The 72,089-nt window shown below is 36.6% G+C and overlaps 3 protein-coding genes across 4 annotated transcripts; 1 reads left to right on the top strand and 2 right to left on the bottom strand.

Annotated features, from left to right (window-relative positions):
* The first annotated feature begins 16,450 nt into the window (after window positions 1-16,450).
* LOC127098020 (glutamate--tRNA ligase, cytoplasmic) lies at window positions 16,451-21,896 on the top strand. Its single transcript, XM_051036521.1, has 6 exons — window positions 16,451-16,710; window positions 16,901-16,997; window positions 17,419-17,572; window positions 17,987-19,110; window positions 19,284-19,751; window positions 21,523-21,896. Exons 1-6 carry the CDS (start codon window positions 16,571-16,573, stop codon window positions 21,739-21,741), a joined length of 2,202 nt encoding a protein of 733 aa, XP_050892478.1. The 5' UTR covers window positions 16,451-16,570; the 3' UTR covers window positions 21,742-21,896.
* A 295-nt stretch (window positions 21,897-22,191) lies between these two features.
* LOC127098021 (rhicadhesin receptor-like) lies at window positions 22,192-23,750 on the bottom strand. The gene is made up of 2 exons (XM_051036522.1): window positions 23,356-23,750; window positions 22,192-22,973 (listed from the first exon to the last, which is right to left on the bottom strand). Exons 1-2 carry the CDS (start codon window positions 23,465-23,467, stop codon window positions 22,429-22,431), a joined length of 657 nt encoding a protein of 218 aa, XP_050892479.1. The 5' UTR covers window positions 23,468-23,750; the 3' UTR covers window positions 22,192-22,428.
* A 22,158-nt stretch (window positions 23,751-45,908) lies between these two features.
* On the bottom strand, window positions 45,909-53,659 carry LOC127092060 (flap endonuclease 1). Of its 2 annotated transcripts, XR_007792069.1 has the most exons (19): window positions 53,491-53,659; window positions 53,267-53,383; window positions 53,090-53,148; window positions 52,889-52,948; window positions 52,724-52,777; window positions 52,575-52,623; window positions 52,425-52,472; window positions 52,217-52,282; window positions 52,085-52,135; window positions 51,675-51,794; window positions 51,509-51,593; window positions 51,303-51,384; window positions 50,687-50,801; window positions 50,495-50,551; window positions 50,353-50,399; window positions 50,206-50,260; window positions 49,382-49,570; window positions 46,242-46,359; window positions 45,909-46,136 (listed from the first exon to the last, which is right to left on the bottom strand). XR_007792069.1 is itself a non-coding variant. In XM_051030843.1 (18 exons), exons 1-17 carry the CDS (start codon window positions 53,500-53,502, stop codon window positions 46,288-46,290), a joined length of 1,149 nt encoding a protein of 382 aa, XP_050886800.1. In that variant the 5' UTR covers window positions 53,503-53,658; the 3' UTR covers window positions 45,909-46,136; window positions 46,242-46,287. The 2 variants fall into 2 exon arrangements, 1 of the variants encoding a protein (XP_050886800.1); XM_051030843.1 differs by lacking the exon at window positions 49,382-49,570 and having other exon boundaries at window positions 53,491-53,658.
* Between the last annotated feature and the right edge of the window lie 18,430 nt (window positions 53,660-72,089).

Genomic DNA, 72,089 nt, shown 5'->3' with positions numbered 1-72,089 from the left:
GTTGCCTGTAGTCCACACACAACCTCATAGTACCTTCTTTCTTCTTAACCAACAACACTGGTGCACCCCACGGCGACACACTCGGACGAATAAATTTCTTATCCAACAAATCTTCCAACTGACTCTTCAATTCAGTTAGCTCAACAGCAGACATACGCTACGGAGCCATCGATATTGGCCTAGTACCAGGTACCAAATCAATCGAGAACTCAACTTCACGCTCTGGCGGCAATTCATTCACCTCTTCCGGAAACACATCAGGAAAATCACACACCACAGCCAGATCACAAATCACCAGTTTATCTTTAGCTTCCAAAGTCGCTAACAGCATAAACAACTCTGCCCCATCAGCTACTTCCTCATTCACTTGCCTTGCTGATAGAAACAAACTCTTTTCTTCCTCAACCTCAGGAAAGATCACAGTCTTATCAAAACAGTTGATATAGACTCGGTTAAACACTAACCAGTTCATACCCAGAATAACATCAATCTGCACTAGTGGAAGACACACAAGGTCTATCCTAAAATCCCTACCAAAAATACTCAAAGGGCAACTTAAACAAACTGAAGTAGTAGTCACTGAACCCTTCGCAGGAGTATCAATCACCATACTACCTAACATCTCAGATATCTCTAACTTAAGTTTCACAGCACAATCCAAAGATATAAAAGAATGAGTCGCACCTGTGTCAATAATAGCTACAAGAGGAAAGCCATTAATATCACACGTACCTCGGATCAACCGATCATCTGCAGAAGTCTCAGAACCCGATAAAGCAAAAACCTTGCCTCCTGACTGATTCTCTTTCTTCGGCTTAGGACACTGTGGGCTGATATGGCCCAACTCTCCACAGTTGAAACAAGTTACAGTCTTCAACCGGCACTCTGCAGCCAAATGACCACCTTTACCACACTTGAAACACTTCATCTCAGCACTGGTACACTCATGAACACGATGTCCAGCCCGACCACATCTGTAACACTTAACAGGAGCACTAGAGTCTCCCCCACTAGGCCTCTTCATCCCACTCTGCCTCTGGAAACCTTTGCCAGCTGCATACGGTTTCCCACGATCAATCTGATTCTTACCTTTCCTATCAACCCTTTGCTGATAGCTCTCTGCTCTAGCCTTGGAATCCTGTTCGAAAATCCTGCAACAGTCAACCAGATGAGAAAACACCCTGATCCGCTGATATCCAATCGCCTGCTTGATCTCGGGACGCAACCCGTTCTCAAACTTCACACATTTGGAAAATTCTCCAGTAGCCTCACTATAGGGAGTATAATACTTTGACAGTTCTGTGAACTTAGCAGCATACTCAGTAACAGACCTGTTACCCTGCTTCAATTCCAAGAATTCTATTTCTTTCTTCCCTCTGACATCCTCTGGAAAGTACTTCCTCAGAAATCTCTCTCTGAACACTGCCCAAGTAATCTCAGCATTCCCAGCAGTTTCCAACTCAGTGCGGGTAGCAACCCACCAATCATCAGCTTCCTCTGACAGCATATGCGTACCGAACCTGACCTTCTGGTTATCGGCACACTCAGTTACTCGGAAGATTCTCTCGATCTCCTTCAACCACTTCTGAGCGCCATCTGGATCGTATGCTCCCTTAAACATTGGAGGATTGTTCTTCTGGAACTCACTCAGTTGACGAGCAGCTCCCATTCCCACAACATTCGGATTTCCTCCAAGTACTCCAGCTAGCATACCCAGAGCCTCGGCAATTGCAGCATCATCTCTACCTCTTCCAGCCATCTCTATTCTGAAACCCAAACAACTAAAACAATGAGTACTGATAGGGTTACACAACACCTATACCGTACAGGGGAAACAGAATAACTACGACTCGACTCGACCGACTATGCTCTGATACCACTAATGTAACACCCTTCTAAATACCCCAAAATATTTAATTAAAATAATAACATATCAATCAGAGTAATTATGCCCCGAAGGGTGTCACACAATCATTTCACAACAATTATCAAAATATCCTGTCATGCTCATTTATTAAATCAAGATAAGACTCTTTTGCATAATTCGCAGCGGGTACAAAACATCGACATTCAAATCATGTACTACATTACATGTAAAGTTGAATCAACAACTAAATGAAAACATAGTCAAACATTCCCTCCCGATGTTACATCTACCAGAGCATGACCCACTAAGGACGACACTAGACTCCATAGCACTAGCTTCTACTCAACTCACTGCTCGTTACCTGAAAATTAGATGTAAGGGTGAGTTCCTCAATCAATATAATAAGCATTATAGAACAACATGTAATGCTAAGTAAATAGCACATCAATTCACCCTAATCAGACTACGCACTCAGCAACGGCAATATCTGTTCAAACATCATATTCAACAGTAACATATAGCATATGTATAATCTCAACCATACTCAACATCAACAACACAACACATAACACACATATAATACTGGAATACATCCATTCATATTATATGCCATACATTCATTATGAAATGAGACTCCACACATGCGGTACCGACTATTCTTGAACATACAGTTCAAGCTCACCGATCAAATCCAGATACGGCTACTAAGCTCACTAGTCCCACTCATTTGAGATCTAATGACTCACTCACCAATTCCTCACCATGGGAATTAGCTACAGCCCCGAAGGCTAGACTATGCACACTAATCATCTAGCATGCAAACATCAACAACAAATCTACAATGATTCACTCACTAATTCCTCACCATGGGAATTAGCTACAGCCCCAAAGGCTAGAATATGCATGCTAATCACCTAGCAATGCAACAACAACAGCAACAATTCAAGAATAGACATAAGCCCACACTCTAAGCCATAAAACAGTCTATTCACAAATGCATACATAACTGATACATTCACGGCATCATGCATATCATCACACATCATTAATACATTTTATCACGAAAGCATATCACATAATCAAATACAGTATTAGCACACTCTACTAATACCTATACCACTCAAAACAACGGGAAATGATCCCTGCTACATCATACATCAGCTAAGTACATCACTCAGCCTAAACAACCAAAAAACTGCATAACCACGGCACAGAAAAATCACAATTCTGTCCATACGCGTATTGCCTATGCCCATACGCGTATTGCCCACGCCTGACCAAATCCATACGCGTAATGCCCACTCTCATACGCGTATTGCGCATTTCCTCGCCCAACCCATACGCGTATCACCTGTCTCATACGCGTATGCTACGCGTAACAATCCCCCATTACGCGTACCAACAGAGACCAATTTACGTTCAAAATATCCTCTTCTTCACCCATACGCGTATTGCCTAGTGCCATACGCGTACCAGCCATCTCATACGCGTATTGCCTAGTGCCATACGCGTATGACCAGAGACCAGAACTCTCAGATCTGCAATGGCTTTCTCTGCTACGAGATCTACCCAATCCAACCTTCCACAGTCCAATTTCTACACAGAAATCGTTCATATTTTCAACACAATTCATATCTTATTCGATTGCACAAAATCTGACACTTTTACATCTAATTCCTACGGATTCTTTCTCAATTATACCCCAATTTCGTTTATCCAAAAAGTTCACAAATTCATCATGCATCAATCTAATCAGAGGTAAAACAATAGTTTATTACTACCCAGTACATATCATCCCATAATACCCGTTAATCGACGATAAACCCCCCTTACCTGAGTTAATCCGGCAATCTCTGATCTCCAAGCTTTTCCTCTTCTCTTGCTCTGCCTTTTTGCCCTTTTTCCACTTTCAACCGCTTCTCTGTGTTCTCCTTTTCACGTGCAACCCTTTTTACCAAAAATGGGACTTTTTATTATTCCAACTTATTTTATTCCAAATAAATAATTATCCCAATAATTATTATTCCAAAATAATAATAATAATAATTCAATTATCTAATTAAATTAATAAACATATTATTAACTTAATTTAAATAATTATTATATTATTATCGGGGTGTTACACAATGCACGAGATTAAAACATTTTAAATTGATCATGTGGCTCAAAACCTGTCCAACACATCACCGGCGCTAAATCTCCGGTCACTTTCTCGGGTGAACCTCGCCGAACTGGTTCAGTCATCACCATCACATAAATGAAAAAGGAGGACATGATCTAAAAGAAAAAATGGCGTAGAGCACGAATCTGACCTCAATTTTAACTAACTCCAAATATATAGAAAGATATGAGGAGTTGAATTTTGAGGTGTGTCAACTGAGTTGCTTCAATTTGACCTCAAAGCAACTCAATCTTCTTGCCTACATTGGTAGGACTTCAGACAACCAAAGATCCAAAAGAATTAATGAGAATTGAGTGAGAATCGAATAGAAGAAAATTTCTGGAAAATACCTTCAATGATGTGCAGAACTTGCTCTTCCTTGCTTCAATTCTTGTTTGATCTTGCTCCAATGACTTGCAAAAGTGGATTAGGAATTGAAAGAAGCTTTGGATCCTGGAGTTTTTTAATCTCCAAACAGTGAGATTCAAACTCAATTTTCAAGTGAAAATTATCAGGTTTTCCTTTGAATTGTAAGGGTTTAAAGATAGGGGGCAAAGCTGGCGCGCAAGGATCCTTTCAAATGAGCTCAGAGGGTCCATATTTATAGCAATTAAGCGTGTTATTTGCACACTTGAATTTTCTTTCAAATTTGGCAATGTCATGCACAAGCTTGCATGGGCGTGTACAGGCTCATTAAGCAATCCAATTAGGTCCAAATGCATCTGAAATGAGGTTGGAATGAAGCTTGAATGGCAAGGCAATGTTATGTGATCAATTGAACTTTGATTTCCACCAATGATGCAAGCCTGTTAAAACCATGTGCAACCCTAGTAAACTTGGTCCAAAAATAATAAATTAGGACTCTTTGGAAAGCTTAAATCAAGAGGAACAACTCTTATTTTGAGCACTTTTCCATTTGGAACTTGGATCAAGGTGAATTTTGAGGTGGAAGTTTGGAAATTTCAACATGTTGAAACATTTTCTAAGTGTCAAGTCATATACCTCAATGTTCCACCTTACTAAACTTTTTATGTGAGCTCCAAATGAGAAAAGTGTCTTTATCAAAGTTGTAGATATTTCAAATACCTTTAAAATGTTAACCCATTTTACATCATTTGGATTTAGAATGAGATATTTATGCATTTTTGAAGTTGAGGAAAATCACTTGTTCAATGGTATTGGTCCAAAATGACCTATAATGTATCCTCATATCACATGCTCATAAAAGTTGATTTAGCTTTCACTCCAAACATAAAAGTTGAAGTATGTATCTTTTAATTTGATTGTTAAACTTAGAAATCTTTCATCTCATAAAAAATGAGCAAGTTATGGTCTTGGTAAGTTGACTTCTAAATTAGGGTTTAGACAAAATGACCTATAATGTTTCAACATAGAAAATGACTTTCCAAGAAAAATTAGCTCTATACCTCAACATGAAAGTTGTTTATAATGTAATTCAAATTAACTTTTCTCTTAGAATCATTTTCATATGGTGAAAATTGTAGGAGATAGGGTCGAGGGAGACCCAGTTTTGATAAGATGAATTCATCTGGCCAACCACCATCAACTAACTTGCTAACTTGCAATTCTCTTGACTTTTTAGGCTCATGGTAGATCATATATGCATAAGATGATGAATTTTGAAGTGTCCCTTGATAAATTTGATCAATTGGTGAAGAATCTTGTTGAAGAAGTTACTTAAGATACCCAAATGAACTAGGGTTTCCAAGGCAAACCAACTCCAAACTCTTGAAGAATGCTTGATCAATATAACATGTAGAGATCATTGAGACTTATACATGATGCTTAGAGACATTGTTGATCATTCCTTGGTTGTTCCCTTAGCCATGAGGGTCTCAAGCTCTAGATGTGAACTTGATAGATCAATGGTGATCATGTCCTACCTACAAAAGAGTTAGGCAAATGCAAAGACATATTTTTGGTATGTTGGTTAGTAAAAGGATAATATACAAGTATGATACAATCACATAGTGCTTGGTGATCTCTCCCAAAACAAACCCAACGAAAGAGGGGTAAGGAGGATGTCAAGGTATGATCCCAATGTTAATGCATATGATGAGATTGCATGAGGGATATTAGGGTCAAAATTTGGGGTCTTACAATATAATGCACAAAGAGATTGAGGTTTATATCTATGACATGATCGTTAAATCTCAAAGTGAAGAGGACCATATGAACCACTTGCAAAACTTGTTTGAACGCCTTAGAAAGTTTTGACTATGTTTAAACCCTGCTAAATGCATATTTGGTGTTCGATCCAAAAAATTACTTGGATTCATCATTAGTCAACGAGGAATTGAGGTAGATCTAGACAAAGTTAGAGCAATATAAGAAATGCCTAATCCACGTACCAAAAAAGAAGTCAGGGGTTTCCTTGGATGTTTGAATTACATCTCTAGGTTTATATCCCATATGACTATTATGTGTGAGCCCATCTTCAAGTTGCTTCGCAAATATCAAGTAGTTGAATGGAATCCTAACTATCAAGGAGATTTTGAGAAAATCAAAAATTTCTTGCAAGAGCTTTTTATCTTGATTCCACCTATTCAAGGGAAGCCACTCTTTATTTATTTGACTGTGCTTGAAGAGTATATGGGATGTGTGCTAGGACAACACGACAAAACCGGCCGAAAGGAGCATGATATCTATTACTTGAGCAAAAAGTTTACCAATTATGAAACCATATATTCACTCTTGGAGAAGACTTGTTGAGCTCTAGCGTGGGCCGCCAAACGTCTCGGGCAATATATGATTTGTCATACCACTTTGTTGATTTCCAAGATGGATCCAATAAGTTACATTTTTTAAAAGCCTGCTTTAACCAAAAGACTTGCTCGTTGGTAGATGTTGTTGTCTGAGTATGACATCCAATATGTAACCCAAAAGGTCATTAAAGGAAGTGTGTTGTCTGACTACCTTGCACACAAACCTGTTGAAGACTATGAGTCATTGAAGTTTGACTTCCCTAATAAAGATATTATAGCTATAAAAGATTATGAGATCACGGGCCCTAACGAAGGACCTGAACCAGGATCTCAATGGAAGCTAATGTTTGATGGTTCCTCCAATTATATAGGGCATGGTGTGGGAGCTACTTTGATGAATCCAAATGGTGGCTATACTCCTTTCACATCAAGGTTGTATTTTGAATGGACAAACAATAAAGCGGAATACGAGGCGTGCATCCTGGGTATTGAAGCTACAATTGACATCCGAGTCAAGATCCTTGAGGTGTATGGAGACTCAACCCTGGTAATATACCAAGTCAAAGGTGAGTAGGAAACCCGTGATATCAAGTTGATCCCATATCGTGTATACATTGTGGAATTGATAAAATACTTTGATGAAGTCACTTTCTGTCATATCCCAAGGACAGAAAATCAAGTAGCTAACGTGTTGGCTATGTTAGCCTCAATGTACCAAGTCAGATTTCGTAATGAAGCACCGCTCATCCAAATAGAGCGTAAAATTGAGCCAACCTACTGTCAATTGGTTGAAGAGGAAGCCGATGGAAAACCTTAGTTTCATGACATCAGACACTACCTGCAAAATCAAGAATATCCAGCAAATGCTACAACCCTGGATAAAAAGACTCTAAGGAAGATAACATTCAAATTCTTCCTATGTAATGTTGTGTTATACAAGAGAAACCACAACATGGTTTTGCTCAGATGCGTGGATAGACACGAAGCAGACCTGTTAATCAAAGAGATTTATGAAGGATCTTTTGGAACTCATGCTAATGTGCATACCATGGCTAAAAAGATTTTGAGAGTTAGTTATTACCGGTTGACCATGGAGTCTGATTGTTTTAAATATGCCAGAAAATGTCACAAGTGTCAAATTTATGCTGACGAAGTGCATGTGCCGTCAATGCTACTGAATGACTTGACATCACCCTGGCCTTTCTCATTGCGGGGCATTGACATGTTTGGCGCCATAGAGCCTAAAGCCTCAAACGATCACTACTTCACTATAGTAGCAATTGATTATTTTACCAAATGGGTAGAAGTCGTTTCTTACGCTAACATGACAAAACAGGTGGTTGCCAGTTTCCTAAAAAAAGATCATTTGTCGCTATGGAATTCCAAGTCGGATCATCACAGATAATGTGACAAATTTGAACAACAAAACAATGAAAGAGATGTGCAAGAACTTCAAGATTAAGCATCATAACTCTTCCCCATATCGTCCAAAGATGAATGGCGTTGTTGAAGTCGCTAATAAAAACATCAAGAAGATCTTGCAGAAGATGGTGAAAACTTATAGGTATTGGCACGAAATGCTACCTTTTGCACTACATGGATATCAGACCTCAATCTGCACTTCAACAAGGGAAACTCCTTTCTCTTTAGTATATGGGATGGAAGCATTTCTCCCAATCTAAGTAGAGATACCATCTATGAGAATCTTGATGGAAATAAAGCTGGAAGAAGCTGAATGGGTTCAGAACAGATATGACCAGTTGGACCTCGTCGATGAGAAGTGTATGATCGTTATGTGTCATGGACAGTTGTACCAGAAACAACTTAAAAGGGCGTTTGATAAGAAAGCCCGTCTTTGGGAATTCAAAGAAGGAAATCTAGTGCTCAAGAGGATTTTGACCATGCACAAAGATTTACGTGGGAAGTGGACTCCTAACTATGAAGGCCCATATGTTGTAAGAAAGCCTTCTCAGGAGGTGCCCTGATTCCTATAATTATGGATGAGGAAAAGCTCTCACACCCCGTGAACTTTGATGTAGTAAAAAAATACTATGCCTAATAAAAGCCCACTAAGTCGAAAAGCTGAAAAGGCGACTTAGGCAAAAATGGATATCCCGGTGGATTCAAAACCCGAAAGGGCGATCCGAGAAAAAATTAGGGATAAAATAGAAAAGTGATAGCTCGCTAAGTTGAAAATCCGAAAGGGCGACTTAGGCAAAAAAGAGCGTCCAAGTGGACTGAAAACCTGAAAGGGCGACTTAGGCAAAAAAAAGAGCGTCCCGGTAGACTGAAAACCCGAAAGGGCGGTCCAGGAAAAAATTAGGGACTAAAGGCAAAGACTGTATCAGATAGTGCTAATCAACACAAGAAGAGCCAAAGACGGAAGATCAATCCAACTGCTCTTTTCATAAGCAAGGTTTTGTGGAGTCATGGTTATTAGGGCTAGTAGTGGTTGTTGGATTCAATATAAACCCTTTCCCCATTTCCATTTTCAAAATTGTAATATTCCACGGAGTTCCGCCATTTGCGCGTTACCATTCTTGAATAAATACAAAATTTGCTTATCAATATTGTCACTCGTGTTCTTTCTCTGTTTTTCATTGTTATCCAAAATGCCATTTATTTGTTAATAATGTGATTTTGAACTTAAAAAGATTTATTAACACATATTGAAAAAATACAAATTTTCTTTGGCATATGAGAAGATTAAAAGGAAATAATTTGTTATCTCGAAAGTCTCAAGGTTGTAGAAGCACCCCTAGATCACCGTAACATATATCTCAATGGGGCATAACTTGTCAACCTTATAGAATGATCTATTGGATAAAAATAACCATCGAGCTTGATGAATTTTCCCTTAGCAGCATCCATCACAGGGCATTTGGTTGGGTTATTGGGGTTGAGAAATCAAAATCTCCATTAAGAGTCTCCATAAACTCCCAGTCTATGTAGAGTCAGCATTTGCATATCGTGATCATTCACATATCATGCATAAAAGAAAAATCCAATCATGCATGGCTCGAAGTGTACTCAGTGCTCATTTCACATTGACCCATGTCTTGTTGTTGATTGTTGTCCTTTGACCCAAAAGACCAGTTGTCACTGGCACTCTGTCCTCAAAGTCCAATTGTTATTGGTATCCTCCAAAAGTCCAGTAATAACTGGAATTCCATTTGCAAATCCAATCATAATTGGTACCTAGAGTTTGGTTGTCGCCAACATCATTTAAAAGTTCAGTTGTAACTGATACGAATCTGTTAGAAGCTGGTCGTAACCAATACTTACGGTCAAATTCCAACTTTTGTTGGCACATACAAAGAGTTTGATTACCCCGTTTTTTTGATGGTTCCTAGAAAGTCATGTCTGACTATTCATTTTAGGGAATTCCCAGAAGCCTTGATGTTATTCTAGTTAGAAAAAACTCCAATGATGTTTGTCTTGATTTATTTATTCATAAAAGATCTTCTTAGCCTTTTACATGGATGACCTTCTCGTAAGAAGACTCATAATCTTGTTTTGTGTGGATGATTTTATGATAAGAAAATTCCAACATTTTGTGCGGATGATTTTCTAGTTAGAAAATTCCAATGTCTTGTTGTTTGGGTGATCTTCTAATGAGAAGACTCCAGTTTATTCTTGTCTTAGATAAATTCCCCGTTAGGAATCTCCAAAATCTATGATTAAATGAATTTCTTATGAGAAATATCCAGAACTGTCAGATATATTCTAAAGTGTCAGGTCATGTCTGAACCTATTGATAAAACATACTTTAAATATTCCCCAATATCCTTTCCCCAACAATTTGTCATCCCCAGTGAGTCTTCACTCATTGTCTTTGACATTTCCTGTGAAACACCACTATTGTATCTCCATCATTCCCCACAGGTATGTCCATCATCCATCATAAAAAAATAAAAATAATGTTAGGGTTCATCTCACATCATAACCCCAGCAAACCAAAAAAATTAAAATAATCATTCATGCATGCATAACATAACATAACATATCTTATCATTGGCATTTTGGGACAAAATTTGACTCTTTTGTATTTAAATATCTTTCAGCAGGATACTATGAGGATTTCCATTGTTCATACCATTTTGGTAAAACTATTTAAATAGGCCAACTATCATACCCCAATTTTGACCCTGAATCACCGAATCATTAACATCATATGCATATCGTAAAATGCATTTTGTCTCGCATAATGTCCAAATTGTCAGTCCAAATATTTTTTTGGACTTACAGACAGACCGGTCAATCTGAATCTCAATTGTGCGTAAAATCAATGACAAAAATTTTCAAAATCGAGCTTGCAGACGTCAATTATATTAATCTACATTTCGCGTGGTTTAATCCGGCGTGCTCGTTTTATTTTTGAGTACTGTTTCAGTCGCATTTTGATCAGTCTGAGCCTTTTAACCGATCAAAATTTATTTCAAAATTAAATCAAACATTGTATATTTCCGAGAAGTTTATTTCATGTTGATCACTTTGGTGCAGTTAATTTAGTTTTTGGGGCATTTTTACGCCCGACTTTTATTTATTTTGAGTCTTTTTATTGTTGCATTTTTGTCAAATTGTCTAGAAAAATTAAATAGAATTATTGTGTTTTTATTATATTTTTATTTTTATTATTTTTTAGTATTTAATTTTATTTAGTTGTAGTTAATACTATTTAATTTTGTCTCTAAAATAAGCACTAAGGACATTTATGGATTTCAAAAATTATTAAAAACCCTAAAGTGACATGTATATCAGTAGTGATACTGAGAGGAAAAGGGATCAAGAAAAAATACCTTGCAGCGACCACACACTAGTTCCTTCTGAATTCGTCGGTTCAGTGTGTAAGATTTGTATTAGCTTTTCATTATTTTTCTTATCGTTATTATTTACACATGGTATGTATATACTAGTGGTATATATTTGATTATGAGTTTGTGAATGTTGTCATTATTTTCTGTACTTATTTTGAATTTAATTTTTATTTACCAGTGGTTTATATATATATATATATATATATATATATATATATATATATATATATATATATATATATATATATATATATATATATATATATATATATATATATATATATATATATATGTGTGTGTGTGTGTGTGTGTGTTAATATTTTTTTTCTTCTGATATTGTTCAGATCGAATCATGTCGATATGTTGTTTACATATAGTTGTGTATGATGCGTGACATTTGCGTTAGTTTGATCCGGTTGCGATGATTGCATTCTTGCGTTAGCAACATTATTGTATTTTTTTTGTTTTAACACATTTTATTTCATTTTCACTTCGCATTTCATTTTGATAAATTTAGATCCAAACGATTTTGATCCATATTACAATGATCACGTTAAATGTAGCAAGTCGTTGGTTGATTTTATCGGTTTATATGTGGTATTTTTAATTGGTTATCATTGTGTTTCGATTTTGTACACACATCCAATGGTTTAGCATAGCGGCAATCCGCCTTTTTTGTGTACTTACCAATTTGCGTTTCAATTTGCAAACTTTTATTATATTATAGTTCTCTATGTGATTTGCGATGATCACTTTCTTGCATTAGCAACACTCTTGTTTTTTTTAGCATGTTAAATTTACTTTTGCTTTGCATTTCTTTTTGATATATTTAGATCCACACGATTTTGACCCATATTGCAATGGTCGTGTTAAGTGTAGCAAGCTATTGATTGTTTTTGTCGGTTTATGTGCGATATTTTAAATTTATTATCATTGCATTTCGATTTTTTTTACACGCGTCTGATGGTTTAACATAGTGGCAATCCGTTTTTTGTGCGCTTACCAATTCACGTTTCGATTTGCAACTTTGTGTTTTAATTTGATTTTATTATATTGCTGCTTTTGATTCGACTTGCAATGACCTCTTAATGCGTTAGCAATTTGTGATATTTCATTTGTGTTAAGAACAACGATCCAACATCGTTATTTTTATATCAAATTAAATTTCTCTTGGTAGCCTTGCACGTCTTCGCATGCATGAGTTTGACTCGCATCTTTGCGTCATGATTTTAATCCGTGCACTTTTCTTTTCATCTTACTTTTTTCTATTCATTTGTTGTGAATGTGTGATGTAAATATTGTGTGTGCTCTTGTATTTTTGTACTTTTATCATTTTTGTGCTTGAGTTCATGTCACTACAGTTGAATTCACATCCCTTTGCGATCTAATTCGCACCCTTCGTTTTACCATTTGTATCCATCATATTTAACCATCGAATTTAATTAATTTCTAATCATCTACCCAAAATCATTTTCAAAATTATTTTGCAAGGCAAGTCAAAAGTTTGATCCAACGTCAAGCTATTTTCAAAATCATCTAAAAACCAACTCATTTGAAACTCTTCTTTTCAAATCATTCCCACTATCTCAATTTATCAACCATCCACATTCAAATCATTTTCAAACCATAAAACCACTTCAACTTTTTTTCATAACCATAAACAAACCTCGATCAAAAACGAATGCATTTTCCCAATCAAACTTCAAAATACATAAAAATATTCAAAAACACTTTTTTAATAAAGATGGAAACGGAATGAGGTGAATACCACGAGCTCCTGAGACTATGATTCGAGATGGATATCTCGCTAATCTAAGCTCTCGCCATCACCAAAAATACATCAAACTCATTCAAACTTTTTTTTTGCGTTTTGGCACAACCTATAAAACCTTTTAAAAAACAAAAGATATTTTGTCTTAAGATGATGCAAAACAATATTTCATCCACAACTGTTGAGTTGAGATAAGTGGCGTGAATGTGTTTTGTAAATCCATTCAATGTTGTGCAAACGCCCGCTCCTCATTTATTTTGGGTCAAACAATGTTTTCCGTTGATTAATACAAGATAGCTTTCGCTAAAATTGACCAACAAACAAACCTTTTTTTTCCCAGAATTACGTATGCCTTGACTTCTCTTTTGAGATACGTAGGAGCAGGATTGTGAAATCTTGTTAGGCCCACTAATAAAAAATAAACCTTTTGTCCTATTATTTCCCCTATTCATAACTCGAGAAGCCTAAATTTTAAATAAACACTAACACTCACAACTAACCAAACGGTTCCTGTTACGTACAACAGACGTGAGGGGTGCTAATACCTTCCCCTTGCGTAATCGACTCCCGAACCCTGATATTGGTTGTGATGATCATACCCTTGTCCTTCTTTTAAGGGTTTTATTCGACATTTTTCCTTTCCCTTTATGGAAATAAATAAAGATCGATGGCGACCATGTTAAGTCGATCTCACGAGCGTGTGATTACGCTTCACGAGGTCGTCTCATTTTTCGAGGTACGACATAAACTCTTACATCTTCAATTTCAGTTTGATTCCAGATCTTGATAACAAGAGATTTTTAATTGATTGAAGGAGACGCGGTCTTGAAACTAATATTTCTTGAATAATTGGTTGAGATTTTCAATTAGCTTGGAAGATTGAGGTTGTTGTCATTGGTGCTGACAAATTCCAATGAAAAGAGTGAGATTCTTATCTTTAGATTGTCTTGGTAGTGATTGTGTGGAAGACTACCAATAAGACGAAGTTCCTATCAAATATTTGGACAATTTATCGCTCAAGGAATCAGTATGATCAAAGGTTTGATTGCTACACACAAAGGCTTAAAGCGGATTGATGATATTGGGAGATTCAAGAAACATTAATCGAGTAAAGTTTATGCATAAGAGTTTGACATTACGTTGTATACAAGTCAAGATCCTGATAGGAGATTTTATATTTCTCAGCATTATTGTGGATTGATGATTGTATGAACTCTTGCAAATATTTATCAAATAAAAAGGAACAATGCATGTTCGTTGAAGAGTGCACGTAAGAAAAGCAAGGACGAACGTCGGAACACTATAAATCCTGATTTCATATAAATCCTAATTTTTGTAGGACTTGCATGCTTAGGTGTTTCAATTCTAGCATAGTTTATCATTTATTCAATTAATAGCGATTTATTGCGTAAGATTATGTTTTATTAGAATTGGTACCTAATTGAGCTGAATTGATGATTAAATTCTGAGAAATAATTGAGGTTAAAATTCATTGATATTGAATCGTTATATAAACACACATTGTGGAATAAACAGATATTGTGGAATATAGTGTTAACGTGATCAAGTTTCGAATAATATAATTTTCATATTTTTGCTTCAAACCTTCCGCGCACACTTTTGAAAAATCTTTGATATTCAATTTTTTGAAAAAAACATTGAAAATTTTAATAAGGGTCTATTCACACCCTTCTAAACCGTTTTTCTACTTCCGCATTCTCACCCAACAAAAGCCACCATGAATGTAGGAGACGGTCACCTTCAAACCCTAAAGATTTTTTGGGAAGATTTTTTAGAGAAAAGAGAAAGCATCCCTCTCTAATGCATGAAAACTAATTTTAATAGAGTCTTCAACATCATTCATACTTTGGCAGAAGTTCAACTAAAATTAAGGAATCACGAGGGATTAAATTATCCAAGAACCAAGATAATCATATCTTCTATAAGACGATAATTTAAAGGTCTATTTCGATAGATTGTAGAAAATTGGGATCAATTTTGCAAGATTTAACATAAAACATTAAAGACTAGATTTGTGTCTTAAATTCATAAGCGGAAAGAACCGTTGTAATATTGTAAGCATTAAAACAAACAATTGGTGTGCAAATTATAGAAAGAAAAAAAAATCATTTAACTTATAATGTTGAGACTAGATTAAGTCACTAACAATGACAACATAATCGAACTAGTATAAAAAGAGAAATGTTATTCATCTCACTATTTTCATTAAATTTCAGTCATTATAGACTTTTTTTTAATACATGCAATCATAAACTCTTAATGTGCTAATACAAAGAAAATTTGATCTTTTGAATTAAGTTTTCTACACCTATTTTTTACTCTAAGAATCTTGTATCAAAGTTCTCAATTTTTAAAAGATGTAGAAACTAAGGGTGACAAGTGGATATATTCGTCTCATTTAGTCATGCTTCATAAAAGCCTGCAAAATAAAAATGGGATAGGGCGCGTCCGACATCCCTAAAATCTTAAATTGACAAAAATACATCTATGTTCTGTATATGTCCATCAAAGTCCATCAAAAAATAAGATCCAACAAACATAATAGAGAATGCATGTCTAAAATATGCACGGTCATATGTGTATGAAACCAATTCCATTAACCAAAAAGCATTGAAGAAAAATGTTATAAATATCTATACAATTTAAAAGAGGTTTCATAAATTATTTAATAAAATTGTGAATATTCGATAAATATGGTGTTCTTAGTAATTTTTGTAATTATAAATTATAAATTAATTTTTTATTCGTATAAAGTGAATGCATAATAAATTTAAGGATAAAAATCAATTCCAAATCTTAAATTAAAAAATATAATTTTTATATAAATAAAATTAATTTTAAAAACAAAAACAATTATACTTGAAAATCTAAGATCAATGATGTCTCACTTAAATAATTATTTTGGTTCTACTTTGGTTCTAGTTCTAAGAAAGAAAAATAATTATTTAAGAGATACATTATTGATCTTAAAATATTTAGATTTTTAGGTATAATTGTTTTTGTTTTTAAAATTAATTTTATTACATATCTAAACTATATGTTTTTTTTGTGACTTTTTTTTCAGGGAGAAAGATAAAAAGCAAAAATTTTAACCTGATTTTATTAATTCCAATCCGGCGGGTGTAATAACAAGCTAATACCGGAAACTAAAGTCTTGACCTAGCGACGCAGCCATCACTCACTCTCTGCCTTCTGAATCGCACCAACATGGACATCAAAACCCTTTCCTTCGCCGCATCCACGCCACCGTTAGCTCTCATCGCCGCCGCCAAGCTTGCCGGAATTTCTCCATCCATCAATTCCTCCCTCCCTCCCGACTCCGCCCCCACACTTCACTTCTCCAACGGGTATGTTTCTACTCTCATTTCTCCATTTTCTTCACCATTTTTATTCATTTCCCATAGCTTCGACTAGCAACGCATGGTCAATGGGACTAATTTATTGAATTTTGTATACATGCATTTTCAATTCAGTTCCTGTGTGTATTGCAGTGTCATATATACGATCTAATAGTTTGCAATTACATCATTGTTACAGGTCAAAATTGCGTGGAGCATTTGTTCTTCTCCGTTATATTGGAAGAACTTCCACACTTCCGAATTTCTATGGCCAAAATGCATTTGAAACTAGCCAGGTGATTTTTCTGATTTATAATAGCATGATATAAGATGGTTTAGTGAAGAGATTGCAGTTTTTGTTGACAATTGAATTAGTGATGTTGTCTAAAACATGGTGTTTTTAATTATCTCTTAAATGTTTCTTGAGTAAACCTTCAATTTGAGTCCTTAAACTATAACTCTCTCTGGAATTTGGTACAGTTACTTTCAAAATAGCGGAGTGATAGGTTAAGGACCTAAATGGATTGATTGAGGTTAGTTTAGGGGTTTAATTATTTCATTTCTGTAGTTTAGGACAAATTGGAGAGGGAGTGATTGTTTAGGACCAAATTGATGGTTTACTCATATTTGTTTTGTTAGTTATCGTTTGCTTCTGGTTGTTAGCTCAGTCATTCTATAGTTGTTTTTCCCTTATTTCCCGTTTCTTTGGCTTTTCAGATTGATGAATTGTTAGAGTATGCACCTGTACTATCATCTGGCCCTGCTTTTGAGAATGGATGCAAATATATTGACGAGTACTTGGAGAAGCGTACATTTTTAGTTGGTTACTCATTATCAATTGCAGATATAGCTATCTGGGCAGGTCTTGCAGGTAAAAATATTTTATGAGGCCTATTTAATTTCACATGCAATACTACTGTACTGAGTCTCTCTTAAACAACATTCCTATTGGAAAGGAAACCCTGGTATTAGTTTAGTGTTTACAATTTGTGGTTATTTCCTAGTCGCGTCCATGCTGACCAAACAGGGTTTTTTGTATGCTGTGTCATATCTAGAGTATAGCTAGTAACCTATGCTGGATCCATTTTGCTCTATTATTTCGACTGAAAAACTCTATTGTTTTGGCTTATCATTTTATATATTTCTGTGGCAGTCTGTGCAGCAAAATTACTCTGTCTTCCATTGTTTTTGGTCTTTAGTAATTTTACAGCCATTAACTTTATCATCCTTTGATCTATGTAACTTGGTAGTTCATTTTCATATTCATCTTCATTATTCTTTTCAGGGGCTGGAAAAAGATGGGAAAGTTTGAGGAAGTCAAAGAAATACCAAAATCTTGCGCGATGGTACAATTCAATAGTGACAGAACACGGTACTTCCTTAAACGAAGTCACGACAACATATGTTGGTAAAAAAGGATTGGGAGAGCCATCTGCAACCAAGACAAAGGACCAGGCAGTCATCACAGATAAAGTAAGGAATGTGAATGGGGATGCATCTGATAACATTAAGGGAGGAGGCAAACCTTTAGCTGAGATAGATCTTCCAGATGCTGAGGTTGGAAAAGTCCGCTTGCGATTTGCACCTGAACCCAGTGGCTATCTTCACATTGGACACTCAAAAGCAGCTCTGTTGAACAAGTATTTTGCTGAGCGATACCAGGGTCAGGTTATTATTCGTTTTGATGATACCAATCCTGCTAAAGAAAGTAATGAATTTGTAGACAACTTGGTGAAAGATATTGATACATTGGGTATCAAATATGAAACAATTACATATACGTCAGATTACTTCCCTGAGTTAATGGAATTGGCTGAAAAATTAATTAGCCAGGGTAAAGCATATGTTGATGATACTCCGCGTGAACAAATGCAAAAGGAGAGAATGGATGGCATAGAATCTAAATGCAGAAACCATAGTGTAGAGGAGAATTTGAAATTATGGAAGGAAATGATTGCAGGATCAGAGAGGGGCTTGCAGTGTTGTGTCCGTGGGAAGTTGGATATGCAAGACCCAAACAAATCACTTCGTGATCCTGTTTATTATCGTTGCAATCCAATGCCTCATCATAGAATTGGATCTAAGTATAAAGTGTATCCAACTTATGATTTTGCTTGTCCATTTGTTGATTCTAAGGAAGGTATCACGCATGCCCTTCGGTCAAGTGAGTATCATGATCGCAATGCTCAATATTACCGGATTCAAGAGGATATGGGAGTTAAGAAAGTTCTCATCTACGAATTTAGCCGGTTGAATATGGTCTACACTCTTCTCAGCAAACGAAAGCTTCTATGGTTTGTCCAAAATGGAAGAGTTGATTCATGGGATGATCCACGGTTTCCTACAGTGCAAGGAATTGTGCGCAGAGGTTTGAAAATTGAAGCACTAATCCAATTTATTGTTGAACAAGTACGTAGAAGGTTTTGCTTTCATTTATATATGTAAAGAAAATATGCACTCACTAACAATTAAGAAATACAGTAGAATATGTCATTCGGTTCTCATACTTTTTTCTTCTTTGTACTTTCTTGTTCTATAACAGGTGCTTAAAATGTTGATGACTGTTCTCTGTTTTTATACAGGGTGCGTCAAAAAATCTCAATCTCATGGAGTGGGACAAGCTCTGGACCATCAATAAGAAGATTATTGACCCTGTATGTCCCAGACACACTGCCGTCATTGCGGATAGACGTGTATTGTTGACCCTAACTGATGGTCCTGAAGAATCATTTGTTCGCATCATACCTAGGCACAAGAAATACGAAGCTGCTGGAAGTAAAGCTACCACATATACTAAAAGGATATGGCTTGACTATGCTGATGCAGAGTCCATATCAGCTGGTGAGGAAGTAACCTTGATGGATTGGGGAAATGCCATAGTAAAGGAAGTAGAGAAGGACCAAGATGGAAATGTCACCGGGCTGAGTGGTGTTTTGCATCTTGAAGGATCTGTGAAGACCACAAAATTGAAGCTCACTTGGCTACCTGAGTTAGATGAACTAGTTAGCCTGACATTGATGGAGTTTGATTATCTAATTACGAAGAAAAAGGTATGTCTCTGTCCTCTGTGGGTCTCTGTCATTAAAAAACTTTAAGGAAAATATATGATATGTGAATATTTTCATGAGCAGTTCATGTGTGTGTCCATACAGTTTCTATTGACACAACCAATAAAAAGTTAAAAATAATAAAATAACTTTTGCACAGCTTTGATGTCGTTCTTTTGATTGGTTGTATCCATGGACATTGTGATCATGTAAGAATTGCTCATTATTAATATTGAGCTGAAGCCTGAAATAATAGTTCTTTTAAAAAGTTTCGAATGAAAGACACTTCTTTGTTGATTTTACTTTCTGCCTATCTGTTACGAGTCTGGTGCCTAACACTGTCATAGACTGCAAGTCAAAGGATAAGCTATCCCATTTGGCTTCTATAATTGTTGGTGTATACACAGACTAATGTTTAGCTGATTCTTTATTTTACCTTGCCCATGGGAGGGTTGAAGCTAAAGATAGGATAAGAAACTAGACACCATCCCCTCCAACCACCAGACACTTACCTATACATTACCATCAGCCAGCCACCCCACCATGGCATTTACCACTGCCATTACTTACTACTTGAACCACTGTTAGAACCTCCACTCGCACTCCCTTGGCCGCCACCTCTCTAACAATCATATCATCACCCACCAATGAGCCTTGGCTTTAATTTGAGAGAGAAAAATTACACTTTTGTCTATATGGATATTTGTTTTTATAATAAGGAGTTCATACGCATTTGTGCATCGTACCTGCCATGACACAAGTTTTATAGCACCGATTACACTGTATTTAAGGGGTATGCATTTAAACTGGTTCACAAGAACCATAACTTATAATTCAGTGAACCAATTTAAAAAGTCCAAGTCATTATATATAAACTTGACCCAGTCCATTTTATAAATTTAGAAATAAATTGGATGACTGTTTCTTAAAACTGGTGTGATATCGGGTACCCACTATTACTTCTCCCTAAAAGCAAACACCCTAGATCTGTTTACAAAGAACAAAGCCTCAACCGAACAAAACCAACCCTAACAGCATAAGGGTTGCTTCTCAAAGAATCATAAATTCCCTTCACAGAGAACAAAACTGTCATCCCTTTGAGTCTCTCTTTTGAATCTGTCATTAATCCCTGATGAAGATGAATTGAAGCTTATGATGTTGCACTAACGGAACTCTTTCAATGCTTTGTTCATTCTACATTAATTGCGGGGAAGTTCAATATGAGGATTGACAATTGGATGAAAAAATTTAAGCTTTTGTTGGTTAGAAAGCCTAGAATTAGATATGCACTTTTTTGATTGTCAAAAAAAGTTTCAGTGCATAACTTTGAGGTGAAACACAAGATGAGTTTGATTATTTTGACTTTTGCAGATTGATGATTATAATTGAATAGTTTTTGTTGCTGATTGAATCATTTTAGTACTGGAATCACATTTGTGAACTTGGATGGTTCTAATTCCCATGTGAAACAGTTTTCAATTGAAGCTGATTTTGAACCAGGTCCAAACCGGTTTTGAACCATTTAACAGTTCCAAACCGGTTTTGGTGAAAACTGGTCTGGTTTTTCAAGCTGAACCTATAAAGTAGATTAGTTCATGTCATTCGGTTACCCATGCACACCCCTAGTGTATTTTGATCCCATTCTCTTAAAGCATCCAATAGTACATACCCTTGGTTCAGTGTTCATTTCATCTGTTACTCATACTTTGAATAGATCAGAGTCAAACCTGCCTTCCTGCTTCCCTGTTAAAGTTTATGTTCACTTTGTTTGCAGCTTGAGGAAGGAGAGGATTTCGTTGATGTGCTTAACCCCTGTACAAAAAAAGAGACTCTAGCGTATGGAGACGCCAATATGCGAAATCTTCAGCGTGGAGAGGTATTGCAGCTGGAGAGGAAGGGGTATTTCAGGTGTGATGTACCCTTCATCCGGCCTTCAAAACCAATCGTGTTATTTGCAATCCCAGATGGCAGGCAGCAGGCATCTTTGAAGTAAATGTTTTTTTGAATAACAAGTCGGTAATTTGGATACCTTTGTGAAACTATTTTAATGTTTACCATCACTAAGACTACAGTGTTATGTTTATAAGCAACTTATTTTAATTGTGTTCTTGACTGAATTTTGAATATCTTCTGTTTTTTGGGAACCAATCCTGTGTCTACTAGAAAAGTTATTTTAGTTTATGAGCTTGATGACTTTCTATATATAATTATAGATGATTCAAGTCAAAGCCATATGTCTCTTCACTTTCTTTGCTGCCATGCCATCCCATAAAAATATTGTACTATCGACCAAGATTTATTCATTGCAAGGAAGTTATTACATAATAATAATAAAATAATTATATTTAATTAAAGGGTGGGGAATAATTATATCAGGAGAAGTATTTACAAATTTAGTTGATGAATAATTGTTTTATCAATGTGAGAGTTTGATTGGCAAGTGTTTACAAAAAAAATTTGATTTATTATTACTCCCATAATAGCTGAAACAAGAGAATAGTCATGATGGTCGATTTGATTATACAACAACCTTTCCAATTTCCATTATAAGACAAATGAATACAACCCACTTGTTCTAACTTTTTCCTTTATGAGTTTCAACATGATCTGTAAAGGTACAAAGATTAAAAGTGAATAACAATTGAAAGTGGCCAGACAATCAAACCACCATAAGATAACTTTACTTCTTGGGTGCAAGCCTAGACTTAATTTTCTCAACTTCCTTGGTACCCACTTGAAATGTCTTAGTCAACACATTATCTGGAATAGCAGGTGTAGCTGCGAACAATGTAACAGCAATGGACTGTGTACCAGGAAGTTGGCTGTTGAAGGCAGAAAGAACAGCAGCAGGTACATTGCCATTGTTCTTTTGGAAGTGAACCAAACCTTTTGGGAACACAAATATCTCACCCTTGTTAATGGTTTTTGATATGAGAACATTGGCTGTAGTTATGAACCCAACATCTAGCTCCCCTTCAAGCACAAACACAACCTCGGTGGCGCGTGGATGAGTGTGAGGTGGGTTGAGGCCGCCTGGTGCATAGTCGATCCTTGACAGAGACACGCCGAGAGTGTTGAGTCCCGGGACTTTCTGAACGTTGGCTCCAGTCACGACGGAGCCATATGTGTTGTTGGTGGACCCTGGTTTGGCTAGTATGTTGGATGAGAAATCTGAGACATTTACCTTGGATGCCTCTTTGCAAGTGAATCCGTTCACTGTCACACCTGTTCCAAGTATTAATTTTTCAGCAAAAAAGATAATAATGTAACAGCTTTTAAATCTACGAAGGTGGCTTATGAGTTGAGCATTGTGATATTATACTATAATCATTATTCAGCTGGTGGTGCTAAGTAATGCAGGTAAGAGACAAATGAAAGTTTATGTTAGTGGGAATACTATACTATAATAACCACATGATTAAACAGTGGAGTCAGGAAAAAGCAAAAATAAAGTAGTTTGGTGGAAGTGGTGTGCTTTTAGGACTGAGGTTGAGATGAGTTAATAATTGGAATTTGCATACTTCTCAAGTTCTTTGTTTTGTAGACTATACTATGTATTCTAATATGAATGAAGAAGAGAGTAGAGTAATGTTGAAAGGGTATCTACCTGAGGAGAGGTCTGCTACACAGAGGTCTTGAAGAGAGTCAGGATCTGATGAGAAAGTGGTGGCAATGAGCAGAGCCAAAGTTACAAGAAACAAGGAATGTGTAAGCTTCATGGTTTGGGAGAGAGTGAAAATGGAGTGGAATGAGAGTCAGGATTGAATAAGTATTATTATGAAATGGAAAGAAAGTAGCTAGGGAACCAAGGAAGAGAGAATGGTATGGGAGAGAATGAAATTTGAGTGGAATGAGAAGAAAGAAACGGATGAGTTGGTGGAAAATAGGTGGGGTTTCATCAATGAATTTATAGCAAAGATAGAGAGCTGGATGGGGTTGGGTTGACAACAAGACTAGATACAAACGTGCCGCTTCTTCATTTGATTTTTGTCACACTCATACCAACCATTTCTCCAACTTTAAGTATAGTTTATTTAAAGGTTTTATCTTATCACCCCTTATTATACCTGATACCTCCACATATTTCAATAATATTCATGTAAAAAACTCGGTAGAACAATCTAAAAAATCCGGTACCTAATTTTTTTAAAATATCCAGAATGTTTGTTTAGTACTGGATTTTGGAAAACATCATAAAGTTACCAAATATTCCATCTATGAGTGAAAATTTTGGTTGTTATAAAAGAGTGAAAGTTAAGAGGCTTAGATTTTGCCGACGCTTTTTGTTCAAATGTGATTGCATCGACCGTTTTGTGTGGTCCATAATGAATCCAAAGTTGTATAAATAGGGGTCGTTGTTCAAAATAACATCTTACAATGTCTTTTCCTCAATTTTTGTTTAAGGTAGAAGTGTACTTCAACGGGGTGAAACCTCTCGTAGAGTTTCTGCTTTCGGAGGGCACCGATTGTCTCATTGTCTTGAGATCTAAGTTGAATGATTTGCTGCCCAATACCGAGAACATAAATGTTAGTAAGATCGAGTTTCGTGAAGACTTGATTGATATTGATGGAAGGGTGAAATACAACCTTATTGAGTTGAAGACCGATGAAGATTTGAAAGTTATGTGAAAATTGTATTACTGTAGACAAACTAAGGGACCAATCGAGTTTGATGCGATAATTTTTAGATATGTCGACGATATAATCAAGATGTTGAAATGTCCATAATCATGTGGCAGTGTTTAGGTTTTCGTATTTATTAATGTTTTCTTATGTTATGTAATCGTCTGTCAAAGTTATGTAACCGTTTGTCAAATGTTAAGTTATGTTCATCATGCATCAATGAAAATGGCAAAATGTTATCTAATAAACAATGTTGTGCAAATATTTGAGTAATACTACACATAATAACAAACAATACATAATAATAATAATGTCTAAATAGGTCATCCACGAGCTATGTGTGTTGCCTGCAATGCCAAACTATAAATCCCACAATCTGGGTTCACTAAACCCATAAGTTTATCCATAATCACTGCTATCATCGGCAGGCATTGAGCGTCATTTGCACCATGTGGAGGCGGTGAAGGCGGCATCATGTCATCAAAGGTACCCCAACATCAACATGAGAAGATTCAATATGTGAAGATCTAACATGAGAAGGTCCAACATCATCTTTATGTTGCTTGGATGGGATGATGCAAGGGTGTGATACAGTAAGGTATCACTCCAACTGCTCATCCATACACTCCACAAGGAATCAAACAACCATTGTACGATATTTAATGGCACGTGCAGAACCTATAATGTTGCCACAGAATCAACTATCAATGCCCTCAGATGGAATAGCAGGGACTGGTCGTGGGATGTCCTGGACATACCCAAACTGGCGCAAACACCTATCAGGTAAGTGTTTATCCACTAACGCCTCCCATCGCTTATAACCAGAAAAAGTGTAGTGTCATCGAACTCCTCATCCACACTATGGAATGTGTAGGCTGTCTGGATGACATCGTCTATGCTCAGCATATTAATCATCCCCATGTACTCCACAACACCTCTCATGTGTGCATGTCGGCCCGTCCATCTCTTGGCCCGTACTACTGCACAGAAACAAAGACTCAAATAACCATAAATAATGTCATAAACATAACTAACATAATAATAAATAATAATTTACTTATACCTAAAATAGACTCATATAATCGGCAAGATTCCTGATCTAAAAACAATCGCCTCTCCAAGGGTAGCATATAGAACAATCAATGCATCACACCCTCATGCCCAACTGCAACACTCAAGGTTATTAAACAACCACATATACTTCACATTAATATATACATGAGACTTATCTGCTAAGATAGTACATCCTGCAAGATGTAGCATGTGTACCCTAGCGGATGCCTCATACATACCCCAATGCACTGGATCGCCATACTTATCCCTCAACCAAGATAGGCGAAAGTGAGCATCCCTCATAAACCTAAAATCATTTATGACCTACTGATCAATAACCTACAAGTAATGTACGAATGTCATATGCGCGGTCTCCTGAATAATGATATGAGCGGTGAAGAAACTACATGTTAGCGAAATATGGAAAAGCGATGAGACATCACTCAATATAATTATCAGCTCACCAAATGGAAGATGGGAGGAAGATGTCTCCTTGTGCCATTGCTTAACAAAGTCTGTCAATAGATGATTGTCTAGCATGGTGAGAGAATAATCCACTAGTGGAAGGAGACCGTAATCCTTAACCTTCACCTCTGATGGCATTACGACATCAGAGAACTTCTTCATCTTCAACCCATGAGTGGGCGCCTTAAGCGGAATACGGTCCTATAAAAAACAACGTAAACAATATCAGTTAATTTCAAAGTATCAATAATAAATAAAGTCACATCATCAACATATCATATGCATATATTTCCCTGCCATAATTTGAATGCCACGTGATCTGCATATCATGTGAAAACAGATCAGTTACTAGACCCACCAGGAAACCCTTCATCCGTGTGTATAGACGGGTCTGTCGAAGCAGCAGCAGTGACATTTGTCTCAAGAGGAAGAGTAACCTCTATATCATCATTAGTTGGCACCTCGGTATCTGTATACGGAGTAGGTGCCTCAATAACTGTCTCTAGAGAAACCTCTATAGTAGCTTATGCCTCTGCCTCACGAGAATGAGGAACATATACCATCTCAAAAGTATGAGGCACCTCTGTATCTTCTAGATGAGGCACATCTGTCTCTGCCACCATCTGCATGTCATCTTGAACTGGTGCCTGAACATCAACTGGCTCATCCTCATCATCTTACATCCATCCAGAAGCAGATATAGATCATATACGTCAGATAGTTTAGGGTGCATGAAATTGAGCCTAATCGGCCAGCTGTCTCCTGTGAGATATATTTGGTGCTACTCTTCTCTCTTGGAGATGCGAGTATTCTACATCACCTCCCTTCTCTCGAGCCCTCGCAGCAACAACTCTATCACGATGTCGATCAGCAATCGTACCATTTGTGCCTCTCGTCTTCACTACAAAAATAAAATAAACTTTTTAACCTGCCAGATTTATCAAAAGATTCAAAAATTATGAACTTTCCGCGTGTTTCAAAAAATACGGAAATTATCAACTTTCCGCATGTTTGGAAAAATCCAGTAAAAATGCAAAGTTTTTCCCAGACTTTTTGAAACGTATGGTTGAACATATGCATTTTTCCATATTTTTTGAAAAAACCGAAAACATTTATTGAAATTCTGGTATGCAGATCCTGGATGTCGTACACGATGTCACGACACCAGGGTCAGCATATTATCACACCACAAACAATATCAGGATTTAAATGACAACACGATAGGAAATAACACAATTAGTAGTTAACACACTTCGGTGCAATATCACCTACATCTGGGGGCTACCAAGTCAGGAAGGAAATCCACTATCACAGAATTAGTTTGAAGTCCTGAGCAACCTCAGGGTTTACAGACTTCTCACCTAATCTATATCCGTGAAAGTTTCTATCTAAGACTCTCCTAGATATGAGACCCCTCTCATTTTCCTTCAACCATACAACAACTTATAACAGAAAAACACAATCAACTCTTGCTTAAAAGCTTCTGAGGGATTGTCAGTTACAACTCAATAAACCAAGTCCAATTCAAGTATCGATGAGATACTCGAATGGCTCACATAATACGCAGGCACAAAACCCTAATTTAGACAATATTTTGCACTGCTTTGTTACCTTCTTAGGTTTAGAAACGATCTATAAATAGCAGTGGAAAGACATGAGCTTTAGGCTTGATTTACAGCAGATCTAAGATCTATGCACAATCTTCAGCATATTTGATTTCAATCAGATCAGATATTTCCTAAAATGTTTTGACATTTTTACTTCGTAAACAAGTTAAGGCAAAATAGTCTTTTGCTTTTTAGAAAACGCTCTACATAATTCGTGAACTAAATCTTCAAAGTATCTTTAGATATATCATAAAAGAAAACAAATCTCACAAGTTACTAAAAAAGATCACACTTCAATGTTGAACGAACATGTCAGGACATCTTGTTCAACATCTAACAATAATACTTGTTTTTCCAAAATGCAGTCAATCACTACATATCAGACCTAACATTTATGCTTTTTGACTGCATTTTTCAAAAAATCCGGTGAAATGTATGAATTTTTAATGGACTTTTCAAAAAATGCAGAGAAAACTTTGAATTTTTATTGGATTTTCCAAACATGTGATGTAAAATCATAAAAAAATCCGAAAAAATGTTTTAAATTCGGTAAAAAAATAAACTTACTTGTCATCAATAGTAAATATTCAGTGTTGTCTACTAAATTTCCTAAAAAATATAGAGCTTTTCAAAAAAATTGAATTGCTTCAATACTTTTTGGGGGGTGGCAGGAAAAACCTCTATTTTCCATCAAGAATTCAAACCCAAGCTAAAGAAAACAAATGCCTCATAAAGCTAGGTTCTTGTGCCTGGCTCTTGGTTTGGGGCCTTTTTAGGTTTTGATCTTTGAGAAATTCTTTTTTCCAAAATCTCTGAGAAACTTCTTGAATTGATAAAAATGTATTTCATATTCTAGAATTCAGAGTGTACCTTTTAACTATGAAATCACTTATAACCTGGTTGAGTTTGTATATTTAATCATTCTATGTTGATATATGTATTCTCAGCTTGATTTTTTTTATTGATAGTGTCTTTCTCACAATGGACTTGTAGGAAGTATTGGACGGTCATTTTTCAAATATATTTACACCAAAAGTTATGATTGTTATACTATACCCAAGTAACATGGAATATAAATTAAAAATTAAAACAATTTTACCTACTTGAAATGATGGTTACACACATATACAAGCAAAACAAGTAACTCTTTTTTTTTCGTCTCGTAACAAAAAATATATTTTTGAGAATTCATACATGCTTAGTAGAACCTATTTCTCTGCAATAAAAAATCTCATATCTGACATAATCATTCATTCATCTGGAATTATTGTGCCAACCCCTGCAAAATTTAGAATGTGTTTGACTTAATTGAATCAATCATTTTTCTCAAATAATTGGGGTTGGCAAAGCAGACCCGACCCGTCAGATATGTTTTACCCGCACTTTTTTACGAGATGAGCCAAGGTTATAGGTTTGCACCTTCTAATGTGTCTGTCTCGCTCCGTCCCATTTTTTGTAGGCTTTTGCAGGCACATACATTAACAATCTTTTTTGTATTTTTATGCTTAAAAGATGCAGTGTCTGTGGATCCGTCCTACTCCGCCCTCATTTTTATGACGGACGGGAAAGTATTTTAGGCCCACATCCTCAAATATGTCTGCCCCACGCCATTTTTTGCGGCTTTTCGCAAGGCGGTCATGCTCGTTTGCCACCTCGAGATAATCCTTACAATTACTATTTATCTCTCTTATAAGATCAAGGTGGATGATGAAATGAGATTCAACAGACGAACCAAGTAACCATAATTATCATCTCCTTCAGCATCGATGACATTTTCAAAGTATTTATGCATATATAGAGTTTGGAAATTGGGTTGCACTAGAGAATGACAAAGAGGTCGATAAGATAACTGAATAGTCTTACATGCACTCTTTTTAGTTGAGCATGATGACTTCGTCTAAGAAGCATGTGTATTTGAATGCAAATAGTTGACATGCTTAAAGAAAGACGATGAACACTTAGTGGAACAACCAATCTGACTAGAACAACTAATCTTTAGTGCACCTTTGTTTTAGCTTTACTTATTGGTGGATACAGTAAAGTTGTTTTCATATGAACTCTCATACTATTCATCATCTTTAATTTTTTTTTTAGTGCACAAACATGTATTTTTTGATCTTTGAACAAACAAACAAAATTATTTTGTTTTGTTATTAATGTATTTTGGATTCTATAATCCAAATTATATATACCTCAAATCTGTTGGGGAGTCCGGGAGAGTCAGGAGCACCAATAGGACTTATGTTCCAGGATTACAAGAGAGGGAGACACCATATCTAAACCCAAAACCTTAAGGTGTTAGGTAAATAGGTCATCTCTATTATAAATTCAAAATTCCACCATTCATATGTGATGTGGGGCTTTAACCACTCACACTTGCACCTAACATTCTCTCTCACAAGTGTGAGTCCCTCACATCCTATAATAGATTCCAATATCGGATCCAGCTCCCGCTCCCCTACCAAGTCGAACCACGACTCTGATACCAATTGTTGAAGCACAAGGTTGAAGACGAAGAAGATGATGGAAGAGAGAGAGAAAATATTGTAACTAACTTTTCTACTCAAAATGAAAAATTAATTACACTGGAAATCTACAACAACCTAAAGTTGGTTACACAATTTATACCATCAGCTACACTGGAAAGCTAAAAAAAACCAAAGTGGGGGAGAATGTTATAGTTCCCCACATCCTATAACAGGATCCAACATTGGATTCAGCTCCCGATCTTCCACCAAGTCGAAACAGGCCCTGATGCCAATTGTTGGAGCACAAGGTTTAAGATGAAAACGATGACGGAAGAGAGAGAAAGTGTTGTAACAAACTTTTTTACTCATAATGAAAAATCAATTACACTGGAAATCTACTACAAATTGAAGTTGGTTACACAATTTATACCATAAAAAACTATCAAATAAAATTTAAATTTAAATTTAAATACAACTAATGTGAATTTGGATTACACTTCAACAAAATCAAATTACAATATCACATACACACACTTGAAAAAATTTCCATTGCGAGATTAAAGATATATCTGAATAATATTCATTTAAGTCTTCACCACCATCTTAAATCAGAACTTCTTTTAATGAGTGTGAAGTTCATCCAAATGAATGGGTTTATCTTATAACAACTTCTCAACACTTATTGAGTAACAACTCCTTACCAATTAAACATGCACACTACAATCTGTTAGTTGTCTTTATTAAGCAGCTACATAAGGATTTTTATATACCACATCCATCCAATAGACCTTCCTCATCCACCATTAAACACAATATGTTTTAGAAAATTTCCCAACCAATTGGGATCATAACACATTTTTATTGAATATGTGTTCCCTTACAATAATGCTTTTATGAAATGAAGATTGTATATATGTATGTTGCATATGTATCATATTGTCAATTAATTTTTACATATATCACTCATATCATTTCCAAAATACTTTTTAAATCTATTATGGTCATATTTGATCTTATTGGTTGTTGTATTTTCAAAATCATGATGCGTTCAATCTTTGTCCTTACCACTTTATTCTTCATTGGTCCCAATATTTTACCTTCCATGTATCCTACAATTTTGAGAAATTCTACACATAAAATTTTGAACAAGCGAAGATTGAAGATATGTTTCTTTCGGTTGTTATATATATATATATATATATATATATATATATATATATATATATATATATATATATATATATATATATAGAGAGAGAGAGAGAGAGAGAGAGAGAGAGGTCTCACACTGATTATAACATTTAGTTAGTTTTAAATCTCTCTCTATATAAAATAATTTTTGTAGTGTTATTGAATACACACGGTTTATTCAAATTTCTCTCAATCTCTTCTATTTTAACATGGTATCAGAACCTGCTGAGAGACAATCATTCACCGTGCTTTATCTAGTTGATCCACTGTCTTCCGGTGAGAATTTTTTTTGGCAAACTGTGTCATAACTCTGCATTTCCTTCCATCCACTACCGAGACTCATTCCGACATCAATTTTTGAAATTCTCCAATCACCACCGCACTTTCGTCGTTTTCGCTATTGTTTCTTACGACCTTCTAACAAACCAACCCTACCGGCAGAAGCGCCTCCTGCGATCGCCTGTTCCCATTTTTTTCACCTCCAGAAACATCTGCATGCACACACACGCATCACCTCCTTCTCCACGCGTGGCCTCACGCGCCGCCACCTGAACCACACGTGACAACATGGTCGTCATCAGATCCTGGTGACTTTTCCACCGCGCCACATGTAACACCCTTCTAACATACCCCAAATATTTAATTAAAATAACAAAATATAAATCAGAGTAAATATGCAATCAAGGGTGTCACACTTGACACTTCACACCATTTTCCAAAATATCCTGTCATGCTCATTTATTTAATCAAAATAAAACATTTGCATAATACGCAGCGGATACAAACTAACAACATTCAAACCATGTAATACATTACATGTAAAGTTGTTCAACAACCAAATGAAAACATAGTAAAACATCCTATCCCGATGTTACATCTACCAGAGCATGACCCACTAAGGAACTACACTAGACTCCAAGGACTAGCGTCTACTCAATCACTGCTCGTTACCTGAAAACATAGTTGTAAGGGTGAGTTCCTCAATCGATATAATAAGCATTATAAAATATCATGAAATGCTAAGTAATTTAACACATATCATCACCCTAATCAGATCACACATATTCAGCAACGGCAATATCAACTCATAATCATCATCATCATCATACTCAAACTCAACACAACCATAAAACCACGTATAATATTGGAATACATCCATTCATATTATACGCCATACATACATACATTATGCAATGAGACTCCATGCATGCGGTACCGACTATTCGTGAACATATAGTTCAACCTCACCGATCAAATCCAGATACGGCTACCAAGCTCACTAGTCCCACTCATTTGAGACCTAGTGACTCACTCACTAATTCCTCACCATGGGAATTAACTACCACCCCAAGGGCTATGCTATGCACGCTAATCACCTAGCATGCAAACATCAACAACTATCCAAATAATTCACTCACTAATTCCTCACCATGGGAATTAGCTACCACCATAAAGGCCACAATATGCAATCTAAATCACTTAGTCATGCAAACATCAACAATCATCCACAATGGACATATGCTCACACTCTAAGCCATAAAACAGTCAATTCCACATAATACATCCATTCACAGCATTATGCATATTATCACAAAATCATATCATGTCATGCCAATTAATAATCACAGTATTAGCACACTCTACTAATACCTATACTGCTCAAAACAACGGGAAATGATCCCTACTCTATCATACATCAGCTAAATTACATTACTCAGCTGAACAACCAAAGAACTGCACAACAACAGCACAGAAAAATCACAATCCTGCCCATACGCGTATTGCCTAGTCCCATACGCGTATGGCCCATCTCCTGACCAAATCCCATACGCGTAACACCATCTCATACGCGTATGCTACGCGTACCACTTCCCCATACGCGTACCAACAGAGACCAAACCACGTTCAAAACATCATCTTCCTCATCCATACGCGTATTGCCTAGTGCCATACGCGTACCAGACCATCTCATACGCGTATTGCCTAGTGCCATACGCGTATGACCAGAAACCAGATTTCCAGATCTGCTATGGTTTTCTCTGCTACGAGATCTCCCAATTCCAACCTCCTACGATCCAAATTTTCACATTAATCGTTCCTATCATCTAACACGAATCATACCTTATTCGATTTCACAATTGCTAACATTATTACATCTAATTCCTACGAATTTCTCCAATTAAACCCATATTTCGTTCATCCAATATTTTCACAAATTTTCGGCATGCATCATTCTAATCGGAGTTAAAATCAATGGTTTATCACTACCCACTACATGTTATCCCATAATATCCATTAAACGACGATAAACCCCCCTTACCTGAGTTAATCCGGCGAATCTTTAAGCTTCAAGCTTTTCCGTTCTTCAACCCTTCTTCCTCTTGCTCTGTCTCTTTGCCCTTTCCCTCTTTTCAGCCGCTTCTCTGCTTTTCACGTAAAACCCTCTTTACCAAAAAAATGAAACTCTTTTCTTATTTCCAACTTATATATTTTCCAATAATTATTATTCCAATAATAATAATAATAATAATAATCCAAAAATTCCAATTATTTAATTAAATTAATAAATATAATATTAACTTAAATTAAATAATTATCTTATTTTTATCGGGGTGTTACAACTCTCCCCCACTAAAAGAGTTTTCGTCCTCGAAAACATACCTCAAGCGAATAACTCTGGATAGGACTCCTTCATCTGACTCTCAAGTTCCCAAGTCACATTGCCACCTGCTGGTCCTCCCCAAGCTACCTTCACCAAGGCAATCTCTTTACCCCGCAACTGCTTCAACTCTCGATCCTCTATCCTCATAGGTGATGTTTCAACAGTCAGGTTATCTCTCACCTGTACATCATCTACTTGGACCACATGCGACGGATCAGGAATGTACCTCCTCAACTGAGACACATGGAAAACCTCATGCAAATTCGCAAGTGACGGCGGTAAAGCGATACGATAGGCTACCTCCCCTATCCTCTCCAAAATCTGGTAAGGACCAATAAATCGAGGTGTCAACTTCTTCGACTTCAAAGCTCGACCAACCCCAGTTATCGGAGTAACACGAAGAAACACATGATCTCCCTCTTGAAACTCAAGTGACTTCCTCCTCTTGTCGTGATAACTCTTCTGACGACTCTGAGCAATTCTCATCTTCTCCTGAATCATCTTAATCTTTTCCGTAGTCTGTTGAACAATCTCCGGTCCAACCACAGCACTCTCACCGGACTCATACCAACATAAAGGTGTCCGACATCTCCTATCATACAAAGCTTCAAACGGTGCCATACCAATGCTCGAATGAAAACTATTGTTGTAGGTAAACTCAATCAAAGGTAAATAACAATCCCAAGCACCTCCTTTTTCCAAAACACAAGCCCTCAAAAGATCCTCTAGTGACTGAATCGTCCTCTCGGTCTGACCATCAGTTTGCGGATGATATGCAGAACTCAATCTCAGCTTAGTTCCCAAAGCCCTCTGCAAACCTTCCCAGAACTTCGAGGTAAATCTAGGATCTCTATCCGAAACAATACTCGACGGAATACCATGCAAACTTACAATCTTCTCAATATACAACTCAGCTAATCTCTCTAACGGATAATCCATTCTGATCGGAATGAAATGAGCCGATTTTGTCAATCTGTCAACAATCACCCAAATAGCTTCAAAATTCTTAATTGTCCTCGGTAAACCAGAAACAAAATCCATACTGATACTATCCCACTTCCACTCTGGAATAGCCAACGGTTGCATTAGCCCAGACGGCTTCTGATGCTCAATCTTTGACTTCTGACAAGTCAAACAAGAATAAACAAAACTCGCAATTTCTCTTTTCATTCCCGGCCACCAAAATAACTTTTTCAAATCATGATACATCTTCGTAGCTCCAGGATGAATACTCAAGCCACTACGATGTCCTTCCTCAAGAATACTCTTCTTAAGTTCGGTAACATCCGGAATGCACACCCGATTACCAAATTTCAAAACACCATTCTCATCAACTCTGAATTCACCACCTTGACCTTGATTCACTAGAGTCAACTTATCAACCAAAAGCACATCGGATTTCTGACCCTCTCTAATCTCATCCAGAATACCACTCGTTAACTTCAACATTCCCAATTTAACACTATTGTGAGTACTCTCACACACCAAACTCAAGTCTCTAAACTGTTCAATTAAATCCAATTCTTTAACCATTAACATAGACATATGCAATGATTTCCGACTCAATGCATCAGCCACTACGTTTGCTTTACCCGGATGGTAATTCAAACCAAAGTCATAATCCTTCAGAAACTCTAACCATCTCCTCTGTCTCATATTCAGCTCTTTCTGATCCAACAAATACTTTAAACTCTTATGGTCACTGAAAACCTCAAATCTTGACCCGTACAAGTAATGTCTCCATAACTTCAGAACAAATACCACGGCTGCCAACTCTAAATCGTGTGTCGGATAGTTCCTCTCATGAACCCTCAGCTGTCTCGAAGCATAAGCTATAACCTGCTTATTCTGCATCAACACACCACCCAAACCCAACAATGAAGCATCACAGTAAACCTCAAATGGTTCCGACGAACTCGGTAATATCAGAATAGGAGCAGTAGTTAACCTTCTCTTTAACTCTTGGAAACCTTCTTCACATTTTGAGTCCCAAATAAAAGCTTGCCCCTTTCTAGTCAACATCGTCAACGGTAACGCCAACTTAGAAAATCCCTCAATGAATTTCCTATAATAACCTGCAAGTCCAAGAAAACTCCTTATCTCAGAAACTGACTTCGGAGCTTCCCACTTAGATACCGCTTCTATCTTAGAAGGATCAACAGCAACGCCACCTCTTGAAATCACATGACCAAGAAAACTAACCTCTTCTAACCAAAATTCACACTTAGACAGTTTAGCAAACAACTTCTTTTCTCGTAGAACTCCTAAAACCAATCTCAAATGCTCAGCATGCTCTTCTTCAGATTTCGAATACACCAAAATATCGTCAATAAACACCACAACAAACTGATCTAGGTACGGATGGAAAATCCTATTCATATACTCCATAAACACTCCAGGCGCATTAGTCACACCAAAAGGCATTACAGAATACTCATAATGTCCATACCTCGTTCTGAAAGCAGTCTTCTGAATATCCTCAGTTTTCACACGTATCTGATGATACCCAGATCTCAAATCTATTTTGCTGAACACACTCGCACCAACCAACTGATCCATCAAATCATCAATCCTCGGCAAAGGATACCGATTCTTGATCGTCACTTTATTCAGTTGCCTGTAGTCCACACACAACCTCATAGTACCTTCTTTCTTCTTAACCAATAACACTGGTGCACCCCACGGTGACACACTCGGACGAATAAATTTCTTATCCAACAGATCTTCCAGCTGACTCTTCAATTCAGTTAACTCAACAGCAGACATACGATACGGAGCCATCGACACCGGTCTAGTACCAGGTACCAAATCAATCGAGAACTCAACTTCACGCTCTGGTGGTAATTCATTCACTTCTTCAGGAAACACATCAGGAAAATCACACACCACTGCTAGATCGCAAATTACCAGTTTATCTTTAGCCTCCAAAGTCGCTAACAGCATAAACAACTCTGCCCCATCTGCTACCGCTTCATTCACCTGCCTTGCTGATAGAAACAAACTCTTTCCTTCCTCAATCTCAGGAAAGATCACAGTCTTATCAAAACAGTGGATATAAACTCGGTTAGACACCAACCAGTTCATACCCAGGATAACATCAATTTGCACTAGTGGAAGGCACACTAGATCTATCCCAAAGTCTCTATCAAAAATACTTAAAGGACAATTTAAACAAACTGAAGTAGTAGTCACTGAACCCTTCGCAGGAGTATCAATCACCATACTTCCATGCATCTCAGATATCTCTAGTTTAAGTTTCACAGCACAACCCAAAGATATAAAGGAATGAGTCGCTCCTGTGTCAATAATAGCTACAAGAGGAAAGCCATTAATATAACACGTACCTCGGATCAAACGATCATCTGCAGAAGTCTCAGAACCCGATAAAGCAAAGACCTTGCCTCCCGACTGGCTCTCTTTCTTCGGCTTAGGACACTGTGGACTAATATGACCCACTTCTCCACAGTTGAAACAAGTCACAGTCTTCAACCGGCACTCTGCAGCTAAGTGACCACCTTTTCCACACTTAAAACACTTCTTCTCATTACTGGTACACTCATGGATACGATGTCCAGCCTGACCACATCTGTAACACTTAGCAGGGGCACTGGAGTCTCCCCCACTAGGCCTCTTCATCCCACTCTGCCTCTGGAAACCTTTTCCAGCTGCATACGGTTTCCCACGATCATTCTGATTCTTGCCTTTCCTATCAACCCTTTGCTGATAGCTCTCCGCTCTGGCCTTGGTATCCTGTTCAAAGATCCTGCAACAGTCAACCAAGTCAGAAAACACTCTAATCCGCTGATACCCAATAGCCTGCTTGATCTCGGGACGTAACCCGTTCTCAAACTTCACACATTTTGAAAATTCCCCAGTAGCCTCGTTATAGGGAGTGTAATACTTCGACAGTTCTGTGAACTTAGCAGCATACTCGGTAACAGACCGATTGCCCTGCTTCAATTCCAAGAACTCTATCTCTTTCTTTCCTCTGACATCCTCTGGAAAGTACTTCCTCAGGAATCTCTCCCTGAACACCGCCCAAGTGATCTCAGCATTCCCAGCAGATTCCAACTCAGTGCGGGTAGCAACCCACCAATCATCTGCTTCTTCTGACAACATATGCGTACCGAACCTGACCTTTTGGTTATCGGCACACTCAGTCACTCGGAAGATCCTCTCGATCTCCTTCAACCACTTCTGAGCACCATCTGGATCGTATGCTCCCTTGAACATTGGAGGATTGTTCTTCTGGAACTCACTCAGTTGACGAGCAGCTCCCAGTCCCACAACATTCGGATTCCCTCCAAGTACTCCAGCTAGCATACCCAGAGCCTCAGCAATCGCAGCATCGTCTCTACCTCTTCCAGCCATCTCTATTCTGAAAACCCAACAAGCGAAAACAATAAGTACTGATAGGGTTACACAACACCTATCCCGTACAGGGGAAACAAAATAATTACGACTCGACTCGACCGACTATGCTCTGATACCACTAATGTAACCCGCTTCTAACATACCCCAAATATTTAATTAAAATAACAAAAATAAATCAGAGTAAATATGCAATCAAGGGTGTCACACTTGACACTTCACACCATTTTCCAAAATATCCTGTCATGCTCATTTATTTAATCAAAATAAAACATTTGCATAATACGCAGCGGATACAAACTAACAACATTCAAACCATGTAATACATTACATGTAAAGTTGTTCAACAACCAAATGAAAACATAGTAAAACATCCCATCCCGATGTTACATCTACCAGAGCATGACCCACTAAGGAACTACACTAGACTCCAAGGACTAGCGTCTACTCAATCACTGCTCGTTACCTGAAAACATAGTTGTAAGGGTGAGTTCCTCAATCGATATAATAAGCATTATAAAATATCATGAAATGCTAAGTAATTTAACACATATCATCACCCTAATCAGATCACACATATTCAGCAACGGCAATATCAACTCATAATCATCATCATCATCATACTCAAACTCAACACAACCATAAAACCACGTATAATATTGGAATACATCCATTCATATTATACGCCATACATACATACATTATGCAATGAGACTCCATGCATGCGGTACCGACTATTCGTGAACATATAGTTCAACCTCACCGATCAAATCCAGATACGGCTACCAAGCTCACTAGTCCCACTCATTTGAGACCTAGTGACTCACTCACTAATTCCTCACCATGGGAATTAACTACCACCCCAAGGGCTATGCTATGCACGCTAATCACCTAGCATGCAAACATCAACAACTATCCAAATAATTCACTCACTAATTCCTCACCATGGGAATTAGCTACCACCATAAAGGCCACAATATGCAAGCTAAATCACTTAGTCATGCAAACATCAACAATCATCCACAATGGACATATGCTCACACTCTAAGCCATAAAACAGTCCATTCCACATAATACATCCATTCACAGCATTATGCATATTATCACAAAATCATATCATGTCATGCCAATTAATAATCACAGTATTAGCACACTCTACTAATACCTATACTGCTCAAAACAACGGGAAATGATCCCTACTCTATCATACATCAGCTAAATTACATTACTCAGCTGAACAACCAAAGAACTGCACAACAACAGCACAGAAAAATCACAATCCTGCCCATACGCGTATTGCCTAGTCCCATACGCGTATGGCCCATCTCCTGACCAAATCCCATACGCGTAACACCATCTCATACGCGTATGCTACGCGTACCACTTCCCCATACGCGTACCAACAGAGACCAAACCACGTTCAAAACATCATCTTCCTCATCCATACGCGTATTGCCTAGTGCCATACGCGTACCAGACCATCTCATACGCGTATTGCCTAGTGCCATACGCGTATGACCAGAAACCAGATTTCCAGATCTGCTATGGTTTTCTCTGCTACGAGATCTCCCAATTCCAACCTCCTACGATCCAAATTTTCACATTAATCGTTCCTATCATCTAACACGAATCATACCTTATTCGATTTCACAATTGCTAACATTATTACATCTAATTCCTACGAATTTCTCCAATTAAACCCATATTTCGTTCATCCAATATTTTCACAAATTTTCGGCATGCATCATTCTAATCGGAGTTAAAATCAATGGTTTATCACTACCCACTACATGTTATCCCATAATATCCATTAAACGACGATAAACCCCCCTTACCTGAGTTAATCCGGCGAATCTTTAAGCTTCAAGCTTTTCCGTTCTTCAACCCTTCTTCCTCTTGCTCTGTCTCTTTGCCCTTTCCCTCTTTTCAGCCGCTTCTCTGCTTTTCACGTAAAACCCTCTTTACCAAAAAAATGAAACTCTTTTCTTATTTCCAACTTATATATTTTCCAATAATTATTATTCCAATAATAATAATAATAATAATAATCCAAAAATTCCAATTATTTAATTAAATTAATAAATATAATATTAACTTAAATTAAATAATTATCTTATTTTTATCGGGGTGTTACACCACATGCCTTCTTGCACTTGTTCCAAATATGTTCTTAGATTTTATTTTTCACTCACGGAAAAATGTGATACAGTTTAAACAATACCTTTTTCACCTGGTTCGCGTGATATTTTCTCTCTTCAGATACTCATGGATACTCATCAAAGTTTTACACCCAACCACGATGATTTCCTCAGGTGATATCAGAACTATCATAACTCAGATTCTAGTGCTTCAATTGCACACACTGATAATTCATTTGTTTTCCTCTCTCAATCATTTTCTCTTGGACCTTAGGTCCTTGATTCTGGCGTGTTTGATTATAATACCAGTAATAAAAGTCTTTTCTCTTCCATATCTACCTCTGATTTCTTACCTACTATAACTTAGGCCAATAGTTCTCAAACCTGATCCAAAGGAATTGGTATTTTTCAATTTCTTCCTTTTCTCTCTTTTACTTATGTTCTCTATGCACCTAATTTTCCATTTAATTTACTCAGTCAGTTGTTTAACTCATTCTCTTGATTGTATTATCACATTCACTAACAATAATGTTATCCTGCAGGATCGGAGTTTGGAACAGACGATTATCGTCGAATGTGAGTCTCAAGGACTTTATTACCTCTCAATGTCATATAAGACATGTTCAGCCAAAGATTCTCCACTCATTATCCATGCACAGTTAGGTCATTTCGATCTTCCCAAACTACAAAAGTTGGTGTCAAGTTTATCAAAGTTATCTAATTTACATTGTGAGTTGTGTCTGTTAGAGAAACACACTCGTAGTATATAAACGAGCTTTGTCCCATTTTTCTTTAGTTCACTCTGATGTTTAGGGTGCCTCGCGTAATGTCTCTACTCTTGAGTCTATGTATTTTGTCACCTTTATTGATGATTTTCATGTTGCACGTGGTTATTTTTAATGAAAAATATATCTTAATTATTTTCTATTTTTGAACAATTTCAAACTTTTATTTCCAACAATGGTATATTCCAACAAACATCTCCCCCCCCCCCCCCCCCCCCCCCCCACACACACACACCTCAATAAAACGGGGTAGCCGAACATAAAAATAGACATCTCGTAGAAACCACTCAGACCTTACTTCTCCATGATAATGTTCCACGTCGGTTCTAGGGAGATGATGTGCTAACGGATTGTTACCTTATAAACTATATGCCCTCATTTGTCCTTAACGATAAAATACCTCACTGAATTATTTTTTCCTATTCCCCCATCCACCCAATTCCTCCCTGATTCTTCGGGTCTACATGTTTTGTACACAATCTCTCTTCTAGACTTGATAAACTATCAGCTTGATCACTAAAGTGTGTCTTTCTTGATTATAATTGATCCCAAAAAGGTTATCATTGTTACTCACCTAATCTACAATGATAACTCATGTCGGTCGATGTTACCTTCTTTGAGTCTGTTCCATATTTCGAGTTCAACCACGTAACTCCGGAGCCCCTTCAGGAAAGTACTCTCAGACCCCTTATAGAAGTTATTAATGTCCTGTCTACCATTATACGCCATCAATCTATGGATCATAACCCACTAGATATTCCTACGGTTGATCCCTTACTTCTCGACCACTTCAAACATACTAGTGTCATCACCCAACGCTTGTCGTACCTATCCCTGAGGTCATATATGTCCTTGAGGTCATTGCAGACTCTCCTTCGACACCCCCGCCATCACCGAATTCGATCCGGAAACCTAAGTTTGATCTTTCAATTGACCTTCAAAAAGGTATACGTCAAACAAAGAATCCTTTTCCATATTATATTGATGTATGTTATCATCGTATTTACCTTTTGCATTATACTTGCTTGTCTTCTTTGTCTTCGATTTCTATTCCTAAAAATCCAGGTGAAACGTTATCTCACCATGAGTGGAGGCAAAAGAAACGAATGATGAGATGTGTGCTCTTCAAAGCAATGGTATGTGGGAATTGGTTCCTCTTTCCCTTGGGAAATCTTTGGTAGGTTGTCGCAAGCTTTATACAACGAAGGTTTGTCTAGATGGTAAGATTGGTCGATTTAAAGCTCGTTTGATAGTCAAAAGATATAATTAGATTTATGGTTTGGATTATAGTGATACTTTCTTGCTTGTAGACAAGATGGCATCAGTTAGACTTGTTCTCGCCATTGCAGCCATTCGACATTTGCCTCTTCATCAACTTGACATCAAAAATGGATTTTTACATGGTGATCTTGAAGAGGAAGTATATACGGAGCGACCACTTGGGCTTGTTGCTCAAGGGGAGTTATAAACTATGGTTTGTAGGCTACATGGGTCTCTTTATGGTCTTAAGCAATCTCTGAGAGCTTGATTTAGCAGATTCAGCATTGTAGTACAACAATTTGGTATGGTCTGTAGTGAAGCTAGTCATTATGGATTTTATCATCACTCAACCCAAGGGTGTATTATTTTATTGTGTACTTAGATTATATTGTCATAACTAGTAGTGATCAGCAGGGGATACTCCTCTTGAAACAATATCTCTTGAATCAATTTCAGATAAAAGACCTTGGTAAACTCTGCTATTTTTTGGGTATTCAGTTTCTCAACAAAAATATGCTATGGATATTTTGGAAGAAGCATGTTTGTTGAACGCTAAACCTGCAGATACTCCTATGGATCCAAGTGTTTAACTCCTATCCAATCAGGAGGAGCCTCTATTTTACTCAGGAATGTATAGGAAATTGGTTGGAAAGTTGAATTATCTCAGGTCACTCGTCTGAACATTTCTTTTGTAGTTATTATGGTAAGTCAATTCATAAATTCTCCTTGCCAGTAACACATGGATGTTGTTATCCATATTCTTAGATACATCAAATGTGTTATAGGAAAAAGTCTCATGAAGATAAAGGGCATGCATAAATAGTTGGATACTCTGATGTTGATTGGGCAGGGTCACCCATTGATAGACGACTCACCTCTGGGTATTGTGTACTTGTTTGAGGAAACCTTATATCCTGGAAAAGTAAAAAATAAAATGTACTTGCAAGCTCAAGCGTCGAGGCAGAGTATAAGGTCATGACAATAGCAACATGTAGATTCATTTGGTTAAAGTAGTTGCTCAAGGAACTTAAAATTGAAGAAGCAAGACCAATGAAACTTATTTATGATAATCAAGTTGCATTGCACATTGTTTCAAATCCAGTTTTCCATGAGGACCAAACATATTGAGATAGATTGTCACTTTGTCAGTAAGAAGATTGAATCAGGCGACATCGTTACAAATTTTGTCAACTCTAATGATCAATTGACATATGTGTTTACAAAATTCCTACGAAGTCTCTGAACTAATTATATATGTGACAAGCTTGGTGCATTTGTCTTATATGCTCAAACTTGAGGAATATATATATATATATATATATATATATATATATATATATATATATATATATATATATATATATATATATATATATATATATATATATATATATATATATATATATATATATATATCATATCAACAATAGCATGTAATTAACTGTAAATCTCTTTATATATGATAGAGTATTTGTAGTACTACTGAATACATAGTTTATTCAAATGTCTTTTAATCTCTTATATTTTAACAATTTACTTTGAGTTGGACTCTAATATAGTTTTGCATGCAAGGGTTACAAATTCACATATTTCAAATGATTTGATATTTTTCTCTTTCTTAGATTTTAAAATTTTCACTTTGACTTCTACCTTACATTTTACTCACACATTTTAATGAAATGTGATACCGACGGAGTAAAATAAGCGAGTTGTGAAATTTTTTGTTAACATCATTTACCAAAATATTGTCTCGGTCAGCCACAATTATCTTGGAATATTTATTTTTTAATTTTCAACAAATCAATTTAAAACTCAAATGATGCTTTCTTACTTCTCATATATCATATAAACAAATGCAATTGAACACGCCATCTCAATATAAATGATACCGATATTGTCATCTCAATATAAATGATACTGATAAACTCAAGTAAGGCACTATTTGTTGATTTCATAAGGGGAATCCATCATCTCAATTGAATAATTGTTAAACAAATTAATAAAATTTGAGTGGGTTCACAAAATATATGACAAAATTTAAACCAAAAATCAACACATACTTATTTTTAATCAAACATTTGATCAAATATTGCATTTCTAATCTTGGACTTATGGTTGACTTTGTGTCGTGAATTATGAATATGTTTTATAATAGTTGCATTGTGGCAATTTATTTTCTTCAATGTCATCGGAATATTTTTTTTGAAAAAACCATATTATATGTAATCTCACGAACAATTTCCGCATCTTCTGATTTTAGACATTCTGCATATTTATGATCTTCAAAGAATCTGATCAGCTTATGATTATTTACCATGCAAAACGCTAACACTCCAACTGAATATGTTATTGGATATGAGTTACATTATAAGAGTTTATAACTTATTTGTATCGTACAATCCAAAGGCATACTCGAATTTACAATTCAAATTAGATTAGTACATACTAAATTGTAGAATGGAACGAAAAAGGTATAAATGTTTAAGAATCACGTTATTTTTGCATTTAGACGAAAATGATTACCTTTGCATTTGATAAAAATAATGTGTCTAAAATCTATTATTGATTTGATTACCATTTAAACGTAGATAGATTTCATGTGCGTTAAAGAATCTATCAATTGACGTTTGAACTGTGTATTTCAAAATATGAATATTTGAACTCCTAACTTTTCCATGATTTTTCCAAAATATATGTGCTACGTGTAATATAGTGATTCCTTGCTGTAGCTATATAATAACTTTCATTTTTTTGTAAAGATTTTCCGTGACTAAAACAAATTTGAATGATTAATTAGGCAATAAATATTATGGTCTGGTTTGCATATATAATACAAAATTATATTGAATAATTAAGAGAGAAAGTTCTTGAGTGTTACAGATGGGTTGTTAAATTGGGTGAAGAGGCAGCTGGTTAAGTTAATCATTTGAGCGTCTTCCATTATATTTTAAATAGAGACAAATGCTTTGTTATTGTATCTTAGTTATCTTTTGGATTATCATTTACTCTAGGTTTTATAATGATTATTTTATGTATTACGATAAGTATATGAATTCAATTCTCTGGCATTGTAGCTGTATAGTTGAACATTTTGCCTTGTTACTAAAAAAAAGTGAAATAATCCGTATGAAAATTTGTTTATATGCAAGTAACATTTTCAAGTCATTCTAACTAAAATAAAATTGTCTTTGTTATTCATCTAGGAGTGCATTAAAGCTTATTCTTACTAGTAGTTACTTACAGCTAATATTTCTTGCCTTGAAGTTTGTCCATTTTACATCATTGGTTTGTATTTCGTTTTCACTTGTAGAGTGTATAAAGGAACTCTTGTCAATGGGTTGCTATTCCTTGAATTTACAGGGTTGAGAACTTAAAAGACACTATCTATACAATCTTCATTATTCTATTTTGTGAAAATATGTTTTATTTTCTCATTTATTGTTTCCATGACCCCACCTCAAAAATTAATTTTCAACCCAAATTTCTAAGTAGTCTTGCAACTACAATTGAAAGCGTGCAAAAGTTCAGACACAAAGATAGTGAGATAGTGAAGCAGTGCATTAGGGGGGAAAATGCAAGTCAAATTAACCCAAAAAAGGGGAGAACTAAGAAATCTCTACCAAATGAAGCACTGTATCTTAAGCTATTAAAGACTAGAATTCTATAACAAAAATTAGTCAAATTCCCCAAATCGATTTCACATAAATATTTTACAACTTGGAAGAATTCGCATCACTAATACGAATAGATCCTCCTTCATTCCAACTGCAAACAACCAAAAAAAACAGGTAGAGTCATAGATGTTAGTAAATTGCAAAGGGATCAGTCGCATAAATTAGTTGGTGAGAAACAAACATCCAGAACACTAACCTGATCAACATGTAAATAACTCTGCCAGTTTAAGATACAGAACCAACTATTTTTTCTTCTTACCGCCACTGGCCTTAGTTTTCTTGTTAGCCCCTTTAGCATCATTCCCTGGTGTTTCCTGTATAAGAGAAGAATATGTGTCAAACCATGGATCTAGAAAACCAATACATGACGCACCATTTATTTCTTTCCATTATCTTTGACATAAAAGTATTTTTTTTGGCTTAGTTAAACTATCAGCAGATATTTTGAAAAGGCTGTTCCTTCATTAAGGTTCTTGTTAGAAGACATGATAATATTGATATTCTTAGATTACCTTAAAGGAGTAGTTTCTTTTTTAGAAGTATCTTAGACTATATCGGGATATTACTTTTCATATTTATCTTGTTATTGTCATAATTTATTTCTCATGGTAGGATTTTGAGTATTGTATTAATTTAAAGTAGTAGTGTTTAATGTGTTTGCATTGCATTGAATCATCAATCATAATATCAAACCATTATAATAATTCAATTCAAAGTTCTTAAATTTTCTCTCCCCTCTTAATCTAAAACCCTATAACCTCAAGATGGTATCAAAGTCATCCATCCTCCACAATTAACTTATAAAGAACAACACATGGAGGAGGCTTACATCCTGCAAACAAGAGTTCTATTGGGTGCAAATGGGTATTTATAGTAACTTGTGCATGAAATAGCCACCTTGCTTTGTCAATGCTGATAAGCAACTTGTGTGTGAGCTCAATAAAGCCATTTAAGGCCTCTAACAAGCACCAAGGGCTTGGTTTAGGAGACTCAATGCTGCCCTTCATAGCTCTGGGTTTGTTTCCAGCATGTGTGATCCTTCCTTATTCACACACATCGCCCCTACCTAATCCATTGATCCTTCCTTGTCACTGGAAACTCTGAGCCTCATATTCAGCATCTCAACGCTAATCTAAATGCTCAGTTCTCCCTCAAGCAGTTAGGAAACCTTGCCTATTCATTGGGGGTTGAAGTTACCCATCTCTCAAATGGAAGCCTATTCCTTCCACAGACCAAATACATCAAGGGTCTTTTCAACAATGCCGACATGAGTGAAACCAAAGGGATGCTGGCTCCCATGGTTGCTATCCTAACGTTATCCAAGCTTGGGTCTAACTATCTCAATATATGACCTACTACAGCTCCATTGTTGGCGCTTTGCAGTATGCAACCATTACTAGAAAGCCATTGGTCAGCAATCAAGAGGATTAAGCATGGCCTTCTACTTAATCCTGCTCCTTTGTTCAAGCCTCTATCTATCACTATAGTCTCTGATGCAGACTGGAGAGCTGATCCAGACAATAGAAAATCAACATTTTGCATCTACTTAAGACCAAACCTAGTCGCCTGGTGGTCGAGGAAACAAACTTTAGTTGCCAAATCAAGCACTGAGACTGAGTATAGGAGCCCTGTCCAGAAAGCAGCAGAGGTGCTTTGGTTGCAGTCACTCCTAAAAGAACTCAGTTGCTCTAAACACCTATTATATTGTGACAACTTGAGCACTGTAGCACTATCTCACAATCCAGTGGCATGGCAAGACAAAGCATATGGAATTGGATATGTTTTCCTAGGGGAAAAGGTGATCAACAAGAATCTAACTTTACACCATATGTTGATCTATTGCCGAGCCCCTATCCCCTCTCATGTTTCTTTGAAGGGGAGATATTAGAGTAAACAACATTAGTAACTGAGTGCAACTGTTTTGCTAAGCAAAACAAAATAATAAACTTGAAACTAATTGTGCTGACTCAGCAGAAATGTATTTTATTGTGCAACTGACTCAGTCAGTTACATCACACAATAAATAGCTTAGTGAAAGCTATTGCAATGTAACTAATTCATTCTAATCATTCCAATTAATAGCTTTGTTAGATTGATATGAAAGTAGTTTATAATATCTAGACATTAATTTAGAGTACCTTAGATCATACCATAGGATTAATTTCATCTTAGAGTATTTTAGGCCAACTCTTTGTATTAGTTTGCATGCTTCTTTGTCATTATTATAGCCCGTACCCTCCATACAACAGTAATAAGTTAATAACTGATCTCAAAAGCCCAGAGTAGATAAAAACAGCACAATTACGAATAACGGTGCATTGCAACCCCAACAACTTCGTCTAAAGAAAGACACCGTCTATTTAGGAGGGCTTTGCTAGTTAGACAACCCAAAATCATAATCAATACTTAAAAGTAGCAAACCCAAGCAGAATGTCAATTGATCATCACTACATATGCTATGTGATTGGGTTTTACCTTACGTATACCAGAGAAGAACAAAGATTATAGAAATTTGCTGGTTACGCAAGGAGGAGAATGGCTGCCATGAGTGAAGAGTAAGTGTTAAGAGAGGAATGTAACAGACTGTTGGCATTGCAGCAGGGAATTGGGGAGAGAACTATGTACAGATTGAATAGGGAATTTGAGATTGAGGCTTATTGGATTAATCTTTTTTCAGTTATCATTGTTTATTGCATTTTATTCCTTTATAGCATTCTTCTTTATTCTTTTATTTCTGAGCAAATTTTGTTTCTCTCTCTATATATGTTTATTCCTGAGAGCCTTGTAATTTTAATAGCACATTAGAGCATCCAGTTGTATATGCCTAATGAAGTATCAGTTGTAATCAATATTCATTTGATTATACATCATGAAAAAAGAAATAGTCATCTGAATATCATGTATAGAGAATTAAATTAATAAAACAGAATTAGAAATGCATAGGAGGATTTAATATCTCCTCAACAAAGACTCAGAAGAAAGGATAGAAAGATTTAACAAAAAGATCTCAGTCTTGTCCTTTTTTAGCGCCACCTAATCAATGAAATTTGTTTCAGCAAATGAAAACCAACTAGACTTCTTAACAGTTTAAAACAGTAATTAAATAGATCCAGAGGCCTATACGCTTACGCTAAAGGAAGTAAAAGTGGAGCGAGGAACAACATTTCAAAGTTAAAATATATATATACTAGTAGTAAAAGATATTGCGCGAGCAGTCGAGCACTTTAAGGCCTGATGTAGATTTTAAAATTTCTCGTGCTAAATTAGTAGAAAAAATATATCTTGATTACGAAAAGACAGATTATGCATAAGCATAGATTGACATTGGAGGTTCACCAGTGCTATTCAGCTTCAGGCACCAAAGCAGACACCTCTAGACAATGGGACAGAAAGCTCGGAACCCAGATTATAGATCGGCATTCTCAACTTGCCGAAAACCATGGGCCTTGACCAGTTAGAAATCCGCAGAGAGGACATCTTATGATCAATTGCTGGTTTGAAAGACCTAAGCACGCATTTGCTTTCCTGTCATTAAGTGTAGCAAAATTATGCTCGCATATCAGCTCTAATATTTCAAGTAAATTTGGCAAAAATTCCTGTTTCCTGTACCTCAATTTTTTTTCAGACATGGAAGAAAAATCACCCCCATTATTACTATTTAATATAATCAAGGAACAAAAGGGGGGAGGGGACTAAAGTGAACAGTTCCAAATCCAGTTTGTGAATGAATGATAGGATAATGGTATCACTTGTCGTACAAAGCAGGGTGTTCAATTGTTTAAATTTTTCAGTAGCTAACAATGTTTGTCATGCATTTAGGGAAGAAACCAATAAAAAATACCCCATATAAAAAATATGAATGTGTATAATCAATCAGATTTGTTCACGCAATTGAAGTTAACACGACTTTTCATGGAATGGAAGAGGTTTAGTCGTCAGTATGAGGATGAAAATTAGGCAAGGAAACAATATGAAAACTGTGCAAGGAAACAATAATTTGTGATCTAGCTCAGGCAGACAAATAGGAACCCAAAAATAAACTAAACCGCAGCAGAACCAAAGTCTGACCATAAATGTTCTGGTGAGAAATTCACCAGACCTTCTGCGACAATTTTGAATGTCAACAAATACTGCATGTGATAGATGTAGTGGATACATACCTTCCGTTTGATAGGTACAGATGGATTTGCAGTTGGCTTAAAAAATGATTCCAATCTGGAAACACAAGAATCAAAAAGCTAGGAATGACAAGAAAACGAGAAGAAAAAAAAGGCCCAACACTAATGTCCAATGAGTTGATCACTTACCGGCCTTGTGATGACTTGTTCTTTGCCGCTTTAATTTTCTCTATTGCCTACCATTGAAAAATAAATCATAACAAAAATGTTTTCTGAAGAAACAACAAAAATCCATTGAAACTCAACTCTAAAAACATATTTAGCTACATACCCTTGTCACCCTGTCACTGCTGAACCCATTCTCATTTACTAGAAATGTTATTAACCCCTGTAAGAAAGGCAACATGCAACTTAGTTATTTTGCCAAAGACATTGTATATAGATAGAACAAACATAGTGTCAGTATGCACATCCTTGTGCATTTGAAAGAATATTTAAAGTTCTCAAACAATTTAGTTATTACTTCTTCATCTGGAGGAGACCACTTAAGATTAAGTTCTTCATCATCAGTTGAGACCAATGGTTCTTTAAAAAGTTGTCGAGCCTCCTGATATGGCCAATCCTCTGGTATCTGGTACCTGAATCATTGCTCACACTGTAAATAGTTCGTAAGACGAAACTTGAAAGATCAACATCACATTAAATATCAAGAACCTTGCATTCAAAAGAAAGCATTTAGATGGCATAAATTGAGTTTTTATGCAAGCATAAAATTGAGATTGTACGCTGACTAGGCTTCTCCGAGAACAATTGACAACAGAGATTATATTAATCACTGGAAAGTGTAGCGAAATTCTTAATGATTTCCACCAACATAATTGATATAATAATAAAAATTGACTATGGTATGAAACATTACAAGACAATTGTTGAAAATGTGTCATAGAAGTGAACACATCATTATAGATCCAAATATACGGGCCAGATATCTGATTGGCGATGCAGTGCAAACATGACAAAGAGAAACAAGTAATATGTCACAAGCTTTCATCGTGCATTTGATAATTTAAATCACATGCATTTGATAATTTAAATTGCATGCACTTGAAAACAGTGAAATTCAAAATGGGGAAAAAAACCTCTCTTTGCTTAGGTTTTCCAGTATGGTTTCAATAGAGCCGTGTTGGCGTATGAGCTTCAACGCTGTTAGGCCCCCAATACCTATCGCAGAAATTGATTATTATGAATTTATTTATATTATACACGTGTACGTGTAGCGATCATATCACAATCATAAAATTGAAGTTGAATCTAGCATCATTTGGATAAAAATGAGACAAAATACCTCGAATGTTGTCACAGTAGTCACATCCAGAAAGAATACACAAGTCAATAAATTGGTCCATGGTCAGATCTAGCCCCTCCAAAATCTGAAACATGAGAAATATAGAAATAAGCAGATCATACAGTGAGAAACCCGTACATACTGAAAGCAGTTAACGAAAAAGGACCTTTGCAATGTCAAATTCCATTACTGGAACCTTCTTTGAGCTAGGATCCATTAGATGGCGAAGAAATTTAGGAGCTCCAAACGTTAAGGAATCCATATCTTCAGAAGCCACAGCATACACCTATAATATATAAAATATTCAACATTAATTATGCATAAACTTTATATCAAAGAAACTAGTATTAATTTGATTGAAGGAATAACAAAACTTAGAATTATCAAATGCAAAAAAATATTTAAGAAATAACATATTTGAAATTTAAATGGCTTCATAAAAAGATGTATGAATTTGTAGTATCATCTAATCTTCTTTTCATTTCCATGAAGTCTACTTAAAAATGATTAGAGTTTAGTAATAATATATCATATTTTAGATTTCAAGAAGGAGACACACGGCAGATGTGAACTTGCCTTTCCAGCTTTGCAAAGAGCAGCACACTGAGCCTCTGCTTCTGAGGGTGCCTGGAGAATTTGAAGCCTTAGCCAAATGGTTAACTTAACACATAGTACAATAAATTATGTAATTTAAGATTGCAATATCACCTCAACAACAGGCACTCCCATGAGTCTTAAAAGTTTTTTGCAGTCATCATTATGTTGCTTTGTCACCTACAAGAGTAATAGAAATATATCCTTAACAGTATATACCAGAACCTTGCTTCATTCTATTATATGGAGAGAGAGAGAGAGAGAGAGAGAGAGAGAGAGAGAAAGGATCTCAATTAAACAATGTCTAGAAACAGCCACCCACCTTCACAGTCCGTTTACTGAATTTTTCAATATCTTCCTTATTGTCAGCCTGCAATGACAACAAAGAGCAGCCAAGAGATGAATATCTTGATTTAATACAAGAAATCTAAGTACAAAAACCAGAGAGAAGTTGCCAACAAACTGCACATACCTCTATGGCTTCCGACAAACCCTCTTGAGCCTCAGCTCTCTTAGAGAGACTAAAACAAAGTTTTAGAAGAAAACACATCACTTAGTAACTTTTGATAGTAATCTATAATTAGAATTCTCTAGAAATAACAGAAATCCACTTAAAAATACCGTTTTTTCAGCTCTTGATTCTTCATCTCAGGTGGCTTCCCATCAAAAACATATCTAGATAAAAGCATTGAACAAGTCAGCAAGGGCGCAGTGCAGATTCTAAAATAACTTATTCTCATAGGGTTTTCTATTCAAGGAAAGACAGAATTTCAAAGAAAATATTACACTGGCTTCATCCCGGCTTCTAGAAGTCTGATTGTCCGCGAAAACATTCCTTGCAAATGACTATAATATTCAAAAAATCAATTAACTAACACAACAATCACCCTAACAACAAAATGAAACAAAAACAACTAAACTCTATTAATTTTATCTAACAGAAAAAAATCCACCAAGAGATTAAATTAAATTACTACTAGTCCTAACCTAGTAACTTCTCCAGCTTCATTAGTAAGCATTTCAGCTCCACTTCTTCCCACAACAATCTACATCAAATCAATTACAACAATAATACACATTAACATAACCTATCATAGCTTAACCCCTTTCAGTATTATGGTTACAAATGGAAACTTTCATGTGTTTTTTAGATTTGCTACTTACAAGAAACTGGTAAATGCTCATACTGGCATCAACAGCAATCTTGCGCCCAAAGTAGCTTTCAAATTTGTTCTCCTTCATGGATGCTGGGGCATTGTCAGCTAAAAGCTTCGTTAAACCCTAGAAATCAATCGGCATTGACAAAATAAATTTCAATAATGTAATATAATACTAACGGTGATAAATTTGAGAGGAGATTAGAGGATGGGTGATGAAAAATAGAATACCTTGATACCCATTGTTGTGTGTGTGAAAATTTGCAGAGAAAGTGAAATGGATGGAGTGAGCGGCAGAAAAAGAAAAAGGGGCGAGGAAATAAACTTCTTCCCGCGCGATCTCGAGTAAGGGTGTTTTCGACTTCGTACGGTGACCAGTTGTTAGCCCATTCTATGCTATCTCTAACGGCCCAAAACACACAATGAACCTATCTCCAAGCCCAATTCTCTTATTTTTTTTTCTCTTTCCACCATTAGGGGTTTTCATCCACCACCGTGAAAAACTAAAATGTCCACAACGTTTAGAGATACATCTTCAGATGCATCTTTTTCACACACAAGTAAGGTAAAAACGGTGATAAATTCTTATTATCTTCGTTTAATCTTTGAATCGTTGCATTCACTTCAATCAGACCTTTTGTTGAGTAATGGTAAAAGGTAACTTGCTTCACCTTCAAATCATCATTTGTCTTAAGTTCAAGCATGGTGAATCGTATGTTCCATTCGTTGTCTATAAAGGATGAATGGTACTTGAGCTTGATAACTCTCAGATTTTTTGGATTTAGTAGGAGAGTATTCAATTTGATTTTCAGATCGACGATAAGTATGTCCTCGCAGGTCCAAAATTAATGTGGGGGTTTCGCGCCATTGAAATACACAAATGCAATATGAGGATATATACTCATTCTAGTTTGTGTAAAGAAAATTGAATGAGAGACCTTGTTTATAGAAGTTGTAGAAAATGAAATAAGGATCTTACAAATATGATTATATATGCATAAAATACTCCGGAGATACATATTCGGATCCGCATTTTTTCCAAAAAAATAAGGGTCTCTTCAGAGATGCATCTCTGAGTGATTCTCTGTTTTGTTTTTTTTATTAATAAAAAATAGTGTGTCCGGAGATGCAACCCTGGATCCACTACAAAATTATAAGAATATAATAAGTATGCTAATTATGCATAGTAGAATTTGAAAAACAAAAAATATCCAAAAATAACACCTAAGTTTATAAGTGTTTTGGTTATAAAAAAATATGTTACATTGTTATAGTACAACTAAAACGCATCAAAACATATGCCACTAACTAAATTTATTGGTGGCTCTTTCTTAGACCTTTCCTTATTTGTTTCTCGTTTAATATCGCTCGACTTGGTGGACTTTTCCATCATTTCAAGAAAGTGATATGACCATGATTCAACATCTTGTGTGAAATGTGTCGTCCACTCCGGTGATGTCTTTGGTGTAGGACATCTTGGTCTCAAATAAACCTGAACAAAATGTTGTTTTTTTATAGTCAATTAATACACATGTTGCAATCAGATAGATTATGATGTGACTTACTTCGAAGTGAAAAGAATGTTTTTAAGAAACCATATTGTGTTAAATTAATTCACACCATATCATAAGCATTTACTATAAGATGTCTCATTTCTTGAAAGCTCATTCATTTGCCAAACGGAGTTGAACCACTAAAACAAGAAACAAGAGTATTGAGAATTGTATCGTAATTTGCTTTCTTCCCTATAGCTTTGTGTATGATTCCATATGTGCCATCATCTCTTGTATAAGATGACGGCAGACAAATTGGTGGTCCTCCTCTCCTTTACCAAGTAAACTTGAAACAGTTTGAAAGTCAAAGTTGTCGTCACTTTCAACATTTATAATCCGCTCGATATAGTTTTGCATAAAAAGCAGCATATCTTCAATGAATTTGATTTTTGGTAACGGCGGTGTAGGAGATGGTTTGCTAATGCGAACACCCTTTAAAACACTTTTTTGGAATTCCGGAACCAGAGAATCTGAAAAATGTGAGTCAACATGTTCAAAATATGAAAGAGACTGTCTCGTGGAGTTGTCACTTTGAGTCAGTTTTATCTTTTTAGGGACACCTTTTGTTTTAACCGATTTTGACGTTGATTTCAAATTTGTTGTTTTTGGACATGCAATGGGATGGCCGACTAGCTTGTCATCCAAGACATGATTATGTATACCATAAATTACATTAAATTTTCATGTCTCATCCACATATGATATCCACACAATTTAAACGGACACTCACATTTTCTCGATCTAGTGTCATCTCGGTTCAACTTCATAATCTTTTGTTGGCACACACCCCTTCTTTAGTATACCATTGTTACAAATGTTTGTCTTTTATCCGAACCATTATCAAACCTTCCAATTACAACACCAAACCCTGATTTTTTCAGCCTCCTTACAGACTCATTGTAGCATATGTTCACGAATAAAAATCACTTATTTATTTGTAAATTATGCACGAACATCTGCCTCCACAACGGTCGGTCGAGCACCCGATTTATTTTTTTCACTGCTAAGGTTTTGATAATGTTTTTAAACTCTGATTTTATTTTCCAATTTTTCTCAAAATCATTTTTTTTTCAAACCACATAATTCACCCCATATCTTGTGTCTGAAGTCTCAAGTCCAACAAGTGGCATCAGAGCTTAACTCTTGTTTAAGTATGAATCATCTAAGGAGGAATATAACTTCTAACAAGAGATCTTTTCTAAACACACCACTATTTTTTTATGATAACAAATTTAGTATCTGACAAGCTAGATTTAAAAATTTTCCTTAAAATTTAAAAATCATAATTTTTAGGAAACAATAGTGAATGGTCTGGTTTATCCAACTTCGAGTAAATGATGAATCATTATACAAACCTTGCTCCTTTTGGACTAAAGAAGAAAGTAGAAAGATAAAGATATTTTAAAATAAAAAATGTTATATTAAGGTCTCTAGATGATATAAAACTTTGTGATATTCATCATTATAAAACCGCCAAGAAAATATGGGATACTCTTTAAGTTATATGCGGAGTTTCTCTAAGTATCGAACGAGAGAAGAGGAACACACGAGGCAAAAAAATATAGATACTAACCATGGATGTTTTTATATATCTAGAAATATTGAAAATTTTGTTGCAAAATATACAACTCATATACAATCCTTCGAAAGAATATACTAAGTAGTTGAACGATCTTCAGAAGATTCAACATCAAATGAAGGGTCATTTTATTCAAGGAATAAATAAGATAAAGAAGTTTCTTCAACATTTGAAGGAAGAAGATGAGGAGATACATCAACCTAGGGAGAAATATAAAAGAAACATATTCCAATGAAGAAGATGAAATCTTCTCAATAGTGTCCTTTTAGGAAAATACTATTTCAGGTATCAAACCCTATAACACACAACTTTTTAGATTAAATAATAACTTAAAAGAAGAAAAAGCTATACTACAAGAAACTCTAGGAAAGTTTACAAAAGGGAAAAAGGAGTTTGACCCAATATTATCTAGTCAAAGATTCTCTTCACATAAAAATAGTCTATGATTTAAAAGGGAAAGAAATATTAGAAAGGATCTAGGTTATAAGGGAAATAAGCATTTAGCATGCAAATGCACTCACTACAAGAAATTAGGTCATCTAGAATCACTTTGTTTTGATAAAATAACAAGATCTAAAGGTAACAACCTTATATCTTATGTATCTAATGTGTGTAGGCCATATAAGATATGGGTATCAAAGGTGAAACCTTATTGTTTTGCAGGTATGCTTTGCAGCTTGGAGTTTTTATGATTATTAAAAGAAAGTTGTGCAAAGCAACAATATACTTCCAAAGAATACAACCTATATAAAGTCACTGATTCGAGGATGAATGATGGTGGCAAACCATTGTGATCAAACTAAATCATTTTAGAAGATCTCGAAGAATATCATCCATAGTCATTAGCTAAATGAGAATGTCTGGAAATAACTTATTCATTTTGTGGCTTTACCAACTCTCGGATCCAATGATGTGTAGAGGAGGACACATCAATTGATGTTTTCACTCATGAGAAATATTTATCAATAATTCTTGATAAAATAGGTAAAAATTATTTTAAGGCTGAAATAATCAGGAAAATCTGACTAATCCCTAATAATATTTCTTAATCTCTTACTAATCAAATTAGATGGAGACCTCTTCAAAAACTTCTCCTTCGGGGAAGCATTCACTGATGCAGGGCTAAAGAACTTTGTTCTTGAGAAGCCCTGAGAGAGATACCCATATTTGGTAAAAATAATCTATGCAAATCTCTCTTACATAGATAGAATCATCAACTCCAAGGTAAAGAAACATCCAATTATTAGACAAGAGCAACGATATAAGGGGGGGGGGGGGGGGTTGAAAAGATCGTCGAATAAAATTTTCTTATAAAAAATCTACTTAGAAAAATATTTTTCTATGGCATGCATAAATGAATTTGGATGGACTCTCGTGTATCTGAACCGTTGTTGGTAGGATTAGATATGCGTATAAATCGTAATATAAAGCATGCTAAATATGAGAAAATTCAATCAACAAGTTCAATATAGTTTGTTTGAATATGAACCACACTTAAGATAAACGATTTCCAATTAGAAGTAAAAATAAATTTGACAGAGGAATTTTGTCGATCACTTGGTGTGCAGTAATTATACCGGACACTTGGTATGCAATACACCAAGCTTGATTTTCTTTGTGTTGAAGTTACAACAAATCAATTGCAATAGTTTTACACAAACAATTTTAAACACTTCAACATAACCATAATTTTCAACATTTCAAATTACACACTAAGTATGATCAAAATCTAAAAAGAAAATTGAGAGAGAGAGAGAGAACACCAAAATTTATTTAGGAAGTTCCCCAATTGTCCTCATTATGGGTATGTCTGCCCTTAATTCAAAATCGAATTGAGATATTGTAATTAACCTTTGCAATATCGATTTACAAGAGAAGTAGTAAAAATTCAAACCACATACTCTATGTTTGATGTTGATCCTAGCTCCTTCTCTGTCCTTAATATTAGAAAGATCAAGTCACACAAGATCTCCAATATGATCCCCCGCCGCTACTCCACCGAACCTTCAATTCTTCAAATCTTTCACTTGGTTGAATCCAAATTGCGAAATCTTGCCCCAAGCTTTTTAATTGATCCTCCGATTACCGCTACTCCTTTGTAAGAACTCTCGTTCTACAAAGCCTTCACTTGTCTGAACCCAAGTTGACAAGACTTATGAAAAAACCTCCAAATCAACCATTCATCTTGGATTAAAAACCCTAACGGTTTTATCCTTGAAACCCCTAGAGAAAACTTCAACCTAACTTTATTACACAAACCTAAGTTGGACTTTGTCAATTTATTCTTGTCAATAAATAATCAAAAATGATTATGTGTAGTTGATGAATGCGTCAAGAGAGGTTGAAGATGATGGGAATTCTTTGTATCTTTCAGGTCTCAATGCTTATAAATGATGCATGAATGCATATTTATATCTATGTGTATGTGTAGAAAAGAATCGAGTAAAAACATATTCTTAGCCAAAATGCAGTATTTGAAAGTTAGTTAAGAATGTATTAACTCTAAACTTGAATGAGTCAATACATAAGTTGAATGAGTGAATACGATACCAAATAGAGTCGATACATTGAAGGCAACGACTAATTAGTTAAAAAATCAGAATGAGTCAACTCCAAACACGGGATAATCGACCCATTCGCTTAATGTATCGATCCATTCCTTCAATGTACCGATACATTTAAGGCAATGTTCCTGTGCCATCCTTTCATGTTTCATTTATGGGGTTTGGGTTCATTCATAGTAAATTATCATCGATGGATTCATTATATTATGTTCATTACTCTAGTTCAAGTCATGGTCATGATAAGGTGTTCATCCATTTCAATACCTTGCATCCTCTTCCATTTCAATTCATGTTTAGGTCATGATCATGTATTAGTTCATGTTCAAATTCATCAATTCATTTCAATGGTCATACATGTTCAATTCATCATGGCAAATTCATGTTCGTTCAAGGTTGTACATATGCAAGATCAAGTCAAAGCCACTCAAATTCATCCAAATAACAATTTACAATCCATTACATTGTCCATTCCATGAGAAAAATACAAAAAAAAGAGCTTTGACCAAATGTTGATTTTGGTTAACTGTTAACTTTTTGGTCAACTTTGACCAAGGTCAACTTATTATTTTACAACCCCAAAACCCTAATCCCTATTTTCATTCCTCCATTATCCATCCTTGGTTCACTATGATTCATATTGAAACCATACGTGCAAGTCACTTTTCAAACCATGTTCATAAACCAAATCATACTTTCATTCATAAACCAATCTTACAATATCCAGTTACTTGCTTCAATTTACAATCATTCCATGTACATTTCAAACCATAATGCAATTACATGAACTACATGACCAAATGGCTTGACAACCTAACATAAATCCTTACACCTCACAAACAAAACATGGCATGACTAGAGATTAGTCCAACACGAGCAAAGTGACATCAAAGATGTGATTTGCAACAACATAAGCAAGTCTTGGCCTTGAGCAAGTTTTAGCATGTACCATGCAAATTCAATCAAGTCTTAGCTCACATTCATGACATACATCAAAACATGGCAATACACAACCATTCATTGACAAAAAAAATCATTCACATACCAACATGGCAATGTATAGCAGTCAACAACAATGCAACCTAACAATATACCAAGTTCTTGCCTTGTAAAATAAACCATATTGAACAGACTTGCACACCACAACAAGCTCAGACATGCTGCAATGCAACATCAAAGCCTGCAACAGAGCCATCATCCTCATCAACATGCAGCATGCGGTTCAAACAACCATAACTAAAGGTCCAAAAACATGTGGTAGTTAAGGCTGGCATAATAAAAGCATTAGTTTAGGAAGTGCACATGCTCAAGCGGCCAATGACATACATGGAAATAATAACAATTCCAAACAAAGCCACAACATGCCTGCTAGTTATTAACAACCTGCATATTCACTAACATCAGACTTGCATCAACATCCTAATACCATTCACTTGATTGACCAAAATCGAGACCTCATTCACTAACCTACATTTTTAGCATAACCTAACTAACAAAATAGAATTTCTAACCAACATAACATTTACATCAAGCATCACAATATCAATGCTACTAGCTAACTGAACTAATTAATTAGAAATAGAAATAATAACAAACTGAGTAGCCTCGAGTTCCCCACATTCCATAACTAAATTCAACAACTTCCATAACAAAATTGCATAAATCCCAATCCTAACTACCTATATAAACTTCATCCTCAATCATTAGCAAGGATCTCCAATCATTCATCCATCATTTTCATTCTGCAAGAACTCTCTCTCTCTCTCTCTCTCTCTCTATCTATCTATCTATCTATATATATATATATATATATATATATATATATATATATATATATATATATATATATATATATATATATATATATATATATATATATATATATATATATATCAATTCCCAATCATTCTTCACTCCTCCACTCCTACTCACCATCGTCTTCATCACCCTCTCATAGATTCAACCTCCATCAATAACCTCCAACTTCAACATTCCACTGAGCTTTCATCTTCATCATTTACTTGAATCTCCATTCACCATAATCATCAGAACCACAATTTCATCACTCATTCAATCCAACAATTCAACACTCAGAATCATTCAGAGGCAGAAGAAATCAAGGAAAAGAACAAAATAAAGGAAGAGTATTTGGAAGTTGAAATAATAATAGAGAGAGTTCGAAAAATTTACCTGGAAGCTTCGTCGTCGTCATCGCCACCTCAGGTAAGACACTTCTGAAAATCTTTTCTTTCCTTCATTTTCCTGTTACTGGGATGTAGATGAGAGCCTTTGGAATCGAATCCCCAATCCCCTAGGCTCTGATTTCTCGAGAGGGGAATTTAATTTAGGGATGAATGATTAGGGTTCTTAAGAGGTTTGTTTCAGTTAGTAACTTAGGTTTAAAATCATATGAAATTGAAAGGATATTCGTGGAGAGGAGAGGGAGATGAACAAAGTGGTGGGTTCAATTTTAGTTTCTGATGGCCGCCGCCGCCGGAAGCGATTTCTGGCACGGTGGTCCACGGTTGTGGCGATGGGAATGTTGACCTGAGTTCATTATTCTGGCTGGTGTGTTTTTTTCGTTTTCAATTTATTTCACTTTTCAATGCCCACGTGTTAGTTTGGCCCTTGTTGACTCATGTTTTAGCAACACATGTTGAGTTGTGTCCATTCAATTGAACCTTGCAAAGCCTCTGAATGGGATCAATGACATTGGGACATGAACGGATCCATGGCCATCATCCCTGCATTTGGCTTCAAACCCCCCTGCCTGAAGCCATCCCAATCGGGCCTTTGATCCCATAGGGCCCAAGCTTTACTCTCTGCACCTATTTCCATAACTGTACCCCTGGCCCAATATCTTTTATTTATTGATATGTTCATGAAGTTTTTGTTCTTAATTCTCGTTCTTGACTTTAATTGTTAATTGCCATGAGTAGAAAATCAATCAAAATAGTCCTTAATTTTTATTGTTCATTTAGAACTTTCATGAGAATTGGATTAGAATTAGATTGAATCTAGATTTTTGTTTTGTTAATCAATTTAGAAAATCCCTTAAAAAAGAATTGATTAACCATTTTAATTTTGATATGATGAATCATTTTAATTATTGATTTTTAACATTCATGTTTACGTAGATTTTAATCTTTATAATTAATATTCACTTTAATTGTCCATTTAATCATTCATTTGATTTGTTATCATATTGAATAAATTGAAAATTTCATTTCAATTTAGGTGATGAATACCTTGTATGCCTAATTTCATTTCCATGATCACATGATTAGTCTTTGATTTATTTATCCAGGATTAATCCAATGCCATTTGAATTGATTTAGATATTTGAATATGCTCACACTTGTTGTATCATTCTTATTTGACTTGATCTCATACTAATCCTATTTATTGTTTGTTTCCACATGTGACTTTGAGATTCTTTCTTCTTAACCAACAACACTGGTGCACCCCACGGTGACACACTCGGACGAATAAATTTCTTATCCAACAGATCTTCCAATTGACTCTTCAATTCGGCTAACTCAACAACAGACATACGGTACGGAGCCATCGATATTGGTCTAGTACCAGGTACTAAATCAATTGAGAACTCAACTTCACGCTCTGGCGGTAGTTCATTCACTTCTTCCGGAAACACATCAGGGAAATCACACACCACAGCTAGATCGCCAATCACCAGTTTATCTTTAGCCTCCAAAGTCGCTAACAGCATAAACAACTCTGCCCCATCTGCTACTTCCTCATTCACTTGCCTTGCTGATAGAAACAAACTCTTTCCTTCCTCAATCTCAGGGAATATCACAGTCTTATCAAAACAGTTGATATAGACTCGGTTAAACACCAACCAGTTCATACCCAGAATAACATCAATCTGCACTAGCGGAAGACACACAAGGTCTATCCCAAAGTCCCTACCAAAAATACTCAAAGGGCAACTTAAACAAATTGAAGTAGTAGTCACTGAACCCTTCGCAGGAGTATCAATCACCATACTTCCATGCATCTCAGATATTTCTAACTTAAGCTTCACAGCACAATCCAAAGATATAAAAGAATGAGTAGCACCGGTGTCAATAATAGCTACAAGAGGAAAGCCATTAATATAACACGTACCTCGGATCAAACGATCATCTGCAGAAGTCTCAGAACCCGATAAAGCAAAAACCTTGCCTCCTGACTGATTCTCTTTCTTCGGCTTAGGACACTGTGGACTGATATGACCCACCTCTCCACAGTTGAAGCAAGTCACAGTCTTCAACCGGCAATCCGCAGCCAAATGACCACCTTTCCCACATTTGAAACACTTCTTCTCATTACTGGTACACTCATGGATACGATGTCCAGCCTGACCACATCTGTAACACTTAACAAGAGCACTAGAATCTCCTCCACTAGGCCTCTTCATCCCACTCTGCCTCTGGAAACCTTTGCCAGCTGCATACGGTTTTCCACGATCAATCTGATTCTTGCCTTTCCTATCAACCCTTTGCTGATAGCTCTCTGCTCTAGCCTTGGAATCCTGTTCAAAAATCCTGCAACAGTCAACCAAATCAGAAAACACCCTGATTCGCTGATATCCAATTGCCTGCTTGATCTCGGGACGCAACCCGTTCTCAAACTTCACACACTTCGAAAATTCTCCAGCAGCCTCACTATAAGGAGTATAGTACTTTGACAGCTCTGTGAACTTCGCAGCATACTCAGTAACAGACCTGTTACCCTGCTTCAATTCCAAGAATTCTATCTCTTTCTTCCCTCTGACATCCTCTGGAAAGTACTTCCTCAGGAATCTTTCCCTGAACACAGCCCAAGTAATCTCAGCATTTCCAGCAGTTTCCAACTCAGTGCGGGTAGCAACCCACCAATCATCAGCTTCTTCTGACAGCATATGTGTACCGAACCTGACCTTCTGGTTATCAGCACACTCAGTTACTCTGAAGATCCTCTCTATCTCTTTCAACCACTTCTGAGCACCATCTGGATCGTATGCTCCTTTGAACATCGGAGGATTGTTCTTCTGGAACTCACTCAACTGACGAGCAGCTCCCATCCCCACAACATTCGGATTTCCTCCAAGTACTCCAGCTAGCATACCCAGAGCCTCAGCAATCGCAGCATCATCTCTACCTCTTCCAGCCATCTCTATTCTGAAAACCCAACAACTAAAACAAATAAGTACTGATAGGGTTACACAACACCTATCCCGTCCAGGGGAACAGAATAACTACGACTCAACACGACCGACTATGCTCTGATACCACTAATGTAACACCCTTCTAAATACCCCAAATTATTTAATTAAAATAATAACATGTTAATCAGAGTAATTATGCCCCGAAGGGTGTCACACAATCATTTCACAAACATTTATCAAAACATCCTGTCATGCTCATTTATTTATCAAATAAAACAGTTGCATAATACGCAGCGGATACAAAACATCAACATTCAAAGCATGTACTACATTACATGTAAAGTTGATCAACAACTAAATTAAAACATAGTCAAACATCCCCTCCCGATGTTACATCTACCAGAGCATGACCCACTAAGGACGACACTAGACTCCATAGCACTAGCTTCTACTCAACTCACTGCTCGTTACCTGAAAAATAGTTGTAAGGGTGAGTTCTTCAATCAATATAATAAGCATTATAGAACAACATGTAATGCTAAGTAAATAACACCTTAATTCACCCTAATCAAACTACGCACTCAGCAACGGCAATATCCATCCAACCATCATATTCAACAGTAAAAATCTCAATCATATTCAACATTAACAACACAACACACAACACACATATGATACTGGAATGCATCCATTCATATCATATGCCATACATTCATGGTGCAATGAGACTCTTATGCATGCGGTACCGACTATGTTGTGAACATATAGTTCAACCTCACCGTCCAAATCCAGGCACGGCTACCAAGCTCACTAGTCCCACTCATTTGAGACATAGTGACTCACTCACTAATTCCTCACCATGGGAATTAGCTACCACCCCCAAATGGGCCATGATATGCACGCTAATCACCTAGCATGCAAACAACAATAACAACAAAATCAACATGATTTACTCACTAATTCCTCACCATGGGAATTAGCTACCACCCGAAGGCCACAATACGCATGCTAATCACCTAGCAATGCAACATCAACGACAATCAAGAATAGACACATGCTCACACTCTAAGCCATAGAATAGTCTATTCACAAATGCATACATTCACAACATCATGTATACCATTCCACATTATCAACACAATTTAGCACAAAAGCATATTATATCATGCCAAACAACAACCACAATATTAGCACACTCCACTAATATCTATACTGCTCAAAACAGCGGGAATTAATCTCTATTACATCATAGGCCAACATAGGCCAACCCTCAAATAGGTACACAACATTAAAATTAACATTTTTCCACTCTGCAACAGCGTTAACCGGTTAACGCCCTGGGTTAACCGGTTAACGCAGCACAACACGCCTTCTGTCTCAAAATTTAACAGTGTTAACCGGTTAACGCCCTGGGTTAACCGGTTAACGCAGCACAAACAGCCAAATATCAGAAATTACAACAGTGTTAACCGGTTAACACCCTGGGTTAACCGGTTAACGCAGACAAAACAGCACATATTCATAATCCAACACAGTGTTAACCGGTTAACACCCTGGGTTAACCGGTTAACGCAAGACAGAAGCTGTTCCTGCGCTAACTCAAGGCAGAATGCAGAATTCTCCGCATTTTCCGCCATTGGAGGACTTCCGGACCTCCGAATCCGATTCCGTAAAAAGCCATACGATCGGGAAATTACAACAGACTCAATTACCGACTAAATTTCAACTTCTAACACGGTTCATCCAACAAAATTTCAGTATTCACAGTTCCCAATTAGGGTCAATCAACAGCTTATCACTACCCATGACATATTATCCCATAATACCCGTTAATTGACGATAAACCCCCCTTACCTGAGTTAATCCGGCGAATCTCTAAGCTCAAGCCCTTCCTTCTTCAACCTTCAGCCCTCGCTCTGTCTCTTTTCCCTTTTCCTATTCTTTCACGATCGTTCTCTGTTTCACGTAAAACCTTTTCTTACCAAATGGGATATTTCCTTAAGTCCAACTTATATATTTTCCAAAATAATAATCCAATAATAATAAAAAAATTTCCAATTATTTAATTAAATTAATAAATAAATTATTAACTCAATTCAAATAATTATTTTATTATTATCGGGGTGTTACAACTCTCCCCCACTAAAAGAGTTTTCGTCCTCGAAAACATACCTCAAGCGAATAACTCCGGATAAGACTCTTTCATCTGACTCTCAAGTTCCCAAGTCACATTGCCACCTGCTGGTCCTCCCCAAGCTACCTTCACCAAGGCAATCTCTTTACCCCGCAACTGCTTCAACTCTCGATCCTCAATCCTCATAGGTGATGTTTCAACAGTCAGGTTATCTCTCACCTGTACATCATCTACTTGGACTACATGCGACGGATCATGAATGTACCTCCTCAACTGAGACACATGAAAAACGTCATGCAAATTCGCAAGCGACGGCGGTAAAGCGATACGATAGGCTACTTCCCCTATCCTCTCCAAAATCTGATAAGGACCAATAAATCGAGGCGTCAACTTCTTCGACTTCAAGGCTCGACCAACACCAGTTATCGGAGTAACACGAAGAAACACATGATCTCCCTCTTGGAACTCAAGTGATTTCCTCCTCTTATCATGATAACTCTTCTGACGACTCTGAGCAATTCTCATCTTATCCTGAATCATCCTAATCTTTTCCGTAGTTTGTTGAACAATCTCCGGTCCAACCACCGCACTCTCACCGGACTCATACCAACATAAAGGTGTCCGACATCTCCTACCATACAAAGCTTCAAACGGTGCCATACCAATACTCGAATGAAAACTATTGTTGTAGGTAAACTCAATCAAAGGCAAATAACAATCCCAAGCACCTCCTTTTTCCAAAACACAAGCTCTCAAAAGATCCTCTAATGACTGAATCGTCCTCTCAGTCTGACCATCAGTCTGCGGATGATATGCAGAACTCAATCTCAGCTTAGTTCCCAAAGCCTTCTGCAAACCTTCCCAGAACTTCGATGTAAATCTAGGATCTCTGTCCGAAACAATACTAGACGGAATACCATGCAAACTTACAATCTTCTCAATATACAACTCAGCTAGTCTCTCTAACGGATAATCCATTCTGATCGGAATGAAATGAGCCGACTTTGTTAATCTGTCCACAATCACCCAAATAGCCTCAAAATTCTTATTTGTCCTTGGTAAACCAGAAACAAAATCCATACTGATACTATCCCACTTCCACTCTGGAATAGCCAACGGTTGCATTAGCCCAGACGGCTTCTGATGCTCAATCTTTGACTTCTGACAAGTCAAACAAGAATAAACAAAACTCGCAATTTCTCTTTTCATTCCCGGCCACCAAAATAACTTTTTCAAATCATGATACATCTTCGTAGCTCCAGGATGAATACTCAAGCCACTACGATGTCCTTCCTCAAGAATACTCTTCTTAAGTTCGGTAACATCCGGAATGCACACCCGATTACCAAATTTCAAAACACCATTCTCATCAACTCTGAATTCACCACCTTGACCTTGATTCACTAGAGTCAACTTATCAACCAAAAGCACATCGGATTTCTGACCCTCTCTAATCTCATCCAGAATACCACTCGTTAACTTCAACATTCCCAATTTAACACTATTGTGAGTACTCTCACACACCAAACTCAAGTCTCTAAACTGTTCAATTAAATCCAATTCTTTAACCATTAACATAGACATATGCAATGATTTCCGACTCAATGCATCAGCCACTACGTTTGCTTTACCCGGATGGTAATTCAAACCAAAGTCATAATCCTTCAGAAACTCTAACCATCTCCTCTGTCTCATATTCAGCTCTTTCTGATCCAACAAATACTTTAAACTCTTATGGTCACTGAAAACCTCAAATCTTGACCCGTACAAGTAATGTCTCCATAACTTCAGAACAAATACCACGGCTGCCAACTCTAAATCGTGTGTCGGATAGTTCCTCTCATGAACCCTCAGCTGTCTCGAAGCATAAGCTATAACCTGCTTATTCTGCATCAACACACCACCCAAACCCAACAATGAAGCATCACAGTAAACCTCAAATGGTTCCGACGAACTCGGTAATATCAGAATAGGAGCACTAGTTAACCTTCTCTTTAACTCTTGGAACCCTTCTTCACATTTTGAGTCCCAAACAAACGCTTGCCCCTTTCTGGTCAACATTGTCAACGGTAACGCCAACTTAGAGAATCCCTCAATAAACTTCCGATAGTAACCTGCAAGTCCAAGAAAACTTCTTATCTCAGAAACTGACTTCGGAGCTTCCCACTTAGACACCGCTTCTATCTTAGAAGGATCAACAGCAACGCCACCTCTTGAAATCACATGACCAAGAAAACTAACCTCTTCTAACCAAAATTCACATTTTGAGAGTTTAGCAAATAACTTCTTTTCTCGTAGAACTTCCAACACCACTCTCAAATGCTCAGCATGTTCTTCTTCAGATTTCGAATACACCAAAATGTCATCAATAAACACCACAACAAACTGATCTAGATACGGATGAAAAATCCTATTCATATACTCCATGAATACTCCAGGCGCATTAGTCACCCCAAAAGGCATTACAGAATACTCATAATGTCCATACCTTGTTCTGAAAGCAGTCTTCTGAATATCTTCAGTCTTCACACGTATCTGATGATACCCAGATCTCAAATCTATCTTGCTGAACACACTAGCACCAACCAATTGATCCATCAAATCATCAATCCTCGGTAAAGGATACCGATTCTTGATCGTCACTTTATTCAGTTGCCTGTAGTCCACACACAACCTCATAGTACCTTCTTTCTTCTTAACCAACAACACTGGTGCACCCCACGGTGACACACTCGGACGAATAAATTTCTTATCCAACAGATCTTCCAATTGACTCTTCAATTCGGCTAACTCAACAACAGACATACGGTACGGAGCCATCGATATTGGTCTAGTACCAGGTACTAAATCAATTGAGAACTCAACTTCACGCTCTGGCGGTAGTTCATTCACTTCTTCCGGAAACACATCAGGGAAATCACACACCACAGCTAGATCGCCAATCACCAGTTTATCTTTAGCCTCCAAAGTCGCTAACAGCATAAACAACTCTGCCCCATCTGCTACTTCCTCATTCACTTGCCTTGCTGATAGAAACAAACTCTTTCCTTCCTCAATCTCAGGGAATATCACAGTCTTATCAAAACAGTTGATATAGACTCGGTTAAACACCAACCAGTTCATACCCAGAATAACATCAATCTGCACTAGCGGAAGACACACAAGGTCTATCCCAAAGTCCCTACCAAAAATACTCAAAGGGCAACTTAAACAAATTGAAGTAGTAGTCACTGAACCCTTCGCAGGAGTATCAATCACCATACTTCCATGCATCTCAGATATTTCTAACTTAAGCTTCACAGCACAATCCAAAGATATAAAAGAATGAGTAGCACCGGTGTCAATAATAGCTACAAGAGGAAAGCCATTAATATAACACGTACCTCGGATCAAACGATCATCTGCAGAAGTCTCAGAACCCGATAAAGCAAAAACCTTGCCTCCTGACTGATTCTCTTTCTTCGGCTTAGGACACTGTGGACTGATATGACCCACCTCTCCACAGTTGAAGCAAGTCACAGTCTTCAACCGGCAATCCGCAGCCAAATGACCACCTTTCCCACATTTGAAACACTTCTTCTCATTACTGGTACACTCATGGATACGATGTCCAGCCTGACCACATCTGTAACACTTAACAAGAGCACTAGAATCTCCTCCACTAGGCCTCTTCATCCCACTCTGCCTCTGGAAACCTTTGCCAGCTGCATACGGTTTTCCACGATCAATCTGATTCTTGCCTTTCCTATCAACCCTTTGCTGATAGCTCTCTGCTCTAGCCTTGGAATCCTGTTCAAAAATCCTGCAACAGTCAACCAAATCAGAAAACACCCTGATTCGCTGATATCCAATTGCCTGCTTGATCTCGGGACGCAACCCGTTCTCAAACTTCACACACTTCGAAAATTCTCCAGCAGCCTCACTATAAGGAGTATAGTACTTTGACAGCTCTGTGAACTTCGCAGCATACTCAGTAACAGACCTGTTACCCTGCTTCAATTCCAAGAATTCTATCTCTTTCTTCCCTCTGACATCCTCTGGAAAGTACTTCCTCAGGAATCTTTCCCTGAACACAGCCCAAGTAATCTCAGCATTTCCAGCAGTTTCCAACTCAGTGCGGGTAGCAACCCACCAATCATCAGCTTCTTCTGACAGCATATGTGTACCGAACCTGACCTTCTGGTTATCAGCACACTCAGTTACTCTGAAGATCCTCTCTATCTCTTTCAACCACTTCTGAGCACCATCTGGATCGTATGCTCCTTTGAACATCGGAGGATTGTTCTTCTGGAACTCACTCAACTGACGAGCAGCTCCCATCCCCACAACATTCGGATTTCCTCCAAGTACTCCAGCTAGCATACCCAGAGCCTCAGCAATCGCAGCATCATCTCTACCTCTTCCAGCCATCTCTATTCTGAAAACCCAACAACTAAAACAAATAAGTACTGATAGGGTTACACAACACCTATCCCGTCCAGGGGAACAGAATAACTACGACTCAACACGACCGACTATGCTCTGATACCACTAATGTAACACCCTTCTAAATACCCCAAATTATTTAATTAAAATAATAACATGTTAATCAGAGTAATTATGCCCCGAAGGGTGTCACACAATCATTTCACAAACATTTATCAAAACATCCTGTCATGCTCATTTATTTATCAAATAAAACAGTTGCATAATACGCAGCGGATACAAAACATCAACATTCAAAGCATGTACTACATTACATGTAAAGTTGATCAACAACTAAATTAAAACATAGTCAAACATCCCCTCCCGATGTTACATCTACCAGAGCATGACCCACTAAGGACGACACTAGACTCCATAGCACTAGCTTCTACTCAACTCACTGCTCGTTACCTGAAAAATAGTTGTAAGGGTGAGTTCTTCAATCAATATAATAAGCATTATAGAACAACATGTAATGCTAAGTAAATAACACCTTAATTCACCCTAATCAAACTACGCACTCAGCAACGGCAATATCCATCCAACCATCATATTCAACAGTAAAAATCTCAATCATATTCAACATTAACAACACAACACACAACACACATATGATACTGGAATGCATCCATTCATATCATATGCCATACATTCATGGTGCAATGAGACTCTTATGCATGCGGTACCGACTATGTTGTGAACATATAGTTCAACCTCACCGTCCAAATCCAGGCACGGCTACCAAGCTCACTAGTCCCACTCATTTGAGACATAGTGACTCACTCACTAATTCCTCACCATGGGAATTAGCTACCACCCCCAAATGGGCCATGATATGCACGCTAATCACCTAGCATGCAAACAACAATAACAACAAAATCAACATGATTTACTCACTAATTCCTCACCATGGGAATTAGCTACCACCCGAAGGCCACAATACGCATGCTAATCACCTAGCAATGCAACATCAACGACAATCAAGAATAGACACATGCTCACACTCTAAGCCATAGAATAGTCTATTCACAAATGCATACATTCACAACATCATGTATACCATTCCACATTATCAACACAATTTAGCACAAAAGCATATTATATCATGCCAAACAACAACCACAATATTAGCACACTCCACTAATATCTATACTGCTCAAAACAGCGGGAATTAATCTCTATTACATCATAGGCCAACATAGGCCAACCCTCAAATAGGTACACAACATTAAAATTAACATTTTTCCACTCTGCAACAGCGTTAACCGGTTAACGCCCTGGGTTAACCGGTTAACGCAGCACAACACGCCTTCTGTCTCAAAATTTAACAGTGTTAACCGGTTAACGCCCTGGGTTAACCGGTTAACGCAGCACAAACAGCCAAATA

Source organism: Lathyrus oleraceus, chromosome 6 (genome assembly GCF_024323335.1).
Source record: "Lathyrus oleraceus cultivar Zhongwan6 chromosome 6, CAAS_Psat_ZW6_1.0, whole genome shotgun sequence".
Classification (NCBI taxonomy): Eukaryota; Viridiplantae; Streptophyta; class Magnoliopsida; order Fabales; family Fabaceae; genus Lathyrus; species Lathyrus oleraceus.
The sequence above is the reverse complement of the archived record's forward strand: the minus strand, read 5'-3'. Positions and strand labels throughout refer to the sequence as shown.

What these genes read in the sequence shown, in the direction of transcription:
- LOC127098020 (XM_051036521.1), top strand. Translation starts at nt 16,571, where the DNA reads ATGGACATCAAAACCCTTTCCTTCGCCGCATCCACGCCACCGTTAGCT. An exon ending in TCCAATTTATTGTTGAACAA is followed by an intron (nt 19,111 to 19,283) that starts GTACGTAGAAGG and finishes GTTTTTATACAG; the next exon opens with GGTGCGTCAAAAAATCTCAA. An exon ending in ATCTAATTACGAAGAAAAAG is followed by an intron (nt 19,752 to 21,522) that starts GTATGTCTCTGT and finishes CTTTGTTTGCAG; the next exon opens with CTTGAGGAAGGAGAGGATTT.
- LOC127098021 (XM_051036522.1), bottom strand. Translation starts at nt 23,467, where the DNA reads ATGAAGCTTACACATTCCTTGTTTCTTGTAACTTTGGCTCTGCTCATT. An exon ending in TGTAGCAGACCTCTCCTCAG is followed by an intron (nt 22,974 to 23,355) that starts GTAGATACCCTT and finishes TACTTGGAACAG; the next exon opens with GTGTGACAGTGAACGGATTC.
- LOC127092060 (XM_051030843.1), bottom strand. An exon ending in GAAGCTGGAGAAGTTACTAG is followed by an intron (nt 52,949 to 53,089) that starts GTTAGGACTAGT and finishes TGAATATTATAG; the next exon opens with TCATTTGCAAGGAATGTTTT. An exon ending in GTTTGTCGGAAGCCATAGAG is followed by an intron (nt 52,473 to 52,574) that starts GTATGTGCAGTT and finishes TTGTCATTGCAG; the next exon opens with GCTGACAATAAGGAAGATAT.